The following is a 72,089-nucleotide window of genomic DNA, read 5'->3' as shown; positions in this document are numbered from 1 at the left end:
CTGTGTTCAGCTCGAACTTCACCTACATATATATACTATGCATAAAATTCTAATTCACACACAATTCATAACTCCATTAATCAATACACACCACACAATTCAGAATCGAATTCTCTGTATCAATAAATAAATATTTACATAGTTTCTTCTCTCAAGCCTGATTTTCAATATCCGTGGCCTCTTTTTCATAATCTTCTCGTAGGCTTACATTCAACCTCTTCACACTCTAACTCCCTAACTAACTAGCTATCTAACTTGACTAGCTATTTTTATGCCTTTTAGGCTTACATTCATACAAAAGGAGTCTATAACCAATATCTGGTTTAGATCCTTAATAATTTCAACTAAAAACTAAGAATCCTCTGCATCCTATAAATCATGAACTAATTCCTAATTTAGGATCTACAATTAATTTCCAAATCTATCAATCCCTATGAACTCTTAACTATCCTGATTCTCTCATGTTCTCCTTCATTCGAGAACATTTACAATATGCCTCTCAATACTTAATTAATTCCCATTTCCATTAAAATCACTCAAAAGCCTAAATAACTACATTAATTTGACACTTAGGAAACCATCTTCCTTAAAGCAAAAGCCCCCCCTATGTCTACTAAAATACAATTATTCTTCTAAGTTGAATGCTCCCGTCAGACTCCCCATGTAGAAAAAATTCATGATTTCCTGATCATGTGTCTTCATATGTTGATTGAAAACCTCTAGGGTCCCAAACATTAGTTTGTAGTTGTCTAAATGCTCTACAACTTTGTTGTTGCTCTATGTCTGTTGCCTTATGTTTCATCTTCCTCTCCTTGTCAATCAAGTTCAAGTTTTGATTGATCATCCTTCCTGCTATCATTTCCCTCATCCTAGACTGTTTCATCATCAATTTCCATAATTATTCAATCTCTATATCTAGCAAATCCTTAGGCTGGTCCATACTCTGCCACTTACTGTTACCTCTTTCTCTTTGTTTCAGGTTGTTGTCGTTGTTCACTAAATCTTTACACTATTGTTCTTCTCTTTGAAGTTATCGAATTCTTACTCTTACTCTTACTTTTTCTCCTACGCTTACTTTTTCTACCTCCCTTTCATCCTTACCCTCTTTCACGATTATCTCTTTCTACATTGAATCTTGACTTTCCAGCTTTCTCTCCAGCAATTGAACATCCTTGTTCCAAGGATTAAATTATTCCACAGAATCCTCTTCTACCGCCTTTACTTGGCTACTAATCTGTACCAAATTTCCTCCAGCATCTACAACTAAACATACACTTAGAAAACAATTATTAAAATCATAAACGTAAGGCCTCAATGCCTCTTCTTGCTTTGGCAAAACTTTAGTATGCTTCTCTAATTTCTCCTCTTCTATCAGCACATCAGTATGTTGACTCAATCTCTTTAAAGAATTCTTTAATGTACTCTCAAGACTATCGTTTAGTCTGTCCTCCACATCATCTACTCTAATGATGTCTTTCTTCTCTTATCCATTTTAGTGAACTCCTTCCTCTGCAATCAGACTATCTGATGAAAATGGGATCTTGGGGTAAGCCCAAAATCCATTTTCTTGTATAAACCTCGATCCTGGGCCTGTGGGTTATGGCCCACGAAGCCTCGACGGAAGCGTTCTAAAACTTTAAAACAGAGATCTTCTTTAACTATCGAACCAGCCCTTTAAAACAATGTTTGAATGCGTGTTAAAACAACGATTCTATACGACTGCACCCCCGGTCTGATTGATCTAGTCGTTCACTATAGCATACACCCATATTAAAGAATTCAATGACCCTTCTTCAAATATTCAAAAGCCACAACTTTACTTCAAATTGTCAAATTCTGCCACTGCATGGACTTCAAACTAAAGTTGTCCATTAATCAAGAATATCACCTCTGGTTGGCAGAGATACCCGATAATTGGCATGAGCTACGGTTTCTACCAGGAATCCACGATTGAACGGGCGTCCCCACGCAGATCCAAAATCCCCATGAAATCCATAAAGCTGCATATATGATTTATTAAATTAAATTACAAGTGACACGCAGCGGCAGCATGACGAGGTGCAGAGTTCGAACCCCGCCAGTGGTGAACCGCCCAACCAGAAGCGGGCAATTTGGCGATGTGATATCAATAACTATTTAAAGTGATCCAAATTCTGTCTTACGCCAATCCTCAACACTCGCTCTTCATACATAACGTTTAAACAATAAATGATTAACATATATATACAACAGTTACGCAAGCAATTCAAATCGCCATCGATCCTGTAAGTGATCAATGTCGATCGACAAGTTCACAACACGAAATTAAGCCAATTATCCAACGCACATAAATGTATACACCATACACTAAACCCAGGTTTATACATTCACAAAATAGTTACATACTAAGGCATTTCAGCCTTAGAAACAAGCTCAAATTCGATTACATCTTGCTCTATCACTTGGGCTCTCTCTTCTTGAACAACTATCGATTCCTATAGATATATCTCTACCACTGTTACATTGCATTTATAATAGAAATGTTAGATCGGAGGGATCCGATCCTTACTTTCCTCCAACATAACACTCCATAATTGATGCGCGGTTGTTAATAATAGTAAGTCTTCTTGAGACATATCTGCTTTAATCCACTTCAAATATGTTTTAAGCAGATTTTCCTCCCGTCGCAGCTTTGTTGTCCACCTCCTCCTCGCTCCACTTGGATTCTTCTTTGATTAAGAAGGGGGTTAGATGCTCCTGCATCAGACTAGCGAGGTAAAAAAATTATTGATGACCTCCTGGTCATATACTTCTCCTGGTCCTCAGCAATTCTACCCACTGTATCTCTTGGAACTGCCTTCATGATCTTTTGTGAGATGCAACCAACCTCTGCAGTAACAGTCTCCTTCTGTTACATGATACCTCACCAAGCCCTTCGCACTCGGTCTTTTGGCATCCTTCTGGTTCTCTTCTCTGGAACCAATTGAGCACACCTTGCTCTAGGTTGCTGCAAATCTTCTCACCTTCCGATGTCGCCATCTGCACGACAGTAAGACCATGAACTCTCCAGCTTTAACAAAACTATACCTCTTCCCCTTCCGCTTGCATTCTTCTTCATTCTCGCAAGAAATCCTTTCCCTACTCTGATACCACTTGATGAAAATGAGATCTTGGGGTAAGCCCAAAATCCATTTTCTTGTATAAACCTCGATCCTGGGCCTGTGGGTTATGGCCCACGAAGCCTCCATGGAAGCATTCTAAAACTTTAAAATAGAGATCTTCTTCAACTATCGAACCAACCCTTTAAAACAATGTTTGAATGCGTGTTAAAACAACGATTCTATACGACTTCACCCCCGGTCTGATTGATCTGGTCGTTCACTATAGCATACACCCGTATTAAAGAATTCAATGACCCTTCTTCAAATATTCAAAAGCCACAGCTTTACTTCAAATTGTAAAATTAGCCACTGCATGGACTTCAAACTAAAGCTGTCCATTAATAAAAAATATCACATTTGGTTGGTAGAGATACCTGATAATTGGCATAAGCTACGGTTTCCGCCAGGAATCCACGATTGAATGGGCGTCCCCACGCAGATCCAAAATCCCCATGAAATCCATAAAGCTGCTTATATGATTTATTAAATTAAATTACAAGTGACATGCAGCGACAACATGACGAGGTGCAGGGTTCGAACCCCACCAGTGGTGAACCACCCAACCAAAAGCGGGCAATTTGGCGATGTGATATCAATAACTATTTAAAGCGATCCAAATTCTGGCTTACGCCAATCCTCAACACTCGCTCTTCATACATAACGTTTAAACAATAAACGATTAACATATATATACAACAGTTACGCAAGCAATTCAAATCGCCATTGATCCTGTAAGTGATCAATGTCGATCGACAAGTTCACAACACGAAATTAAGCCAATTATCAAACACACATAAACGTATACACCATACACTAAACCCAGGTTTATACATTCACAAAACAGTTACATACTAAGGCGTTTCAGCCTTAGAAACAAGCTCAAATTCGATTACATCTTGCTCTATCACTCGGGCTCTCTCTTCTTGAATGCCTATCGATTCCTATAGATATATCTCTACCGCTGTTACATTGCATTTATAATAGAAATGTTAGATCGGAGGGATCTGATCCTTATTTTCCTCCAACAGAATGCTCCATAATTGATGCATGATTGTTAATAATAGTAAGTATTCTTGAGACATATCCGCTTTAATCCACTTTAAATATGTTTAAAGCAGATTTTCCTCCCATCGCTCAGCTTTGTTGTCCACATCCTCCTCGCTCCACTTGGATTCTTCTTTGATTAAGAAGGGGGTTAGATGCTCTTGCATCACTATCATACTTTGAATTTCCCAGGAAATACTCTAGCAATTCAATTTATCTGTGACACTTCATAAGTACTTCATCATTACTTATGATTCCTGCATTTATACACAAATTATCAGTTTGAAAATTACAAGGTTCAACATTCTCAACTGCTACTTCACATATCAGTTCTTCAGACTAAATTTCATCTCCTTTCACAAGAAATTTTTCCTATTTTTTCATAGCTTCAAACATCAATGTATTACTAAATTATTTCTGCTGCAATAATTCACTGCTTTTCTCATTCAAGAGACATTCTCTAGCATTCTTTACTTTAGATTTTTTATCTTCTGAAAGATACTCTTCCATAATTTTAACAGTTTCAAAAGATTGCTCATCCTCTGCAAAACCTTTAATCACATCAAAATTATTAGATTCAACAGTATAAGGTTTAACATTCTCTTCCTGGTTTACATTTGTACAACGGTTCAGAAAATCATCAATAATTCCTTCTTCTTCACCCAGAACTTCACCCTGCTCTGGTTCATAAATGGAAAATTCCATTTCCAACTCAGATTCTCTGAGTTTTTCCATCAGCCACTTTACTTGCTTCTGTTGTAGCCTTCTCTGTAACTTAGGCCACTTCACTGGCTTCTTCTTTAATACCCAACCTAGTCTTTGGTTTTCCTCAAGTATCATCCTTAATACATTGAGTTGTTCTTTCATTTCAACAATCTCTTTGTCAATTTCCTCTTTTGTCATTTTCCTTGGCGTCCTCCTTCTTCACCTTTCTTTTGATGTGGTTTTCCTCAGAATCTCTACTATGACTATCAGTAGTAATTTTCTCCTTCTCTATCTTCATGAGCTCCTTACTCACTTACTATGAGCTGAATTAAAGCCTCTTCAACAGCAAGTCCTCCCTTCTGCCACTTACCTCACCAAGTTTTCCTCTGTACTTTGTCTTTTGGAAAGCCCTTGGTTCTCTATCTCTGGAACCTCTTTTGAGCACTTCTCTCTACTTCTTCTATGCTACAACTCATCTGCATCTTCTAAGATCACAATTGTCCTCTTGTATTTCAATCACAATGAAATACTTGGTTCTGACCCCCTCTTCTTTCACTTAGAAAGTCTTATCAACTTCCTTCATTACTTGACAATTCTACCCACATCCTTTGTGGAATTTCTTTTGTGAGCCGCAACAATACCTCTGTAATAACAAGTCTCCTTCTTACTACATATTTCTTACTAAGCTTCTCTCCTCCGAGCTTAGTATTTTGACATCTCTATGGTTCTTTCCTTTTGAATGAATTGAGAACTTCTTGCTTTAGGTTGCTACAGTGTTATCACCTTCTTATGCTGCTACTTGTGCATCAATATCAATACCACAAACTCTCTAATATTAAAATAAAATTAAAATAAAAACATATCATCTCACCTTCAAGATCTCTGCATGATCTTGTTCTACCATTCTCCTGCACTTTGAATGGATTGTTCTCTGTTTCTTGCATCTGCAAATTTTTCTATACTTTTATCACTATTTGCCTACTATTTGTGAGATTAAAGTTTGATCTCCTCTTGCCTGCATACACATCTTAAAACATAACTCTGTTCTAAATTTCTCAAAGACCTTTTACATAGAATTTCCTTATTCTACTTCGATACCAAATGTTCCAACCATAATTCTACTATGATACCAAATTTTTCCAGCCTAAGTCGACAATACCCACATTATGCAAATAAAATTGCATTTCGATCGTCCCAGGCCTTAATCACCTAATCCATGGTGAAAACTTTCTTAAACCAAGGCTTAATGTTCTTAATTAAGTTTTATGCAGAAACGTTATATTTGACTATTCAATAGTCTAAACCTTCATTAACCTTTCCAGTGGAATTTTATTCAACCTCATAAACTTTGGTTAACTCAACATAACCTTTTAATTCATTTTATTTCTATTATAACCTCATATAATATAAATATACCATAAACCCACTTAACCTTACATTTTCACTTTTCCACAGCCTTGACCCATTTTCTGAGGCTCACCTTTATCGGTTCAATCATTCACTCTCGATTTCACTCCCTCAGATCAACGGTTGTTGCACGATTTCCATTCATCCTCCTGACTCAAACAAACTTAAACTCGCAATCATAATTCATCAGTTCCACTCTTTCCCAAGCCTTATCGACTTCAATCTCCATTTTTGATCTTACCTTTCAATTTGACGGTTGTTGGTTCACACGATCAACAAACCTAATAGGTGATCCTCCACCATTGATCAAAGCCCATTTGATCTAATGGTTAACAATGATATCGGACAAGCCACTTGCATGAGGATTACCCACTTGATAAAGTGGTTTCCTCTGTCCTGCGGCGTGATACGTGTCACTTAATAAATGGAATCAGGTGACCACCCCGAATTAGCACTTACCACATTTTCTTCACCCGATAAATAGCTTCTCTGAATAAACCACCTTTCTTCATTGACTATCGCATGAGCTAATTGGCATGCGATGCCCATAGATCTTCATCCATCAAACTACTACGACGCTCCTCTGAATTCCTCTTCCGCTAACACTTAAGTTTAATCTCCTCCGTTCATTTCTTTTACTTTATGCTGCGCGACTTAATCTTGATCGCCCATCGCTTTCAACCTCGTTCTTTGATCTCATAGATCCAATGGCTCCTGTGCATCGTCACTTCATTTCTTTGACCTTCCCTTTACCTCATTTTTAGGCCATTCTTTAGTCTTTTCTATGGATTTGGGTTTACTTCAAGGTTTCTGGTTTTTGGTTGTTCTGCAACAGAACTCCCTCCTTAGCTTAACTCAATGTACTCTTAATCACTTCCATCCTTGAAATTCACTTGGACCCTTTGATCGGATTCAACGATCAAACCCCGATCCTACATATTGCCCTTCTTCTCTATGTTGTGCTCGAACTTCACTTGCATATATATACTATGTACAAACTTCTAATTCACACACAATTCATAACTCCATTAATCAATACATACCGCACAATTCATAACCCCATTAATCAATACACACCACACAGTTCAAAATCGAATTCTCCATATCAATAAACAAATATTTACACAGTTTACACAGTTTCTTCTCTCAGGCCTGATTTCCAATATCAGTGGCCTCTATTTCACAATCTGCCCATAGGCTTATAGGCAACCTCTTCACACTCTAACTCCCTAACTAACTAACTAACTAACTATCTAACTTGACTAACTCTTTTTATGCCTTTTAGTCTTACATTTATACAAAATGAGTCTATAACTAATTTCTGGTTTAGATCCTTAACAATTTCAACTAAAACCTAAAAATCCTCTCAATCTTATAAATCGTGATCTAATTCCCAATTCAAGATCTACAATTAATTTCCAAGGCTATCAATCTCTATGAACTCTTAACTATCATGATTCTCTCATGTTCCCCTTCATTCGAGAACATTTACAATATGCCTCAAAATACTTAATTAATTCCTATTTTCATTAAAATCACTCAAGAGCCTAAATAATTACATTAATTTGACACTTAGGAAACCAAATTCCTTAAAACACAAGACCCCGCTATGTCTACTAAAATACAATGATTCTTCTAAACCGAATGCTCCTGCATCAGAATGCTACCTCCAATTTTCGATTTGTATGTAATGAATAGAATAATCTTATTTTCCTTACAGGTTTAAGCATGAAATCGTGTTCAGTTAACTTGATACGGTGATGGTAGTTAAAGATGAAACAATCAATGGTTTTATGTACTTATTTACTTATAACGAATTTCCCTTTAAATATGTCTTCTAACGACGGGGATTATTTTGATTTTATATTAGTTGGAGGCAACGGATGTATTTAGAGCGGATATACATGAACAATTATTCTATCATTGATATGCACCTTACATTTGAAAATTTCAACAGAGCTTACCCAATCGTATGCTAGATTCAGGGCCATATCCATAAGTGGAAATTAAGATGAGCTTGTAAGCAAATTTAGTTAATTTATTAACTTTTCTTGAAAGATTAAGGCTAAACCAAGTTTTGACTAAATCCTATGTTCTTTCATTTTAGTGCCCTATGAAAGGAGCAAACTGGGTACTTTAATAACTTATATTTCAATAGACTTCAACTTATTCAGCTTCGCTTATTTCATTTCAATTTATTTTAATGTAACTTCCTCTACAAACGACCCCAAGTCATAGTCAATATGGTAGTGCCCAAGATGGGTTGTATTTGAACTACCGTTACACTATTTTGCGTACCAAATTGACTATTTCTTGAATGGCAAGTCAGAGGATCATCCCACTTTTTCTTTTCATGTTATTACAAAATCTTCGTAATTGCTACAGAGGGAAAGATTGATAGATGACAGTAGGTGTCGTTGATCTTTTAGAACAAGATTGGTTGAGAAGTTCCAGATAATCATAGGATCATCTTGCTTTTTATTTGCACGAGACAAAGGAGTTCAAAATATGTTATTGCAATAGAGTGACAAGATAGATTGAAGACAACGAAAAACTTTAATATCTCAACCTCAATTATGTATTCTCACGGATAAAAGTGAGTTTTAAAAAAACAATATTGGAAATAGAAGTATCTAGGTTAAGTCAAATTGTGTTTCTCTTTAGTAAACTATGATTCTTTTATGAATGTATTTACCACATAGGAGAATAAATACATACAATTCATAACTTGGTTAGTGTTTTAATATATTAATATATTAATATTAATTTTTTAATAATAAAAAGTTAAGTGTTAATTTTATAATTTTTTTGAAAATTGTTTTTTATTTTTATTTTATCATAAACATTATATTTTATAATAGAAATGATAGATTTTATTGAAGATATATATTATATTTTCCTTAAAATTATATAAAATTTTAAATATGATAAGGATAATAATTATAAAAAGAAAATATATTGTCATTAAAATAATTATTTATAATTTTATAATTGTTTAAAAGTGATAAAGATAATATTTTATTGATTAACTCATGAGATATAGATTAGTTGGTTTTCCATAGAATTTCATAATGCATTTAACATTGTTAAATGCACAAGTCTATACAAGTCCGGGATCGAATAGCTCTTCCAACTCGAATTGTTTATGTTCTTGAGCAATAATAGTCGACCCTTTACTCTGTATTACTTCAAGCAAGAGGATCTACTTGCAAGATCTATGTACCAGATATACGCACCAGATGTTAGAACAGGTAGCCAAAAACCTATTGGACAAACGCCATTACCTCCTCACATTTTGCGATCAACAAGACCGATGCGCTTCCCTGAAGCTGACGTGCAACACAATATAGGTAGGACTCTCAAATGTGGCAATATAATTATAAAATAGTAGCCGGCTCAAACAACAGCATAGAATAGCTCCTCCACCTCAGGTCCACAATCAAACAGACTGGAATTCCTCTTCCAATCAACAATTAAACACACAGACTCAATCACAAAGCTGATTAAGACACAAAAAAACTCAATCCCAATTTCAGATCGTGATTCTATGATATCAAATTAAAATTAAGACATAATAGGGAGGAAATGTGCAGCTCTCAAGTGAGACGAACTCAACGTTGAGAGTGTCTACACTCAACACACTACACATTCAATAAATCAAGAATGTCATACATATAGGCTTACATTATTAGTTGAGAAGTTATAAAAATATCTTAAAAAATAGGATCACACAATTAACAATAATATAGAATAATCTACATTTCTCCATTATTTCACCTTAAATTAAGGTCTATTTTACCATATAAATTAAAATGGTGATTTTGTAACCATATTTAAATTTATTTAATGATCACATAAAAATTAAATACTTACGATATAACAAGATTCTTAAGCAACAATATTCACCCCCATTTTACTATGGATGTTACTAACTTCTAACTTAATACTTATAATAAACTTTCAATATAAAAATATTTTTAAACATGGATATTCATCTTCCATTTAAGATGGATATCATTATACCAGTGGTAGTAGCATGACTTATCATTAACACTTTCCCCAAAACTATAACTCATTAAAAATTAGAATATTTTATAAATACTTTATTTCTATTTTATTTTATAATATTTTAAAAATTAAATCTAAACATAAAATGTATGGGGAGATATAGTGGTGTAAATATTCGTAAATATTTCCGTATCGACTCAATTAATAAATAATAAAAGATTAAAAATAATTTCCTAGAGAGACCATCTCCTAGATGTTGTAATGATGTATAAACATTTTGACTTATTTAAAAATAAATAAAAATATAACAAAATAAGAAAAATAATAATAATAATTATCAATAAAACATTTTAAATGATTAAATTACATAAAAACTAAAACTAAAATATAAACACAATAATTATAATTAGTTATAAAATATATCTCCATCCATCTTAATTATACCTACCGCCAAAATCTAAAAAGGATCCAATCTCTAAGACATGAAAAGCTACAGGCCTGGTAAATATTCACCTCTTGCATCATATCTAAAGACAAGATGGTTGATACTACATAAATGTTGAAACAGTTGACTTGGCCTTCACTTCTTACATTGATAGAGTTTAAGTGCCAATTGAGAATTGGCAGAAGTCAAAACCTGTTCACATGGATATCAACAAAGAATTGCCAATTTAGAGTTAGAAATGCATTATTAATCACTGAATCATATCAATTCTTTGTCTTTCTCCAAACATTACTTTTTCACATTTTCTCAAAAAAAACCAAATGGTATCATGGAAATATATGTTTGTCTTTTCACCTTTCATTAATATAATGAAATTTCTATGCAAAGTAAGAGAAACAAAGGGTGTCAAGTGAATATATATTGTCTCTTCAAGTTTAATCAATATGATTATGAAATTTTCATGTAAATCATCAAATAACATATTGAATCATGTGAATAAGTGGCTTTATAAAATGGATGATTACCTTAGGGTAATTCATTTAGGGTAATTCATTTTAAAAAGGAGAAACTGAGGTATATACATATATCAATCACATTTTTTAATGTAGCTGTGTGAGTATATCCTATCATTCTAACATGTCAACTATTAGCAGAATGTATTGCACCACATAATCAAATTGAAAAAGGTGCAGCATGACAACTTCAAGAGTGGAACAAATATTGCATGGAAACTTAGTTTGGTCAGAATTTTAGTTGTGTAATGAAGAAATTACCTCATTTAACAATGAAATCTTACAAGATTGCTGCAAATGGATTTCTGAGTTACCATTTTTATTTTATTGGGACAATTTATTATTGCAGCCATTGTTGGGTCATTATTTTCATGGAAAATTAAAATTACGCTGCACCAACCAAATATCAATTGAAAATTTCTTAACCAAAATGAGTGGCCAAAAAATAAAATTGATTTCCAAATTAAGTAAGAAATATCAAAATGAAAGAAAATATTCAAACTCAGATAAAGTATTATAAAACAAGTGTAGTGAATTGATCAATTTCTAGTTATTATTTTTTATATGGAACATACATTTAAGGGAGTTATTCTTCATTCCAAAGATGATATTTGGGCTAAACTTCTTTATTGTAACTTTGCCTTGGCTACGGGAAAAATGCATTTCAATCAATAATATACACATAGCACAACTACTTGCCATATAATCTTATATTTTTCTTTTGTATCATCCAACCCCTCACATTAACCCACCAATCCACTTACACAATTCGTTATTTATCTATTTGAAACAGATATATATCCAAGTCAATGCCTTCTAAGAAAGCCTTGAGGTGCCTCACAAAACAACGCAGTCTTATTGATGACAAAAGAAGGAAGATTGTCGGTAAAGAAAGGAAGGGGAATAATTTGAAATCAAGGAAGATGATCGTTGAAGGAAGAAAATGAAATGAAATATTATCATTCTAATTCCATTTGAGATAATCTAAAAACATTTTTACCGATACAATTTGTTAAAATACATATTTGTGATATTAATTTAAAGACCAGTACAAAGAAAATAAATAATAAAGATGCATCTACTGGGATAACAATACAAAAAGAACACTGTGGATGTAGCTTTGTTCTTCATGTCCAAAACACCACAAAAATCAATGACATCTCCATCAATTCAAAATACCCAACAAAATATCACGCCACAAATGCAACACAGACATAAAAAGAAACACAAAAAATCAGATACAGAAGCAAATCTCTAACCTGTTTAACACAATATTGTAATGATGGCCAAAATGTTCAGTTCATCAAGAGAGAAATATGTATTACAGTCTCGTTTCAGCTGCGTAGGGAGGAAAGTTGGTTTCGAGGGTTTGTAGATTTGACAGAAGGGTTGTATGTAGTTTTTTACCTAACTGTTAATGTCCGTTAACTGTTTTTTTCTAACTATTAATCTGAAAAAACACAAATCTTCAATCGTCTAACATTCAATCTGACATTGCAGAGATGTCAATGGTAGCTGGGAGAGTTGTTTTTAAATAGGAATACCTTAAAACATAATAATGATTAATAATAAGAATGAATAAAATTAATAATTTTAATTAATAATAGTACTAATATTAATTAATAATATTATTCATAACAATAATCATAATAATCTTATAATAATTATACACCTTCATCATACATTAACTACATTTACTAATGTGGTTATGCATGTGACTATATACATATTTAGCATATATCAATCACAATTATTAATGTGGTTTTAATTGTGCTACATCAATTATGGTCAACCATGGTCTAACGAAACATCATTTTGACACATTATTATGTTTATTTTTTAATATAAATAATTTTTTATTAATATTTGATTATACTAGCATTTTTACCTTATGTTCCAAAGGATGGATGATAATGAGTTACAATTGCAATAGCTAGTTATGTGTATTCTGAAAATGGATCTTTTGTAAATAATAATAGTTTGTGGAAGAATAGCGACATGTGAATGGACATTGTTGAAAGAAAGGGTGGATGATAATGAGTTACAGTTGAAAGCATTAGTTATGTGTATTTTGAATATGGATATTTTGTAAATAATAGTAGTGTGTGGAAAAGTAGCAACATGTGAATGGACATTGTTGAAAGCTAGGGTGGATGATAATGAGTTATACCTGAAATGTTAGTATGTGTATTCGAATATGGCTATTTTGTAAATAATAGTAATGTCATGTAGTGGTTATCCATTATCCATGTAGTTGTTTTTGTTTATGTGAACATGTTTTTGTACATTATTTTAAAGTGTTTTTTTTCTTGTCTTCCGAGATGTAATTTTTCCATATGCTACCTATTTATGGTGTTATTAGAAAATACTAGTAGATTGTAATGGAAGAGGTGAAAAAAATGATACAACATTGTGAAATCATGGTTGTCGTTCCATATTTGAAAATGCATGAAAAATTGTTGGAGCCATCGAAGCTTGGAGTAAAACACTTATCCTTCACACCATCTACTATGAAGGAGGCCTCAGGTAATTCTTCTAGTTTTTAAGGCATCATGCTTTTAATGAGTTTAACCTTCTAAAGGTTGCCTACTCCTAGACATCATAGATTTCACACCATCTACTGTGAAGCAGGCCTCAAGTAAGTCTTCTAGTTTTTAAGGCATCATGCTTTTAATGAGTTTAACCTTCTAAGGGTTGCCTACTCCCAGACGTCATAGGTTTCTTAATCAATTATAAGCATGAAATTTGTTATAATGAGCTCGATGATTTATGCCACAACATACTTGAATGAATGAATTTTAATGACTTTCACATCATTAAGTTTCTTATAGTATTTTACTACTTGTTGTTAACGTGATTGGATTTTCCTTGCTTGTTTTAGCTTAACTTCTTTTGAGCATTTGGATTAGTTTGTGACAATGTTTATTTAATTTATTTTTTCCAAAATGACAAATTCAAAAATTACCATTGGATGAACTAGTATAAAGTAAAGCTACAAAATAGATATATCAATAAAGCTACTCAACAGCTTAGCAACTTTACACTACTTGATAGGAGAGAAGTCGATATTTAATTGAGAATGATAATTTAATTCTTTTAACTATTTATTGTATTGAAATATATTTTTTATAACCTAATATGAAAGAAATATATAATTTCTCCATAATTCTATATAAATAATAAAATAATTTCTATCATAAAAAGAAACATGTATAATTATTTTAATGTTAATATGAAATTTAAATAGAATATAGTTAAGTTATGGTATGTTCTATGCTTATAAAATTTTACTTCTTTTTCTTATTATATTCCATCGATTAGCAATCACATGTACATAAAGTAAAGTGCAGATAGAACATTAAACAATCGACAAAAAACAAGCCAAGACAAGAGACACAAGATGTGGCGGCTATCCAGGGACAAACCCCACAATGTGTGGGGAAACCCTTTGATCAAATCTTCTTTTATCTTCAATAATTCAGCAGAGAGAAATAGTACAATAAATCTGATTCATATCAGCAGTAGAAAACCCTAGATCAGTAACATCAGCATTACGGCTTCATTATCAAACTAGGGCAGACCATATCTCACAAACCAACAGTCGGATTGACTTCATTCCACCACCAAAAGTTTCGGCTTCTAGAGGAGGTTCAGATGAACCTACAACGCAGTTCAGATGAGCAGATATTCTAGGCCACGCAAGTCAATCTTTACTTCTGCAGTTGCAGCTTCAGTTTCAGCAGTTTCCGGCTTCAAACTAGGGCAGTCGATATCTTGCAAACCGTTCGTCGGATTTACTTCATTCCACCACCAAAAGTTGCGGCTTTCGAAGGAGGTTTAGATGAACCTACAATGCAGTTCCAAAGAGGAGATCTTCTAGGCCACGCAAGTCAATCTTTACTTCTGCAGTTGCAGCTTCAGTTTCAGTGGTTTCCGGCTTCAAACTAGGGCAGTCGATATCTTGCAAACCGTTCGTCGGATTGACTTCATTCCACCACCAAAAGTTGCGGCTTTCAAAGGAGGTTCAGATGAACCTATAGCGCAATTCCAAAGAGGATATCTTCTAGGCCACGCAAGTCAATCTTTACTTCTGCAGTTGCAGCTTCAAATTCAACAGCTTCCGACTTCACATGTGTGAGAGAGAGAGACCCATTTCAGCGCAATAGAGAAGAGACTCATATCTGCACAATAGAGAGAGAGATGTGATGCGTTGAGTGAGTCCAAATGAGGAAAAGCCCTATTATATTTATACACAACGTTGGTGGGTGAATAGATGCGACTGTTGGGCTTCTGAGCCTACATGAGTTGTAGGTCGGCTTAATAATAATTCCATAATCAAAATAAATTCATATCTCCATGAATACTTATCGGAATTGGATGATCTTTATATCAATCCTACACCTCTCGATGAGAGGAATCTAATAAAAATATTATTAACCATGAATAAGATGACCCACATGAAGTTTTACCCTGGTTTCCAATTTTAACACTCCCTCTCAACCATGGAAAACTTCATCTGCAATCTCTCTATCGGTCGTTACTATTCATCCATCAAATGCACTACCTTGTACAGCCTGACCCTTACCGTGCTCTGCTCTATTTTGCCTGTTCTGCTTTGTCTTGTTCTAGCCTGCACTGATCTGTACTATTTTGTTCTATTCTGCTCGCTCTTGCATTGTTCTGTTCTACTCTGCTTTTGTCCGAATTATGAAGAAGAAGAAATGATCGAGGATGTATCATACTAACTCAAAGTCAATCTCAGAGTATGTACCACTGGTCCCAAACCAGTCTCAACCAACCGAAAGTCAGCGTCATAGTGAGTACAACTCCAATGGTCCTAGACCAATATCATCCTCCACTGACTCAAAGTCAGTCTCAGAGTATGTACCATTGATCCCAGGCCAGTCTCAACCGACCCGAAGTCAGCATCATAGTATGGTACAACTCCTACCACTAGTCCCAGACCAGTATCATTGATCCCAGATCAATGGAGGTCATCCTAGCGTAGGGAGTACGGTAGTTACAACGATGCGTACATCGGTACTACTATGGTCCCTAACTTCATTTCCCTGCTCATTGATCAGATGAGAGGTACTTCCCATGAGTCCCAGACTGCATGGGTAGGATGCCTCGACAGGAGAACTAATCAATCATGTCCTCACAGGAGAACACATCAATCTTGCTACAATTGCCATGGAGAACACATCAATCCAGGCCTCACAGGAGAACACATTAATCCTGCTACAATTGCCATGGAGAACACATCAATCCAAGCTGCCATGGAGAACACATCAATCCAGGCCTCACAGGAGAACACATCAATACTGGTACAATGTCGCCATGGGGTGTACATGTATACCACCAGGGGATAGTGAATAATCTTGTGGTCATATGCTGCTCCAAGAAGCACCCCGCACCCCCATGGAGCTCTCAGAGCTCAATGCATCATACATGACCCTTATTGGAGGGTCTTTGAACAACTCCAAGTTGTTCACGGAAAGTCAAGAATTTTACTTTCCCAAGGGGTTTTGTCAGAATGTCGGCGACTTGTTCATCTGTACCTATATGATGGAGCCTTATAGCTCCCCGTTGCACCATATCTTGAATATAATGGTATCTGATATCAATATGCTTGGAGCGATCATGGAATACGGGATTCTCTGACAAACGAATCCCACTTTGGTTGTCACAAAGGATCACAGTGGTATCCAATGTGAATCCAAACAACTCACTGAAGAGCTTTCGCAACCAAACTGCCTCACAAGAAGCCATGCTAGCAGAAATATACTCTACTTCGGCAGTGCTCAAAGCCACCGACTTTTGTTTCCTGCTCATCCAGGATATCGAAGCAGATCCCAAGGAGAAACAACACCCGGAAGTGCTCTTACGGTCCTCCACATTGCCTGCCTAGTCAGCATCTGTGTATCCAAATAGTCTCACATCTCTGGCAATGTATCTTAACTCATAAGTGATAGTGCCACGAAGATATCTCAGCAGATTCTTGGCACCAATCTAGTGTATGTGGTGGGGTTCAACCATATGTTGGCTCAACGTGTTGACTGCAAAGCATATATCTGGACAGGAGTTCACTAAGAACATTAATGCTCCGACGAGTTGCCGATACTCGGTAGCATTTCGTAAAACAGGTTCAGCAGCACTACCACTTAACTTCTTGAAGTCAAGCTCCATCGAAGTAGTTACAGGCTTGCAGTCCACCATTCCGAATCTTTCCAATATCTTCACCACATATTTTCCTTGAGATAGGAAAATTTCTCCTGGCTTTTGCCACACTTCAAGTCCTAGGAAGTAGTGCATCAGTCCTAGGTCTTTCATTTCAAATTCAGAGGCCAGCTCCCTCTTACATTTGTGAATGAGAGGTTCTGCACCTGTTAGAAAGAGGTCATCCACATACAACACCAGTATGAGAGGCTTGTCATCTTCAACCTTAAAGTAAAGGTTAGAATCGACTTCACTCCTAGTGAATCCCAGCTTCATCAAGTAGCTATCGATCCTCTCATACCATTCTCGGGGTGCTTGCTTCAGCCCATAGAGAGCTTTCTTCAACTTGCATACATGAGATTTTCGATCATAAATCTCAAATCCTTCGGGTTGCTCCACGTAGACCTCTTCTTTGATCGAGCCATGCAAGAACGCAGTCTTGACATCCATCTGATGTAGGTTCTATCCTTGTGAAGCGGCAAGGGCTATGATCGAGCGGATGGTCGTATATCTGGAAACATGTGCAAATATTTCATCATAGTCTATACCTTCCTTTTGGGAGAAACCTCGAGCAACAAAACGAGCCTTATACTTTTCCGTGCTTCCATCTGCTGCATGCTTTATCTTGTAAAGCCATTTGGAAGTAACAACAGTCTTGTCCTGGGGTCTGGGAACTACTTCCCAAACATCATTCTTTATGATAGACTCATATTCTTCGGTCATAGCATGCTTCCATACTTGATGCTTAACAGCATCTGAGAATGACGAAGGCTCATTTTGTATGATCGTGCTCATGATGGTCAGGTATCCTTGATACCTATTAGGTTTCTTACTTTCTCGAAAGGTTCCTCGGGGTGCAGCATGTCCTTCAGGATCATCAAGTAACCCCTTAAGCCATGAAGGCCTCTTCCTAGAAGAGGAAGGCTCATATGGAGGAGGATCAATCGGATCCATGGGTTCTTCTACATCAGGCATTTGATTCATCATCCTTTTCTTTCGGTTCCCTGGTGTCAGCTTCTTGAGAGCTCCTCAAAGTCGGAAGATTGATAACCTTGCTGAGAGGTATATCTTCGTCAAAGGTGACATCATGACTGATTATGACTTCCCTTTGACCGACTACATAGATTCTATAGCCTTTAGTATTTTCACCATAGCCCACGAAAATTTCCTTCTTTCCAGATGCTCCCAATTTATTTCTTTTCTCTTTCGGAACATGAAAGTATACAGGGCTTCCAAAAATTTTAAAATGAGAAACATCAGGTTTCTTACCGGTGAATTTTCCTTCAGGAGTCTTGGAACCCAATGCTTGATGAGGGCATTGATTTTGTACATATACGGCAGTGTTTGCAGTTTCAGCCCATAGAAACTTTGGAAGTCTTTGATCATGTAGCATGTCCCGGACAACTTCCATCATCATGTGGTTCTTCCTTCCCACCACACCATTCTGCTCAGGAGTATGTGGTGTAGTAGTCTCCCTCTTGATGCCAGCCTCTTTACAAAAATCATGGAAATCATTAGATTCATATTCAGTCCCATTGTCTGTTCTTAAGATCTTGATCTTCTTTTCAGTTTGATTCTCGATTAAGGCTTTGAAGTGTTGGAACCAAGGGAACACTTCATCCTTCTTTTTCAAGAAGTATATCTAGGTCTTTCGAGAATGGTCATATGTAAAAGTAAGATAATATGAGTATCCTCCCAAGGAGTTCACAGGCATCATACCTGATATGTGTGAGTGAACTAGTTGTAATATATCGGAGGTCTTGCTTTGGCTTGAGGGAAATGGTCCCCTTTTGAGCTTTCCTTTGGCACATCCCGGACATACACCTTCTTTCTCTACTTGGAATTCGGGCATCCCTGTTACCATCTGTCTTACATCAGGTAGAGCTTTGTAATGAAGTTGGGCAAACCTCCGATGCCAAAGTTCGGACTAAAGAGTTGTGTCACAAGACATGACACCTAGCGGACTTCCACCGACTTGATATAAAGAATCAACTCGAAACCCAAGAGTGAAAGCATCTTGAACATTATTTTTCCATTATTATGCGTACCTTACCATCGCTGAAGGTTAACTTATATCCTTTGTCTTCCATTGCCGAGATGGATACCAGGTTCTTTTTGAGATCAGGTACATACAATACATCTTGTAAGTGAATCGTATTACCTTGATTCAGTTTAAGGTAAACATTGCCTACACCTTTCACTGGGTATTTCATGTCATCTCCAAGGACAATTTCCAGGTTAGTTTCTTTATCTACCAGATTATAGAGTACTTCTTTGTAACCAGTGAAGTGTCTTGAGGCACCACTATTAATGAGCCAAATTCCCATTAAGTCCGAAGGAGCGGAGGTAGATAGAGTAGCTGGTAGATAATATTTAGCCTGCTTATCGTCAACAGTGTTAGATTCATACCTGGAATTTCTAGCCTTCTTGAATGGTTGCCCTCTTCCTTGATTTCCCGCATTCCTTTTTCCATTGTTGTTGAATTTTCCATTCCTTCGATTACCATGAGAGGAATTTTGATCATCATCACGGTGAGAGTCCTTTCTATTAGGGCATTCCCTTGCATAGTGACCTGCTTTATTGCAAATGAAACATCGTCCTTTTCTTCCACCCTTAAATCCAGCCTTTCTTTACGATTTAGACCCAGAATTATTTCTTTTCTTAGCATGAGAAGAAAAAGCAGTAGGAGGACCTTTAGGCATGGACATTTCTTGCACTTCTTCCCTTGTTTCTTCTTGAATTCATCTAGCCATTAATTCCTCGAAACTAGGAATTACATTATTGTTCAGAAGAGTAGTCCTGAACACATACCATTCAGATGGTAATCCTCCGAGAGTTGTGAGAGCCATTTATTTGTCAGTAATGTTTTCCCTAATAGATAGGAGATCGTTCTTGATCTCGGTGATTCTTAAGAACTATGCTTGCATACTTTCATCTTTACCCTTCTTTATTTCCCTCAACTTATTTCTAAGAAACAAAACTTTATTTGTATCATTAACTTTAAATAAACTCACCAGTCTGTCGTAGATTTCCTTGGAGGTGTCTAGATCAAAGATGTAGGCCACCAAGCGCTTGTCGATAGAGTCCACGATGATCTCCTTTGTTTTGAATTCTCCATTCTTCCATTTGTTCCAGGCAACAGCAGATGCATTTGATGAAGTCTCAACAATATTGCCTCTTACATGGTCCAGCACTCCTTGATCTTCAAGAGTTAGATCGATAGAAATCTTCCATCCGTGATAGTCAGCTTTCTCACGGAGCTTGTCTTCGGCAGGAAAGAGTGTTGAGGACTCCATAGTTCTTTTAAGATAGCCTTGCCAATCTTCTCTTCGATGATTTCTCTTGCTCTTGCTCGGGCTTTGTCTTCACCTCAGCTCTGATACCATGTTAAGTTACGGTATGTTTTATGCTTATAACATTTTACTTCTTTTTCTTATTATATTCCACCGATTAGCAATCATATGTACATAAAGTAAAGTGCAGAATCGCAGATATAACATTAAACGATCGACATAAAACAAGCCAAGACAAGAGACACAGGATGTGGCGGCTAGCCAGGGACAAATCCCACAATGTGTGGGGAAACCCTTTGATCAAATCTTCTTTTATATTCAATAATTCAACAGAGAGAAATAGTACAATAAATCTTATTCATATCAGCAGTAGCAAACCCTAGATCAGTAGCATCAGCATTAGCAGCTTCATTATCAAACTAGGGCAGACCATATCTGACAAACCGATAGTCGGATTGACTTCATTCCACCACCAAAAGTTTCGGCTTCCAGAGGAGGTTCAAATGAACCTACAACACAGTTCAGATGAGGAGATCTACTAGGCCACGCAAGTCAATCTTTACTTTTGCAGTTGCAGCTTCAGTTTCAGCAGTTTCGGGCTTCAAACTAGGGTAGTCGATATCTTGCAAACCGTTCGTCGGATTGACTTCATTCCACCACCAAAAGTTGGGCTTTCAAAGGAGGTTCAGATGAACCTACAACATAGTTCCAAAGAGGAGATCTTCTAGGCCACGCAAGTCAATCTTTACTTCTGCAGTTGCAGCTTCAGTTTTAGTAGTTTCCGGCTTCAAACTAGGGCAGTCGATATCTTGCAAACCGTTCGTCAGATTGACTTCATTCCACCACCAAAAGTTTCAGCTTTCAAAGGAGGTTCAGATGAACCTACAGTGCAGTTCCAAAGAGGAGATATTCTAGGCCACGCAAGTCAATCTTTACTTCTGCAGTTGCAGCTTCAAATTCAACAGCTTCCAGCTTCACATGTGTGAGAGAGAGAGACCCATTTCAGCGCAATAGAGAAGAGACTCATATCTGCATAGTAGAGAGAGAAATGTGATGAGTTGAGTGAGTCCAAATGAGGAAAAGCCCTCTTATATTTATACACAACGTTGGTGGGTGAATAGATGCGACTGTTGGGCTTCTGAGCCTACATGAGTTGTAGGTCGGCTTGATAATAATTCCATAATCAAAATAAATTCATATCTCCATGAATACTTATCAGAATTGGATGATCTTTATATCAATCCTACACCTCTCGATGAGAGGAATCTAATAAAAATATTATTAGCCATGAATAAGATGACCCACATGAAGTTTTGCCCTGGTTGCCAATTTTAACAAATATCTATAAATATTAATAAAAAATTAGTAATAAAAAGATATTTTAATTAAAATATTTTTATTTCAACCTTTTATGTATAATAGTAATTATTATGAAAATAAAATTTTTATTTAAATTTAAATTGAAAAAAATATCATTAAAAAATGTTTCATTACTAAAAATAATCAAATCTGTCAAAATTAAGATTAAATTGATGAATTAATTATTCATTTACATACTCTGAAATCATATGAACCTTGTTTTTTTTGCAGCGTGGGATAAGAATCTCAAGTTATCTCATGTTATCATTCAGATAAATTTCTATAGTCCATGCTCTATTTTAAATATTTTACTCTTTTGTCATAACTAGAAGAATCTCAAGTTATCATTGAGATAAATAAATCTCTAGAGGAAGGATTAAAGCTGAAGGTGCCTTTCAATTCACAAGTGTTTGTTATTCTTTTGAGATCTTGAGGGCATGGAGGACAAATATGCTCTGAAGCTCCGCGTGACGCCACTATCATCAGGTCCAGGATATATTCTCGTTGATCACGTCATGAGAAACCAGGCATGGATTGTCATTGCAAAGGTAAGCCGATAGCTGCATGCTCCAATAATTCTTGAAAACCTGACAAAAACACTGCAATTTAACAATCTTAAGTAATGACCATTCATCTGTTATGTTTAGTACGGAACCGCGTGGCTGGAAGCTGAAAATGGATAGAGATATATTAGCGATAGGTTTTTTTCATTTAAACGTATAAAATTTCTGAATTCTTAGCTTAGGCATAACTTTTCAATCGCCATTTGGAACATAATTGATAAAGTAATTAGTTGGAATTGAATGAAGAGAACGCATTACACGGAGTTCAAAGCTAAGCCCAACTATTATCCACCCTCACGTGTCTCACACTGCACTTTGCTTCTCTCCTTTGCTCTGCTCATGCGTATGTTTTTATTGCAGAGGAATGACTAAGGCCGAAGGTGCCTTTCAATTCACAGGTGTTTGTTATTCTTTTGAGATCTCGAGGGCATGGATGGAAAAATACGCTCTGAAACTCTCCACAATGCCACTATCATCAGGTCCAGGGATCGATTCTTGCTGATCACGTCATGAGAAACCAGGCATGGATTGCCATTGCACAGGTAAGCCGATAGCCACACGCTCCAATAATTCTTAAAAAACGAAAAAAAACACTGCAATTTAACAATCTTAAACACTAACCATTCATCTGTTATTTTTAGTACGGAACCACGTGGTCGAGAGCTAAAAATGGATAGAGATATATTCATGATAGGTTTTCTTCATTTAAACGTATTAAATTTCTGAATTCTTAGTTTAGGCCTAACTTTTCAATCACCATTTGGAACATAATTGATAAAGTAATTAATTGGAATTGAATGAAGAGAACACATTACACAGAGGTCAAAGCTGGGCCCAACTATTATCTGCCCTCATGTGTCTCACACTGCGCTTTGCTTCTCTCCTCTGCTCTGCCCGTGTGTATGTTTTTAGTGCAAAGGAAGGACTAAAGCCGAAGGTGCCTTTCAATTCACAAGTGTTTGTTATTCTTTTGAGATCTCGAGGCATGGAGGGACAAATACGCTCCGGAGTTCCGCGCGATGCCACTGTCATTGGGTGCAGGGATCGATTCTTGTTGATCACGTCATGAGAAACCAGGCATGGATTGTCATTGCACAGGTAAGCCGATAGCCGCACGCTCCAATAATTCTTGAAAACCTAACAAAAACACTGCAATTTAACAATCTTAGGGACTGACCGTTCATCTGTTATGTTTAGTACAGAACCGTGTAGCTAGGAGCTGAAAATGGATAGAGATATATTTGAGATAGGTTTTCTTCATTTAAACTACAAAATTTATGAATTCTTAGATTAGGCCTAACTTTCCCCATCTCTAAACGTTCAATGGCTAGAGTTTTGTGTCTATATATAAAAATTTCCTCTAATCGTTGCTGGCATTCTGAGTGGAATCTGTTTCTTTTCATATGTATTTTTGCATGCTACCAGGGTCAGTTTGGTGTTCTGTTTGCGAGGAAATAGTATCGAGGCTTTGATGTGTTATGTGGCAAAGGCATCTTGCCGCTGTTATTTAGCAGACTTTCTGGTCCTTGAAAATTCTGAAATATATATAGTGTAGGTTTTTAAGCATGTTCATGAACTGATTCTTGGCTGTGCAACTCTTACAATCTTTATTTTATCTCTGTGCATTAGAATGCCCTTGTTAACCACCATTTCCATGAGCGAGATCTTAGGGTGAACTGTGAGGACAAAAATTCATGAACCGTTTTTTTTGTTATTCATAATGTATTTCAGTTTTATTTCAGTTTTGGATTAACGATCAAACTTCGTTCAATCCTCTAACATCACAAATCCATGGTGAACAATAGGACACAACAATGGCTAGGGAAATTCATTTCAAAATGAAACACCTTACAACGTAATTATTTATTAATTAATATTTGTAGTTACAATCTTATTGTTACTTTTATTCTTTATTATTTATTGTTATTTTCTTATTTAATAATAATAATTAAATAGTAATAATCATGTTAATAAATATAATTAAATAATAATTTTTTGATAATTATTAATTATAATAATAATGGTAATGGTAATAGTTTTTATTATTATTGTTATTATCATATATTTAGCCATGGTTAATAGATATAGTTGAAGTGTTACTTATATAAACTACATTAGTATTTTTAATGTTGTTGCGTTAATATAATAAAATATGGTTGAACTTTTTTACTCGTATCATAACAATCTGTTAAAATTTAAAACAACGTTTTCCAATAACCTTCATAACTTTATAATAATGATCGAGCCAATGATCCCAACAACCCCAAAATTCATGAAGATGTGTTGGAGGAGATTGAGAAAATGGCTCCCGTCAAATATGGAGGTATGCCTCACTGGGGAAAGAACCAAAACATTGCATTTGATGAGGTCATGAACAAATATAGAAAATACGAGGCCTTTTTGGCAGCCAAAGACAAATACGATCCAAAGCGACTCATTTCCAATGAGTGGATGGATGGTGTTCTCGAAATAGGAGAGGCAGGAGTGATCATAAAGAAGGATGGATGTGCACTTGAAGGACTATGTGTGTGCTCATAAGACGTGTATTGTGCTCTCGATAAAGGCTACTGCTGCAAATGTGGGAGGGTGTAGAGAGAAGCATGGGTTTGCAGACATGTGGAACATAACAATATTATGAGAGTTTGAAATAGTATTGGGTAAATTGAAATGGTGTCTACTTATTATAATATCTCATTCTAGTGTCGTCCTCGCTTCAAATGTCTGGTTTTATCGGTATGTTTTAAAAGGGCTCGACCACTGAACATAGTTGTATTTATTTGCGGCGTGTGATATTGTTGCTTAGGTATCACCAACCTCTTTTGAAATTGTCGATAAAGAGGACAAGAGATTGAGGATTTCAAGATCAATTTTCAAGAGTGCAATGCCTCTTTTTCACAATGATCGCCATCAACAAAATTTTAAAAGTCGCCCCATTATGTTTATATGCGTCCCCTTTATTTTAATCAAAATTACTGGTTTCATGGATAGTTCCCCTAATTTATATGTAAGTTGTCAAGCAGTGGATTGAGAAAAATTACAGTGCGGGGATGCTTGAAAGTTTGCGGTGAGGAGCTTAGCTAAATTACAACTAGGAACGGGCCATGCTTGAATTGAAATCGTGTATGGTATGACTGCACAGAGAAACCAACCTAATGGAGGCAAATAAGAGTGTGAATCTCTCTATTGATGTGCGTACGTCATATGTCCCATTGAGTATGACAACAATATTGATGTTGTGGAATACTTTAGATTTAGTCTGCATGTTTACTAGTTTAATTTTCATCAAATTCAACTTCTTCAATTGCAAATAGAGAGTCATTGGTGGAAAACCAGGAAGCAACCACTCTTTTATTGTAAACATGTTTAATTTTAATTCTTATATGCTTTTAAAATAAAATTTACTAAATATTGATGATATATTGACATATTAAAATCACCAAAAATAAAAAGATTAAAGAAATCCTCTACTCAATAAGAACACATGGATCAAACTGGAACCACACGGGTTTCATTCAATGAACTTCTGTCATATCACATGTGTTCGTGAAATACTAAACAATACCCCTAATTTTACTACATACTCAAAAAATACCTATACAAATAACATGATTTAACCCCCTACCAATATGAACCCACATTAGCAGATTTTTTAGGTCTAAAATGGGCCTCCTAAGAAAAATGTACAGCCAAAATAAACTTTATAAGAATTGATAGGATTGAAGATGACGATGTAATAACATGATTTAACCCCCTACCAATATGAACCCATATTAGCAGATTTTTTAGGTCTAAAATGGGCCTCCGAAGAAAAATGTACAGCCAAAATAAACTTTATAAGAATTGATAGGATTGAAGATGACGATGTCAACCATGGGGGATGATTCACTATTTTTGGAGTAAAAAGTAAAAAGTTTAAAAAATAATAAAATAATAAAACTACTTTTTCAACACGTATTTTCAACTTATCTCCCTTAGATTTTACTCAAATTTCAATCAGCAATACTCGTTGGATGAAAAATTTAATTCCTTATCCAAGGTGTACCCATCTTGAATACTTTCGACAGGCCCTACTACATGAAAAATGTGAAATACATGAAAAAAAGTGATTGCAATCACGTTTTTCATGTATTTCTCATTTTTCGTGTAGCAGGGTCCATCAAAGTATGCAACATGTGTACTGTTTGGATGAGGAATCAAATTATGCATTGAACGAGTGTTTCTACTTGAAATTTGAATAAACCCATAGGGAGATAATTTGAAAATACGAGTTGAAAAAATAGTTTTTTCCTTTTTTCCTTTAAAATTTGATTATGTAATATAATCTTATTTTATTATTTCCACTATTATTTTATAATTTCTTTAGGAGGCCCATTTTAAACCTCAAAAATCCCCTAATGAATACACCTTCCCAATTAAAAAAACCATTCCTTTCACTAGATATTGTAGGTATCCATTTTTTAATTTACATTTTTGATATCCCTTTATATTTTGTCATCAACTTTGGACTCCATTTTTATACCTGCCAATATAAAAACCCTTTAGCTCCTATATATTCCCCACTATATTATGTCATTTTTTCCTCAATATATATCCTCCAATATCAATACATGTGGTATGGTATTCCTCCCCTAGTGAAGCCCCCACGACTAGAACATCAACAAAATTAAAATGATGTTTTACTCCAACTTGTCATGGGCGCATTGATTCTTTGTAAATCATATTGTCTTAAGGCCATACGTTTTACAATAATATTGGGTTTTACAATATGATAATATTGTAAGTTAGTCTGGGCTTATGAAATGTCCTTCTGTTGGCCTTCTCTCCTCCACTCATGTAGAACATAGTTACCAGTAAAATGAGAAAATTATCGGTTACTTGTTTTTTCAAGCAGTAAAAAACTCATCCGATTTTGAAAAGTGGCTATTCAAAATACACATTTTTTTAAGCATATCTTTGACACTTTGAATTTTCTTATTTAACATTTTTTTTAAATGTTAGTGATTTTCACACTGATTTTGAAAAGTGTTGATGCAACATCAACCCATTTTTTTAGAGGCCTTATTTTTGACACCTTGAATTTTTTTATATATCAAGTACGAACATTTGTTTTAAAATGTTAGTGATTTTCATGCTTATTTTGAAAAGTGTTGATGCAACATCAACATTTTTGTTTAGAGAGCTTATTTTTTACATTTTAAATTTTCTAATGTATTAAGTGTGGATAATTTTTTTTTAAATGTTGGTGATTTTCCTGCTAGTAAAAAAAAAAAGAACATGATAAAAAATAATTCAAATATAAAACAAAACCCATGAAAATGTAAAAAAAAACAAAATTACTTTGTAAGAAAAAATTAATATAAAAACAAAAAAAAAAGGGGGAAAGAATTAAAAAAAACATGTAATTTAAGGGAAAATGAAATAAAAATTAACCCCCCAAAAAAAACATCAAAAAACATTAACTTTTTGTAGTAAGGAAAAACATGCATATTTAAAAATAAAATAAAAATTAATTACAAAAAATTACAAAAAAATAAAATAATTAAAATTAAAGTAAATTAAAATAATAATAATAGTAATTAGGAAAAAAAAAATTAAAATCTTAAAATAATTAAAAACTTAAAAAAAATGGCCTTAGCCGGCCTAGGTCGATTCCTGGAATCGACCCCTGCCAAGGCCAAAAACTTTTAATTTTTTTTTTTGTCATTCTTTAATTATTTTAAATTATTTTTTATTCCTTTTTTTTTTTAATTTTAATGTTCTTATTTTTATTTTTTTTATAACTATTTTCATTTTTTTTAAATTTATAATTTTTTCTTTTATTTGATGTTTTTTTGGTAACTTTTATTTTTCTCCTTAAATTATGTGTTTTTTTTTTAATTCTTTCCCCATTTATTTAAATTTTTATCTTTACAAGTTAATTTTGTCTTTTTACACATTTTTATGGTATTTTTTTAAAATATATTTTTTATACTTTATTTTTTTGTTATGTTCTTTTATTTTTTATTACCAACATGAAAATCTCTAACATTTAAAAAAAATTATCGACACTTAATACATCATAAAAATTTGTTATATATATATATATATATATATATATATATATATATATATTACAAATTAATTTTGTTTTCGTTTACATTTTTATGGTTTATTTTTTATTTTTTTGGTTTATTTTTTTTTTATATTTGATTTTTTTACATGTTTTAGCTTCTTATTTTTTAGTGTTTTATTACTAGTTATTATTTATTTTTTTGTGTTTGTTTTAACGTTTGAATTTTTTTTTTTTTTTTTGTATTTTTCATTTTGTTATTTTTTTTTATTATTTTTTCTACAAAGTTTGTATCGATGCTCGATTAGCAACCCGATCCCATTATTTTCAATTTGATAGTTGATTTAAAATTTTTCATTATAATAAATTAGGTCAGCCCCCACAATGTGTCAATTTAATGGTGGGTCTTTACGTTTTCATTACAATTGATCGAGTTCACATACACTACATGTGAATTTGATGGTTGATTTTTAAATTTTTGTTGCAACGTATCAGGTTGACTTGGGCTAATATTTTAAAATCGCTATACATATAGTGTTTTAAAAAAAATTACTCTTTGTATAATAACTCTTTCATTCATGTGTTCATTTTTAAAGTTTTTTTAGTCATAAAATTTTTCCATAATGTTATGCTTGAAATATTTTGAAAACGATTTTTTTTTTTTTTTAGTCATAATCTTTGGTTTTAATTCCATGGGTGAAAAATTGTCATGATTTTAATATTTTTATCAAGTTATGATAGTTTTTCTTTAATAGTATTGTTGAAAACAATTATAAGTAATTTTTCTTTAGCACCATGACTGAAACTTGTTGGAATTTTAAGGTTTTTCAAAGATGTGATATTTTATATTTAATGTTATTATTAAAAATAATTGGAATTTTAAGGCTTTTCAAAGACGTGATATTTTATCTTTAATGTCATGCTTGAAAGTCGTTGAAACATTGAAGTTTTACGGAGTCATGATATTTTATCTTTGACATCATTATTAAAAATTTACCCTGACAAAAAAAAAAAAAAAAAATCCAAACAAACAAACAAACTTTATTCCATTGTTAACACTTTTCATTTTTAGTGTGTCTTTTACACAAACAAAAATTGATTTTTACTGCCCTTTTTAAAAAATATTGAAAATTTACACTAAAATAAATGTGTTATTCGAGCATCAAGAATTTTTATTTTCACGATGTATTTTTCACAAAAAAGTTTGGTTTCTACTACCATTTTTAAAAAATGTTGAAAATTTACCCTAAAAAAGAATTGTTATTCCAGCATCAACACCTTTCATTTGCACCCTGTTTTTTGGCTAGATTTCTTGTTTAATAGATAACTTTTTTGTATTTGTTAGGAGCATGGCGTCAAGAAACATGGTGCCTAGATTATGAAATTCTCTCCCTACATCACAACAAATACAGGTAAAAATTCACTTGGAAAATATAATTCCTACTTCTCTTAGTTGTGATGTTTTCGAACTATAAGAGTTTGTACCTAGTGTTTAGGAGCTTTTTGAGACCTAGTTGGTTAATAGATTCTCTCAAACTAATCAACTTCCTAATTTGGTGTGTAGTTGAGGTTAACTCAACTAAGAGATTATATATCTAAGATAGATTTAATATTTGGAAACATACCTTCTAGTATTTATACTATATTATTTTGGTGTGAATAGAATGATTTTGTGTGGCTTATGCAAATTTAACTTGGTATCAGATCCTGAAGGGCTTGGGCCTTGCCCCCTCATAGAAGAGCAAGGACATAGGAATAGTCATGTGATGGTGTGTTTTTATGTGTCCATCATTTTTTCTTAAACCTGTGTGTGATCGAATGTTTTGTGGGATGTGTATGGTGAGCGAGTGTTGTAGGTGATCAAGCTGATAAGTTTGATCATCCCTTGCTTCTTTTGAGCATTCAAAAAGAGAAAAAAGTTCATAGTTGAGGTGTACATGTGAGGTGAAGCCATTGATATGCCTATTGATGTGAGTTGAGAACCATGAGATCAGAACTGTGAACTATCCTAGATAGCGGGAGCGGGTTATATGTGTGCTTAGAGGTATCTAGAATCTTCAGCAATCGAAGGCGTGACCTACCACATAGGTCTAGTTCATATCTATGGAGATCATTGAGATTTGAAACACTATTCCATGCCACGTTGGAGCTACTTTTTTTAGTTTTGATCCAAAAGGCAAGCATGAATTCAATATGTCAATCCCAATCCTGAATGAATGATTAACATGTTAGTGGTGAGTGGACTGGTGTAGCATAAGCGTGTTGCATAGTTTTCCAATTAATACGCCCAATTACATCAAGTGGATACAAGATTAGTCAAGGCCATGACCCCTTTGGCATCTTTTGCTATGAACACGCTATTACATGATTGTGTTAGAAGGAATTCATTCCTTACTTGTTGTTGGCACAAAAGAAGCATGGTGTGGTTTAATTGAGATTTGAACTAAAGATGATTGGTAAGCTATGTACTAAGTGAAGCACAAAAAATATCAGTATGCATGGAGTTATAGTAAAGGCATGTGTCTTCATGGTGCCAAACGAAGCATGTAACAATTTCATTCACAGTTGTTGATCCATTTATTCACAACCTTTGCAACATAATCAAATACATATGACAGCAATCATTACAATGCAAGAGCCTAGATCAATTGTTATAGGGTGTGGATATTGGTGAAGCTTCATTTTCATAAGGTAAAAGCTCATCATGGATGATTGCCGAGCTAGTTTGGTAGTTATGGGTCTAGGGAAGGATCCCTCATTTGTTGAAGATGTGAGAGTGGTTTTTAGTGAGGCTATTTGACAACTTGGGATTTTGTTCAGTAATTGAATTCGGGAGATCCATGATTGAGGAGTTCGAGAGTGGAACTCGAGAATCCAATTTGGCAACTACACCTTTACTAGAGTTAAGAGACAACTTGATGGAGCTAGTAGCCTAGAATATTTGAAATGGATAATGACGAAGAGTTATAATTAAAAAAAAAAAGTATGTGAAGGACATCCTAGTAGAATGGTGGTTCTAATGGTTGGGCACCCGTGCATTCTAGTGGACGGTTGTTCCTTTATATGGATGTCGACATTTTTTTATTTATGTTTGTAAAAACCAAGACTACAACTAAACCTTTTTTACTGAGATTGAGACAAGTAGTCATTAAGGGGGATTTGGAAAATATAATTCCTACTTGTCTTAGTTGTAATGTTTTTCAACTATATGAGTTTGTACCTAGTGTTTATGAGTTTGTTGAGGTCTAGTTGGTTGAGATATTCTCTGCAACTAATCAGCTTCCTAAATTGATGTGTGGTTGATATTTAATCAACTAAGATATTATATGTCCAAGATAGATTAACTATCTAGAAACATACCTTATTGTATTTATACTGTATTATTTTGGTGTGAATAGAATAATTTGTGTGGTTTATGAAAATATAACTAATTCATCATTTGTTTCTCTCTTTCAAGGAGGTTGAGCGAGAATATAAAATTGCATACATAGACACCTCTTTTCACAATACAAAGTTCGTCATTTAACTAGAGAATTCTCTCACTTACAACCACTCCCATTGTCAAGGGGAAGGGAAAATATTTAATTTGTTTGATTGCTCCACATAGCATAGTTACCAAATTAGGGCAAATTGGTAAAATAAATTCAAATATTTGTAGGTTCAAATGATTCAACCAAATTATTCATAAAATATCCATTCGTTTTAGGATGCATGGAGATTATATGGGTGAGGTATTTTAAAGGGGACGAAATTGATTTAATGGAGCATTATCTTTTCCTAAATCTTAAAAACATATATAGTAATCAATGTCTCATAGCTTAGAGAGAGGCATCAATCAGTAGGATGATAGCATCCGTGTTCATATTGAAAGTAAAATTAAGAGATTCTGATATATTAGAGAATTTTTAATCATATAATAGATATTTTTTTAAAAATATACTTGCGAATATTATCTTAATTAAAAAATTTTGAATCAAATTATTTTCATAATTTATCAAATACGAATTCAAATTCAAATTTGGTAACTATGCACCCAAGCGTAGTGGTTGAAACTACATATTCACCATTATGTATGGAGGTGTGCCCTGCAGGGCGAAACGGATTCATTTTCTATCAATTAAACTAAGAATTAGGAATTTATGAAACATCACAATATTCATAGGAAAAATTTATTTTGTGAGTCATAATTGCATTGAGAGACTTACTCTACAACCCATTGTGAAGGCGATGTGGAGATGTGTATGTATGTTTGTGTCTTAAAATAACAATAAAAAATTCTCTAAAAAAAATAGACTATGCATATTTAATTAGTTGTCCATATAAGCTAATATAATTCCATGACAAGTAATTAGAAGGTATATATATATAAAATAGTTAAAAGAAAATATTTTAATATGAACTAATAATGACTTATGCTTAAAAATATATTAATAACAAAAAAACAATTTAATTAATGCATGTGTTATGTAATCTCTATAACATTCAAAATACAATTTAAATAATAAAAATTTAGACATTGTTTTTTGGAATCTAAAATAAGTCATCTCAAGAAATTTGATGAGTTCATGTTAGATCTGTGGTTAATATAGATCTAGGTTGATAGTGCAAAGCAAAATAGCACCAATTTTTTTTATATTTTATCATTGCTACCTATTTTTGATCGGGTATATATTGCTAGCATCAACGATAGAAATAGTTTGTTTCCCATTGCTAGTATTGATGTTGAATATAAAATGGAAAGTTGATTAATGACATAGCGTTAGTTGAATCCGTAATATTGATATTTTTCTCAATATCAGAATTTGAAATACTTTGTTAAGGTTGTTGAGTGAACACTTGCATTAATATTTGTCTCTGATATTGAAATACTTTGTTAAGGTTGCTGAGTGAACACTTAATATTTGCGATTAATAGACGTAGGCTATGGCATTTCCTTATAAGCCCCACACATATGTATACTAATATGTCTGTATCGAGTATATATCGTTACCATCAATAATAAAAATCATTTGTTTTAATATTGCTCGTATTGGTGTTGAATACGAAAAGTCAACTGAGTTCATAATATTGATATTTTATTTTCCTTCATATTAGAATTCAAAATACTTTGTTAGGGATGTTGAGTGAACAGTTACACTAATATTTACGATCCACTTGATTATACCGATAGGCTACGCCATTTCTTTGTAAACCATATATTTCTCTGTGAATTATATATCTACATACACAAGTATGTATCTGGTATATATTGTTACCATTAATAATAGAAATCACTTGTTTCACCATCGCTGGTATTGTTGAATACAAAATTGAAGGGTGACACATAGTCAAATGAGTTCATAATATTAACATTGATTATACTAAAATTTATAATACATACAATTCCACCAAGCGGCCATGTCATTGCTCTTTAAACCGTATATTTATCTATGAAATAATTAATTAATTAATTAATTATATCTGCGTGTATCTGGTGCGTATATATAGTTATAGTCGATAATGACATTTTTCTCAATATGAGAATTCGAAATGAGGACTACTGACTGAACGACTAGACTAATATGTACATTCCATGCACTTCCACCTAGAGGCCATGGCATTGTTGTGGAAACCATGTATTTCTCTCCGAATTTTATACATATATAGATAGATATTGAGAGGGTTTTTTGAACTATTTATTTTTGTTATCCATGGTTGCTTTGGAGGTCAGCTAAAAGGATATACAGCTATAGTATAAATATGTTGACGTCACTTATTCAATGTCGCAGCTATTGGGCACTTCTAACCTTAGTAAACTACAAATCCTAGCTTTACTAAATTGCCAATCCCTATTAATATGGTTCCAATGAAGTAGTTAGAATAATGTAAGAGCCCGTCAATAACATAGTGCAGTTGTTGAGAGTGACAGAGACGCGGCCATCATCAAAAGAACAACTTGAAGATCCATTTCTTTCTCTAGGAGTCAAACACATTGAGTTCATGTAAACTCTTAATGTCCTATGTGTAAATTGTTTGTGGTTAAAACATTAAAAAAAACTTGTATGATATGAATTAAATTTTGTTAGTGATATTTACCTACTTTTTTTCCTTTTCTTCACACCTATACGAGAGATGGGAGACGTGTAGTTGTGAAGAAAAAGAAAAAAATGTAGGTAAATATTTTTTAATTGTTGATTCAATGTATTGAATATATATTAATATTTTTTATTTATAAGGTATACAAAATTTGTAAATATTTATATGTAATAACAATTAAATAATAATAAAGGATTAAAAGTAATATAGAACTCTGAAAAATGTTAGATTAATATTATATTTTATTATTGTTGTTATATTAAAATTATATTATATATAAATATAATATTATGTTATTATATAATATTATATTATTAGTTATATTTTAAATTATAATCTATCATAATAATAATGTATAATTATTATTAATAATATTTATTTATCTCATATATATATACGTAAATATATATATATATATATATATATATATATATATATATATATATATCCAATATTATAAACTATAATATTAAATTCTAATATTAAAATTTTATATCATAAATCCAATAGTAAAAAATTAATGTTAAACTCAATATCTTAAACCAAGTATTAAAATCTCTATATTGTAAAATTTAATATAATATACATATTATAAACCTTAATATTAAACCCTAAATATAATTCTTATATATTAAACCAACCCTATATTAAACCCTAATATTATAAGCCTTAATATATATAAACCCTAATATTAAAAATCATAAATTAAAAATCTTAAAATTAAATCCAATATTATATAGACAATAATATAAACCCTAATATTAATCCCTATATATTAAAAACTTAATATTATAATCTCAATATTAATACCAATATTATAAATCCTAATTATAAATTCTATATATTTTACCTTAATATTAAACTTTAACCTTATAAACCCCAATATTTATAAAGCTAATATTAAAAACCATCTATTAAAAACTGAAACATCATAAATTCAATATTATAAACTCAAACATTATGAACCATAATATGATGTGTTAACAAAGGACAACTATAAGTCACTTTTATTAAATATGATAAACACAATAATAACTGGATTGATAATGGTAAACTATTTAAACATGAACTATAAAAGTTAACTTTGTTGGACTATATTTAATTCATGTGGTTGATTATGTTTTACGATAAGTAATAATTAACTATTAATTAACCCATATATAATTATTGATATAATAATAATATATACTGATAAATATATATTAATATTATAATATTAATATTAATTAATTATTAAAATTTTTATATATTTCAATTTACCGTGTTGGCGTGAGGAATTGTGGATCATCGAGGAGTGTAGCCTGATCTCGCCACCGTAAATCTAATATTCCTAGAACCGCGCATTTTCATTGTGCATTTATACAAATATTATTAATTTAATATATTTCGAACGATTGTCATCAATAAGTAGTTACCAAACGATTTTGTTGTTAATATATATTTCATGTTTGGCACTGGGGGAAGTTCATTTTTGTCCGCCAGACTCAAATGACTCAACTGTATGCCTCAGATTCATTTTCTAGGCTTTGTCCTCATTTCAGAGTATTTCTCCTCATTTTCTTGTACCCCTTCATCTTATGCTACACCACTATAAATTTGTGTTGTGTAATGCAATTTCATCGTGGTTTATGTGTTTGTTGATACCATCAGTATGTGGTTTATGTAATGCTATTTTTTTTTATGGACATCATGATAATATTCCAAAGCATCATTTATACCATGTGGCCCTTCTCTAAAAGACATAGCATCTAGATTTCATGTGGTTGTAAATATAACAAGTCTCATATGGCACACTGCATTGACTTTGCTAGTTCTATCATTTGCTTTTCTACGAAGTTGATGGGAGATCTATAACAACTTCTTCAACAACGAATAGAAAAACACAAAGAATGGATCGTGCAATGAAAAATGAAGAATTATATTCCAGCACTAATATGTGACTTGAACGCCCAACCTTCCAGAGTTCAGTTGGAGATATGAGGGACTGAATATGGAGGCGGAAAGGGCAGATTGTGCAGAAAAAACTAAGTAACCATGTCATTCTATTGAAAATAATTACATGTGAATCTTGTGAACAAGAAACTAAATAACCATGTCATTTTCTTCAAAACCGTTACATGTGAATCTTGTGCATAAAAAGCTAAGTAATGATGTCATTTTCTTTGAAAATAATGAATAAGTTAACTTTATTATTTTTTTTCAAACATTATATTGCATGGTTCTTGTGCATAGAAATAAAAGCTAACTTCGTTGATTGCATAAGTTAAATTTGTTATTTTCTTTGAAAAATATTGCATGGTTCTTGTGCACATAAATAAAAGTTAACTTCGTTGATTTCTTTGAAAATATTGCATAAGCAAACCTTGTTATTTTCTTTGAAAAATATTGCATGGTTCATGTGCATAGAAATAAAAGTCAACATTGTTGATTACATAAGTTAATTTTGTTATTTTATTTGAAAAATATTTCATGGTTCTTATGCGTTAAACTCTTGAAAGGATTGTAGGATTATGTGTGTTGAAAGATAGATTAAGTTTGTTAATTTTCTTGGAAATATTTGCATGGTTACTTCCATTAAAATTTTGAAAAGATTGCACGGTTCTTGTGCGTGAAAAGATAAGTTAATTGTGTAAAATACTTTGAAATGATTGCAAGGTTTTTGTGTAAAAAAATAAGTTAACTATAATGATTTCTTGAATAGATAAGGTTTGCTAACTGTATCCACATTCTTTATTTACATGCAAGCTAATATAAACATGGTTTTCATTTGTGATATGGATAAAAGGTCATGGTTTTACAATTTTATGCATGCTCTTCATTCACATGAAAATTGTAAGTTATTATTATAAATTTAAAGGTGGTGTTATAGATGGAATAAGGATAAATATGGAAACTTTTGTAATTGTGTGCATTTAATTCATGCATAGGAATAGACATGTTTAATATTTTTCATGCAATTTATTTAAGGCATGTGTGATGTGGATAAGAAAACATGCTTTTATAATTATATGCATGTATTTAAAGTATGTAAAATATGGATAAGAACATGTGCTTTAATAAAACCATGCATTTCAATGATGAAAGATAAGTAGAGGTGGTTTTATGCATTTATTAATGTATTTGGAAAAAAAATGAAAATTTAGAAATTGCATTCATAAGCATGTGCATTTGTATAATTCATTGGAATAAAAACAACAAGAATTTAGTTTTACTTTCTATTATTAACCAATATTATTACATTGGTAAAAAAGAGTGGTTTTGTATTGAGGGAACAAGTAGCCTTTGTTACACATGGTCTAACAATAAGAAGAGTAGCTATAAAAACAGTACCATGGTAGAACAAACTTATTTTAATTTTGATGAGAAGAATTAAAGGTATGGTTTCTCATATTCTGATTAAGATGATGCATGCAAAATCAAAACAATAGAGATGGAATTTACTTTTATTTATGCATGCACAAGGAAGTGATATATGAAAGATGTATAAAGAATAAAATATTATTAATTATTATGACATAGAAATGATAACTGATAGAGGTTGAATATTTGGGTCTCAATAAATTGATATTTTACATAATTATGTGTTAGAACTTGCTGACTATAGTAGTTGGAGGAAAAAATCCATGACATATGCGAAGAATGGATTGATAGTTTCTAATCTATCCCTTTTGCAACCACCAAGAGGTAGATTATAACTAATCTAATCTATCCCTTTTGCAACCACCAAGAGGTAGATTATAACTAATTCTAATGCAAGTGATGAGGTTAATATGTATAATTATTGTTACATGAAAAATAGAATATCATCAAATGCAAGAGGGGTAAAAACAACCATGACATGAAGAAATTGTATTAAAAGAAATGTGGGGTAAAATGTTTGAAAAACATGACATCATGTTGAATACGTTTACCTCTAGTTAATTATGCTCAATTTAAAGGTTATGTTTCTTTGTAAATTTCAACAATGGACAAGGGATGGACTCCCTTGTTCCTACTGAGTGAGGGGTGAACTCCCTCAAAAAATATTTAATAAAATAAACATATTATGGGTTTTCGCTTCAGTGTTTCCAGGGTTTATTAGTGTCCATTTATGTGTTTTCCTATTTTTTATCTTGATGATTTTTCTACATTGCCTAATGTTGGAAATTACTCCATTCATGTGTTATTAACATTAAGCCTAGTTAAATGAGCAATGTTAATGATGCAAGATTACAACATAAATAATTTTTTTAACAAATTGTATAAATGGTTTTTTCTTTATGAGATTTTCTATTCATTTTCTACTGTCACTTTACTTAATGACCACGATTATATATTATGATTATGATTTAAGGTGTGAGATAAATATTTTGGGAATATTACATGTTAGTAAAACTAGTATGTGTATTTTTGCACAAGGTCTACTAAGGGATGTTACAAGTGGTATCAGAGAGAAAAGGTTGCAACACTGGTGTCTCTTGGGTTCTATAAGAATTAGAAGTAGAGGTATGATTCTATTGGATATAAGCTTTGATATCATACTAACAAAATTACATAACAATGTATGTAGTAGACTGAATTTAATATGAGGTGCATGATAGTGCTAATGAATGTGTCGAAGAATGATAGTGTTAATAATTGCTTGAAGAGTAACAATGTGGATGGAATTTGAGTCCTTATGCTGATAAACGATAGTAATAAATTAAGCAAATTTGAGTATATTTTTTTATATATAAATTGTACAATGGTCTTTTGATTGGAAATTTAAGATATTCAAATATTTATTTGGGAAATAAAAAGGATTCATTTGGCATCGAAATGAATTGTGATAGGGCCAACGATCCCAACACTCTAATATTTCATGAAGATGTGTTGGAGGAGATTGAGAAAATAGTTCTTGTGATATATGGAGGTAGTCCTCACTTGGGAAAGAACCAAAAAATTGCATTTGATGGGGTCATGAAAAAATATAAAGCCCTTATGGCAGCCAAAACCAAATACGATCCAAAGGGACTCTTTTCCAATGAGTGGACAAATGGTGTTCTAGGAATAGGAGAGATGGGAGTGATCATAAAGAAGGATGGATGTGCTATAGAAGGACTATGTGTGTGCTAGGAAGATGCACTTTGTGCTCCTAATAAAGAATACTTTTTCAAACCTGGGAGGGTGTACATAGAAGCACGTGTTTGCAAACAAGTGGAACACAACATTAAAATATCTTATTATATTTTCGTCCTCGATGCAAGTGTCTGGTTCTATTGATATGTTTTAAAAGGACATGTCCATTGAACATGGTTGTATTTAGTTTGGGCGTGTGATATTGTCGCTCAGGTATCACCCACCTCTTTTCAAATTATCGATAAAAGAGGATATGAGACTGTTGATTATGGTTATATGTGTATGTGGTGCAGACACTTGGTTATGAGGTGCAATGATAGGAGGACATTGTGTATAGACTGAAGAAATCTCTTTATGGGATGAAGAAAGCACCACACATGGTACAATAGGATACACACTTGATGGACAATGGCTTTATCATATGTGACAGCGAGCCTACTCTCTACATCAAAGAGAGTGACAATATGACTCTTATTTTTTTTATTACACAGAGTGATGATCTCCTTATTATTTATTTCAAAGAAGTCATGAAAAGTAATTTTTAAATGACATATTTGGGATTGTTAAGGTAGATTTTGGGTAGAGAAGTGAATAAAACATAAAATGGCATCTTTATTTCGCAATTACAGTATATTGCAAATATCTTGAGGAGGTTTAATATGTAGAACAATAAGCTTGTGAAAACTCAAACTGTAATGGGGTTAAAGTTGAGAAAAGAAGATTGTAGCAACAATGTCAATCCCACACTATAAAAAAATATGGTTGGGAGCTTAATGTATCTAAAAACAACTAGGGTTGATATAATGTATTCAGTCAGCTTGGTGTCAAGATTGGTGGAAATGCCAAAGGAGACACATTGGTGGGAAGCCAAAAGAATTGTAAGGTATGTCAATGGGACAAGGGGATATGGTATTTTGTACACCGCAACAAGTGCTTTTATGTTGGTTGGCTACACTGATAGTGAATAGGCAAGAAGTGACGATGAAAGAAAGAAAACCTCAAAATGTCCTTTTAATATGTGTTCAAGAGCGATTTCATGGGTTTCCAAAGAAAACCAATAGTCATTGTTGACAACAAAATTTGAATTTGTCACAAAAATTGCAACATCATGTTAATAATTTTGGATGAGAAGGACATTGATAGATTTATCGCAAGAAAAAGAGGGAATGAAAACTATCTACTCTAACAACAATTATGCAATTCCATTGTGAAAGTTTTTTTTTTTCCAACAAGAGTAGTGAGAATATTTTCATAATATGTCCTTTTACTAGAGAGCTAATTAACAATGAAGAAATTATTTTGCATCATTACAGGTCACAAGAGCAAGTCGTGGCCATCTTCATAAAGTCATTAGCAAGAGAAAGTTACTTCCATTTGAGATATTGTTTGGGAATTGTCAATGGTAATAGTTATTATTAAGGGAGAGTGTTAGAGTTAATCAAACCCACCACATTTACTAAAATTATAGCAACCATAATTGTAGTACATGAAAAAATCATAATGTATATTTTTCCCTGCAAGGTTCATATTTTATTTTTCACGATCAAAGACAAGAATGTAAATGATATTTTGAGAAGGAGTAAAATCTCTCCATTTCCTCCTTCAACACATAAAACATTTAAGAACAAAAAATATCATGGCAGAGTTGGTAAAAGGTTGATATTTGACATTTACTGTGCAACCTAGATTCTACACTACGCACCGCGTGAAAAGTAAAAAAAAAATGTTTTTATGTTTATGTGACCATGCTATGTCGTTTCATTAAATTATTGCATCGTTGTAGGTATTTTAGTTATGTTGTGAAGTTTTAGTTTTATTTTTCTAGTGACCAAGCTTGAAGTTGAGAAGTTCTAGAGAAAACCATGGAGTGATTTTTGGTGGGCAAGTGAAAACAAGTAATTACTATGTGTTATAGACAGTTACAACAAAAAAATCATAGAATATGGTGAATATCATTGTTATAACCTTTGCCTCAATCCCACAACCTGCAGAAGGAGAATAACTAGTGACCTAGTGGTAGGAGGTTATAGTGGTAGTAGTTGGAATCAACCACATGTCACAAGAGTAAAAAATTAGATGAGTTGTAGATTCCTCTAGATACAAAAGAAAAGGATAATACAATGTATGTGTTTTTATTTATTTATAGGAATTTCTATTATTGTTAAAAGGGGAAAGATATTTTAATGTCTCTTATTATTTTTTTATTTTAGCAACTTGGGTTCACTTATAAATTTTTTGATTAAAGTTCAATGATATTAAAGATTATTACATCTCATTAGTCAAACCATAAAGTCTCTTCTTTAGATAAAGAAACAATAGGTATAAATTCAAATGTTATAAAGTTAAACAATATTACATAGTTCAGTTCACCCATTTACTGATAATAATCATTTTGACTTATGGTCTCAACCTGCAAAGTGGAAAACTAGGTGCCACTAGGAAAATAAGTATTTTAACTAGATATTTTGATCATATATCAAGGGAGATGCAAGACCAAAAACTGTAACAATTTTAATGTTATTTTGACTAGGTATTTTGATTGTCTATCAAGGGAGATAGAAGTCCAAAAAATGTAAGTATTTTAATGTCAACGGCATCAGCAAATATTCTATGATCAAATCACAAGAAAATGAACTAATAAGAGCCATGAGAAGATTAAATTAATCCGAAGAGGAATTTGGAATACACAAGATGTGAAGTTCTCTCTTTTGCTAATTGGGAAACCATCCTCTCCATATGATATCTCACTCATGTTTCTTTGCTCATGCTTTAAATTGACATCAACAAGGTGTACAAATATGATGTATTTTTAGGCTTGCCTTTGCATCAATATTCTTCCCATTAGATTTTTAAACTTCCAATACAAGTATAATGCCTTAAGATACTACTTCCTGCAGCTTTTGGTATGCTCTGGCTTGATAATTGATTGCCAAAATTCCTCCAATAGTTGTAAGTCTAACATTACATGTCAGTCTCTAGCTTCAATTGTCTCTAAATTATGTAGATCGTTGTAGATGTCCTTATGGATAGTGGTGTGGAAAGAGTCACTGACATCTTAACTACATAGGTGGTCTTAGCTCCAACACTAAGGGCCTCGACAACATTTCCCCCATCTCTCCAGCTCCTCATTTGTTGTCTTTAGATGGTGACAAACCAACAATGGTGTTTCCTAATAAAAATGAGATGACAGTAACGAATATTGAAGGACAATAGATACAATTATGGAAATTTCTCAGCTTATGATCTAAGTTGAGACCTTTGTATTTTAGGCCACAAAAATAAGCTACCCACCATGCTATAAACCTATAAATGAAACAAAATGCATGACAAGAAAGAAACTTTAATTTCCAGATCTCAATGTAGCTGGGTCCCCATGACTTAGTTCTTGTCTCAATGGCTACAAGTGAACTCTCATGACAAAATCCACAAACAAAGAAATAAACCACTACATAATTCCAAGAGAATACCATTAGGTTAACTGGGTCATAAAACAACCCCCTCTTAGAATCAAAAGCTAACACAAAGATACCATAATGATCTTCATCTCGGTTGCACACCTAAGCTAGAAGACAAATTATACATTCATCATAGGAATTAATGTTCCAACATACAAACCACAATTTTAATGGAAGCATATGCACTAGTTTGTAAGAACTGGCAAAGAAGCATCCACAAAAAAAATGTTGGCACCCTTTTATAGTATAAGGAAGCACCAATATAGTAAGCCAACAAACACATAACTCTCCAAACAAAAACCAAGAGAAAGATAGAAACAATATAAATCCCCACTTAGACCAAAACACTAGTCCAATTAAGCTCAAGGTGTCCTTACAATAGTAACTCCAAGAAATATGTGAATTAAAATTAGTAGAGCAAACAGAAAAACCCCTCAAAATAGGACTTGTTTGAATACATAATGAAAATGTAAAATTAAATAGCCTAAGAGATCTCAAAATTACCATAGATAAAATAAGGTGTAGTATCCAATTGCTAGCAGTTTTGGTTTCGTGTTGAGGTGGTGAGCTAAAGCACAACTATAACTCTTTGACAATGAGCCCAAACTGAAGAACTAGGTGACGATCCTAGGCTTGAATCCTTTTCCTACTAGGAGCACAATTCAGACCACTCACGTCATTATTTCTCCACCACAAGGTGTCCCCCTAGCCTAGCACTACGAGGTTACAGGGAAGAAACTTTGGTCTACTAGCAAAAGTAAGGGTTTGAGGATGTCCAAATTCGACAATCGACTAGGACTTTCCACATATTCCTCAATAATATAGATTGACCTTTCACACAAGTTTCTAGACTAAATTATTTCACATGAGACCACATGCATGGAATGGACTCAAACCCTAATTTCTTAAATTTCAAAAATATATATTAAATTATTAAATTAAAAAAAATCATTAATAAAATAAAAATAATTAAAACAATAATATTGTTAATAAATTTTAAAAAATATTAATAAAAATTAATATTTTATTTTATATAAATAAATATGTATAAATAATTTCTTTAAACTAAATATACTATTATTATAATAATTGAATTTAACAAAATATTTATGCACAAATCATACCTCTCATTTAAAAAACTATAAATGATAAATATTTTTCTGTAATTTCTTCTTTAGTTATTAAAACGCATCCTACTTAAAAAAACTATAAATGATAAATAATTTTCTGCAAATTTTTCTTTAGTTATTAAAAAGCATCTTACCTCACATATGACCTGCTGAAACTTTGAAAGCCAAATCTCAAAAACCTACATGGGAAAAATATGTCTAAAGATATTAATATTTATAGTATTAATTTTTTTTTAATTTTAATATATTAAAAAAATATTTATAAATTTAAATGTTTTAATGTAAATAATTATAATATATTATTATTATTACTTAATATTATTAAATTGTTTCATTTACTAAAATAAAATATAATTATTTAATAGTAAAATGAGTATGGAAGAATAGAACTTTAAATAATTAAATGTTTATACTCATTTAATATCGTGTTTAATTTTCTTTAATTAAATGCTCAATAATAATGAACGGGCTGTAATTTGCAATGAAGTGTTATAGCAATTTTGATATTAAACTTTACGTGTTACTTGTAATGAAGTATAATACCAGTTACGAGAGTTAAAAAAGAAGTTTAATGAAATAAAAAATTCAAATTAGTAGTATGACAAATGAATTTTCTATTGTTCGTTCATTTGTTCATCACTGAACTTTACCATATTTTCGCATATTATAATATATTCAAATTAATGCTATGGTCATTAAACGTTTGTTTCAAATTAAACGTTTTAAAGAAATTAAATTATATATTTTACGTTATGGAGTTTAGGCTTTTGTGATCTATATCAAGTTTGTGAGAGATTTTTCAGCGTAAATCATATGGAATACCATTTGTCGACGCGTTTCGAACTAACTAGTGTGGTTCATCGTCAGGACAAGTTGAAGAAATAGATCTGGCCTGGCAAGTTAAATAGTTTGAGCAGAGCCTCCAACGGCTAGTTTGACTCTAGGACCGGGGTATTCTAAGTTGTTATCTAACCAACATTAAATAAACTAATAAATAATGTTTAACTATTGTTACATGGATATCACAATTTTTGGTATATAATGTACATGTGTGTTTTTAATCATGTTGTATTAAAAAACCTAAAAAAAATACGAATTATTCCTTAATAATATAAACTTTATTATATATGCCTAATATTCTAATTTTTTTTAATAAAAAAACTAACAAAAGTATCATGATTAGCAATATCCTACACAATAATGCTTGTTAGTTCAATTTCTCGGGTCACAACTACCATCTCCTCATCGAATTCATTCATAGTTTCTTCTTTTTTTTCTCTCCCGTGAACAAGTTGGACAACATCCTTCGGTTAAAATCCATGTGCTAGTTTCCCTAGCAAAAGTTACCAACCAAATTTCAAATGATACTACGCTTAGTCTACACAATTGTGAACCACTTCCTTAATTCCAACAAAGACTCCATAATAATCCATAATAATGTTACTTATGTGGTAATTCGACACTCAATTTCATGAATTTTAAAAGTAAGATTGAAAATTGAAGACATCCTCTATTGCACATGCTCTTCATGGATTATATGAGCATGACACATTTCTTGAAGCTATATAGAGTTCATTTGCTACCCTACTTGACCAATTTGTTTAGTAAAGAAAGAGTTTTGTACGTGTTGTACTATGTAACAACCCCCCATTTATGTGGACTAACACTTAATATTTGACATATAAATGGGGACCCTTTTAAATTTTTAGCCTTTGAAAATAAATCCTAATTCTACAAATTTCCTTAAAACATTAGAATACGACCTATACTTAGAGATTTTATTGCAAATCGCATTTCGCCCTTTTCCATGTGACAACTATAAACATCTTAAAGAAAATCCCGAAATGTGATATGCGATAAAGCCCCCGCTACGATGTTCAAATCACAACACTTTTGAAAATGTGATCACACTTCGGAAATCGCAAATTAATAAAGCATGCCATTGCGTCACCTCATAAAAATTGCGAAATACGATATTACGATTTTTAGAATCACATTTTGCATTATCTCCGTGAAACGTTATATGTCGACGTTCGAAAACTACGATGTGGAAAATAAGGTTTGAAGTGTGGGAGTTAATGAGTTTTAGTGAAATATCAAGTGGTTTGACAAAGTAATTAATGTTTAGCAGCTCGAGGAGAGAAATTGATGTTTTCAAGTTATGGCTAGTTAAAACATAAATCACATTCAAAATCTTCCCATGATTCAAAGTCATTTCAAAGAACTCTCAACCTTAATTTCCCTCTATTGTGTGTGTTGATATATCTCTTTTTTTCAGGCAAGGTTTAAAAGAGATGTCATTGCGGAAGGTAATGCAAAAGAAGAAGCAACAGACCATTTCATAGTCTGAGGTTTCAAAAATGTCTCCCGTATTTTCTGATACAGGTTGCAGTGCTAATGGATGAGCAACGACATGGGAAGTCATCTACAATAGGCTTGAAGATGATCAACCTAAAATTATTTTCACCAAGGTGACATTAGACTCAATAAAACCCTCCAGAGTTCAATTCAAAATTGCCACTTATTCCTTTCTTCACAGAATAGGAGCAAGAGCTAAAATACTCCCATACAGTGATATGATTAGATGGGTGGTGGAAAATCTCAATTTAGAAGACAAACAATTCAGGAACTCAAAGAGGGAGCTAATAGGATCATTCAAAGTTGAAGATTTGTAACAAATGTTTCATCTTCCTAACCCTCATGATATATATGAAAAATCGTTTATGGCCAACTTCGCAAAGCACAATGAAGAACCATTAAAAGTGATTAAGGGCTAGAGAGTCCTAAAGAACAAGTTCAAATATGATGAGACGGGTATGTACCCCATTGCTTCTTTAGCAAATTCCTATAACTATGAAGCTTCTATGTTATGTTGATTATATGGATTACCTAATAGTACCAAATTCTCTATAGACTGGGTCACTTTAATTGATGCTTGGACCAATTCCCATACAATGAATTGGGCCACTATCCTGTCTGATAACCTATCTACTACTATTTTTGAATACTACCAAAAGAGATCCACCTCCACAAAGAACCTTCCTCGGAGGGAAAATTTTAAGAACCCCCCCTAAATTTATAAATATAATAAATGGGCGAATCTCCATGGTATATAGGAAAAATGTAAGGCGATTTTATCAATAATATAATATGTATATATAATTTTTTGGCGAATCTCTCACCAGGCATGGCAAATATTTTACTCAATTATAAAATCTTGTAAGATCTTGGCGAGTCTTTCACTAAATAATAAAACTTTGTAAAGTCCTAGTGAATCTTAGCATAGGCTACATGTTGGTTTAATTCCCCCATTTAAATAGGCTACATTCCAGGTGAATACCATGGGTCAATACCATGTGCCATTTTTATTTTTATTAGAATATTTTACTCAATTATAAAATCTTGTAAGATCTTGGCGAGTCTTTCACTAAATAATAAAACTTTGTAAAGTCCTAGTGAATCTTAGCATAGGCTACATGCTGGTTTAATTCCCCATTTAAATAGACTACATTCCAGGTGAATACCATGGGTCAATACCATGTGCCATTTTGGTGAATACCATGGGTCAATACCATGTTCCATTTTGGTGAATACCATGGGTCAATACCATGTGCCATTTTTATTTTTATTAATTCTAATATTAGGGTTAATAATGGTTTTTTGCATGGTATTAATAACAATCTAGTCCATGGTATTTGTCCCATAGTATTTTGGCCATAGGTTTCACCTAAATATAACCCATTTTTTGAGTGTTCGTAAATATAAGGTGACTTATGGAGTAAATATAAAAAAATGTTTTATTTATTTACCATACCTCTCGTTTATTTATATTTTTATTAATTTACCATACCTCTTTTACAAATATGGTATTTGGCCCATCGGATTCACTTAAATAAAACCTCTTTCTTGAACCTTCATAGATAGAACGAGGGTTATGGACTAAATATAAAAGGAGGTTTTATTTATTTACGATATGTCTAGTTTATTTATATTTTTATTTATTTACCATACCTTTTGAGTAAGTATAAAAGGACGTTTTATTTATTTACCATACCTCCACTTTACAGTCGTTTTATTTGTTTACACCCTTACATGTATACAAGGTGACTTATGGAGTAAATATAAAAAATGTTTTATTTATTTACCATACCTTTCATTTATTTATATTTTTATTAATTTACCATACCTCTTTTATAAATATCGTATTTGGCCCATAGGATTCACTTAAATAAAACCTATTCTTGAAAATGGCCGAATGGATTCACTTAAATAAAACCTATTCTTGAAAATGGGCGAATGGAAGGTTGTAAGTCCTAATTTCAAGGGCTAAATTTACCTTTTTTACCCTCTCCCTTAAAATAAGGTGGGCTATTTGAGGTGATTTGTAAAAATGTACTATGATACAAAACATTTGCCCTCTAAAAATTTAAAACCCCTTAATTTCACCAAAGGGCGAACATTCGCCCCTAAAATTATCCTTGCTTCCTCCATCTTATTTTAGTGCCTATATCATGGATGCCATCTATTTCTGTACTAAGTTTCCAATCATAGCTTGGAAATGGACTCTGCAAAACCTCTACCCCATTCATCTCAGTCACAAACAGATGTGGGAATCCCATTATATTCCCCATTTTTACAAAATTTTCAATGGTGTTATTTTACCATTACACCAATTGATTTTTTATAAACCCTCCCCCCATATTTTCTAAAGAAGCCACTACAGACCTTCTCGAAGTAGGCAAGTATATTTCTAAAAAATTGTTTACATATATCACGGTTTATGGCAGTACAACAGACTCACGTGTACTCTCTTTGTATGTCTCTGACAAGTTATTAGAAAGAGAAATAGCCCACCAGATTGTGGGAAAAGGTTTAACCAAAACCTTGAAAGATAAAAAAACCATCATGGCCACCCATTCCCATCCGGTGTGGTTATTTTTCACTGGAAAACTTCAACCATGCAAACAAGGAATTACTAAGCATAGAGAGCCTCAGGCTCCATACTCTGCCTAGGAGGCAATTCGACCGAGAAAAGGTAGCACAAAATGTTATTACAACACTAAAACTCAAACCCTATGTTCATGAAGCTCAGGAATTCGAAGATCTTTTACAATCAGCTGAATCATATGAATAAGCTTTCGATTGGGGAAAGGAAAATTTGAATCTTGATGATTTTGAGAAGTTCCAGGAGTTTAGATTTCAAAGGCTCGAGACAATCATATTGCATTTGTGAAGAGTTGATGAAAAGCCTATGCCCAGTGTAATTATCAATAGCGAAGGGCCAAATTCCCACATAGAATCATAGGCGAACACAACCCAGGATACACGGAAGACACCAGAGACAGAGACGACAGTGGAATCTAGTAGAAGGTTAGCAAAAAAATATGTCATAAGTGACCTAACTAAAGATACTGGTCCCGTAGGAAAAACCAATGATTTGGAGGAAGAATGGGACCAATTTAATAAAAAGCTCCAGGATACTACTAAGATAACAAACATATTGGAAACCACAGAATATCATACTCCAAATTAGACTTGTAAAATTTCAGAGTCGGGACCAATGGATGAGCAAGGTACAAGTTCGCAGAATACAGAAATCATCCCTATGTTTCCAACATATGAAATTATTCTAAAGGTTACAGTGATACCTCCATTAGATGTATTCTACAACCCACTGCACGAAGTTGTAGTAAGAAGATAGAGGAAAAGAAGGAGAGTAGAAACACCCGAAATCCTACCTGGGAATGAACCGATGGACATAGTCTTGAGGGATATTCGTTCGAACCTAGCTGAAAATTTAACCAGGCTATTGCAATTTACAGGGGCGTATGCTACTACAACCATGGATAAAGCCAAAAAGGTATCGATTTTGTTAAGAGATAGGGGAGAGAAGATAACATAGCTCGAGCAATAGTTGGAGATAGAGAAAGAAAATGTGAACAAGCAGGCTGTTGAATAAATAGTCCATTTGCTATAGAGTATGGAAGTATTAAGGATAAGCCATGAAGCAAACATCTCTGTGAAGAACTCGCAAATCCAAGAATTGCAAGAGGCCATAGAAAAGTATAAATATGTCCCTATTGTCGATGAATTCATCAAAGAGGCATTAGAGCTTAATTCCATCCTATCAAAACAACATGATGTATTTTTCCAAAGAATGTCACATGTCACTCCTTATTTGATTACAAGTGATCAGTTAACAGATAAGGCAATTGATCAAAGAACCGAATTTAATGATTTAAATACTAATATCTCAAAGTATTTTGAATGGCAAGAAAATGAAGAAGGAAGGATCACTAATCTACCCAAGATTGAAGAGACACATAAGGATATATTGCTCATAGATTGGGATGTGTGGATCAAACAGGTAGAGTTGGCCATAGCGAGAGCAACAGGGGTGACTAAAAATATAATAAAAGCAGTCAACCAAACTTTTCACACTACCAAATTGATAAACGAATGTAACCCAAAGTCACTGCCATATTTGAATGACTTGGATAAAAGTTGGACGGCAAAGGTGAAAAACAAAAGGGAGGCGATCACAAAATTATCAAGGAGTGACTGGGAGGCATATTGGTGATTCCTTGCCAAACCTCACAGCCAAATTATGGCGTTGAATTGTTCACTCAATTCAACACAAAGGATGTTGCCACCTCTCACAGATGCCATTATCGCGGGACAGGTTAGGATGCAATTCCGGGCACCTCCTCAAGTGAAACCGATGGCCGATATATGTGATCAAAAGGAAAATTTGACATATATTAAGACATCTTTATAACCTCTAGTGATCAAATTACTTTTATTTTTAGAATTAGTTGCTAGTTAAGAGGAAGGTTGTTTGGAACCTCCTCAAGATATTTTGTATAATATATTTTTGAACTTTAGTTAGATATTATTTATACCCTTCTCATGCATTTAGAGAAGGGTCCATAATTTTATCAAAAACATTTGCAAAGAATGCACTTATGTAAGTTTGTGAATGCCTTGATGAAATTATGAAACATGGTCATTACTTTTGATTATCAAACTACTTTCCTTTGTTGATGCACTATTGTACGCTTGGAGAATAATTTGATTTGAAGAAAGGAGATGATCTATGTCATTAGTCAAATGAGCAGAACCGCACACATATGGTACTTTTATCTTGTATGATTAGTTCTATTTTGTTTAATTAGTGATAACATTTCGTTTTCATGAATTGTATATGGATTATGTTCTTTATGTTATGTGTTAATTGGAATATTGTATGATACATGGATGAAAGCGTTTACTTACTTATATGATCATTTATATATACGATATAGTTTATGCATTTTTTTGACTAACTATTTAGTCAAAGAAATTATCTTTACATGTTATCAACTTTGTTTAATACATGAATGATCTTTATTATCACATATTGGACATATATCTTTTTAGATTGTATATCGCACAGAATACCTTGGGTTTATACTATATTAAGTTAGCTAGAGATTTGCATGCTAGAATAGGTCATCTAGTTATCATTATTCTTATTGCAATCATTTGAAAACACCCATTCTCATTTTCAAGCCCACTAAGGAAAACTGGTCCCATCATCCCCAGTCGGAGCGACCACATCAAATGGAAAAGGAGTTGTCTTTAGGGTCCAGACGCGGTGGTTATCCCCCATGTTAGAGGAGCAGAATTCTGAGGCTTCAACAGTACCCTACCTACTGAAACCAATCCAATCCTCTAGTTCTGAACTCTCAAATGTTGTTATAGTCAAAGAGTCACAAAATGGTTTTTCTTATTAGTTCCATGGTCAACTTTAGCTTCAAATCTTTTATGGCTTTGGAAATTGAAAACCTACCAAGGAAGTGGTTCCCTTGGGAGATACTTAGCACTAAGAAGACTCCAAACAATTGGCCAAAAGAAGAAATGTTATTTACTTGGTAGAGAGACTTAGTTGACCTCTTAAGCTTGTCTAGCTAAAATACCATTATCTCGTAGTGAACTAGAGTAATTTCCAGCAATGGATGATAAGGTGAAAGGTTAATACCTAGAGCATGCGACTAAAGGGATTTTGCCTCTTCACAATGCATATCATATATCTGTTGAGGCTTGGAATATGCACCATGTGTCAATTTAAGGTCAATAAATATGTCATTGTATTATTCGATAAAGTAAGGGATGGGTTGTTGATATATTGTGCCATTAACTGCTAATTCCCAATTTTTTATACTTAAACAATAATATTCTCATGAATTTGCTTCTTGATTGTTTCCTTAGAAGACATGATAGAAGTTCATGGAGGAAATCTTTTTTGGTTCTTATCTATTATGACATGTATTTGAAGGTAGAGAGAATTCTCATGGTCGTGAGTCATGTACCATATGATTAATAATGATTTTGGAGTATGCTATCATGACAAGAAATTGCATGCAAATGCATTTGGCTACATTAAGTCCTCACCACATAGCATAAGCATCTGCTCTATTGTTGGAATTGATAGCAAGTCCCCAAGTGTAATAAGCTTCAGTTTTTTCTTCAAGTACCCCCTCGAGCACCTTTCACATTGTATAACTTTTGGACTTCCTCAATGCAAACACACAATCCACATTAAAATTTGAAAGACATAAAGGTTAGTTTTGGCCCACTTATATGTGCACACGTGAGGAGACCATATTTAGTATAGTATTTTTTAGTGAAACCATGTGTTTCACCCTTATCTCAAGGTAACTCATGGCTTCAAGAAAAGTCCTTGTAGGAATGGAACCTTATCCAATGATGAAAACTTCTTTATTTTCAACCTACAATCAAGCCTATTTAGACATATTTTAATACAATGTGACATATTATCAAAAACTAGTAGATGAAAATGGATTTTTTTAAAGTTTTTTTGAAAATAAATTTATTAATAATCCTTAAACTCGTAATAAATAAAAAAAAGTTAATTTAATTAAATAAAAAAAAGGTTAATTAAATTTAAATTAGAAATTAATCAAAATAACTTATATCTTATGTACTCAAATTTAATTATCTTAAATGGATAGGTTAATCTCCTATTTTAATAACCTTACAAAATTGAATAGAAATTAGATATTTTGAGTTTTTTTGGTTTTGAGTAAATATTATTATACACGTATATGTAAAGTTATCAAGTCGTGGAGAATTTTATTTTTAAAAAATGAGACAAAAATAAAGATTAATCATTCAAAAGGGACGGGGAGATTTGATTTGATAGAGAAATAAATTATACTATAGTCTTTATCTTTTTGTGCATGCATCGAATTCAGTTGAAAAAATATATTTTTGAACAAGTTCAGTTGGATAAATAATTTTTTTGAACAGTTTCGTAGTGTGAGGTTTGTTTGTTTTTTTAATAATTTTTATTTTTGAAAAGTTAATTAAAATTGACATAAAATTGTTAATAAATATATAATTAATAAAAAAAATTAATGTTTTCGTTAAAATAATGTGCAACTATTAAAACTAAAAATTTTGACTTAAGAAACAATATAACTTACAATTTACCAAAAAACAATATAACCTGCACTTTATCTGATTTAAAAATGATACAGTCCAGAGATAATGAGACAATGGAGAAATATAACTCAAAATGGTACAATCTACTTACAAATAAAAAAGAAAGGTATATAATTCAAAATAAGTGAGATTTATTTATATAATTGAGATTTCGATTTAAAATGTGTTTTAAGACTGTTTTGAAGTATATTTAAAAATAGTTTATAATTAGCCAACAGCTTGGTTTTTTTTAATAGTTTATATTTACTTATAATAGATTATTTTCTTTATATGTAAACAAAGAATTTTATGGTTCAAATTTAAAAACAAAAGCATTTTGTGAGAGTAATACTCTGACACAGACCACCAATTAACCTTAGGTAGTTTAATTTTCCCTACAACATTAATTTTCCCTACAACATTATGCATTCATAAATGACTGATGACGATTATGCTAAGTTAGGTTTTATTCCGCTATGTATAAACAAAATAAATAAACAGAGAATTGAAAATAAAATTTGTCATATTAAATGGATGTAATGAATGTCAGAGATATCGAAATACATTTTAGTCACATGTCTCTTTCTGTAACCAATCTCATCGACCTATACTCATAGTGACACTTCACATTTCATTGCAGCTTTTCAGTAGATTGAACAAATAAAGTTATAATAGTTTATTTTCTTTATATGTAAAGAAGAAAGTTAATGGTTCAGGTTTAAAAACAAAAGCATTTAGTGAGAGTAATACTGTGACACAGACCACCAATTAACCTTAGGTAGTTTAATTTCCCCAGTCACATTATGTATTCATAAATGACTGATGATGATTATGCTAAGTTAGGTTTCTTCAATAAATAAACTCTGAATTGAAAATAAAATTTGTCATATTAAATGGATGTAATGAATGTCAGAGATATCGAAATATATTTTAGGTCACATGTCTATTTCTGTAACCAATCTCATCGACCTATACTCATAATGACACTTAAATTTCATCGCCGCTTTTCAGATATTTGAGGTGGCAAGGGCTAACCAGCTTGTCATAGGGCATTAAATGGTTAGGTACATGAATGCTTTATAACAAAATAATACACCGTTTTATTTTTAATTTATGTAACCATCACTTTTATTTTTAATTTATGTAGCCACTGCGCTACGCGTTATATTTTGTTATAGAGCAGGCATGTACTCAGTATTTAATACCCCATGACAAGTTGGTTAACCCTTGTCCACAAACGGATCACACGTCTATTTATGTAACCAATCACATCGACCTATACTCATAATGACGCTCACATTTCGTTGCAGCTTTTCAGTAAATTGAACCAATCTTCTGTTGATGTAAAACCACACGTGAAAAGAAAAGCATTGCATCTGTGTGCAAACTTCAAACATACGTTTTCAAAAAAAAACTTTCCACGCTATAAACAACGTTCAGAACGCTAGAACACGACCATTCTATCACTGGTATTTAAAAGCCCCATATCTCCTTTACATTTTAAAATTCAATGACCCACTTGTCTAAGTTCATCTGAACTGTTGAGTTGCTCTTCCGAGAATTGCCGCCTGCACCACCTTGGTGTAAAGCACAAGATGACATCACGACAAATGAAGGAAACGAACAGAACAGTTTGCGTGACGGGAGCAGGGGGATTCATTGCCTCGTGGCTTGTCAAGATGCTCCTGAAGAGAGGCTACACTGTGAGAGGAGCAATTCGCACCAGCCCAAATGGTATATCTAATAATAATGATCAGTTTAATCATTTGTTTATTACTTCATAGGGTTATGGTTTCTGACGGGATTTCACATGTATAGATGATGGGCGGAAGTATGAGCATCTGAGAGCGTTGGAAGGAGCAAACGAGAGGCTTGATCTCGTGAAAGCTGATATTCTCGATTACCAGAGTTTAGTCACAGTTATCCGAGGCTGCCATGGTGTATTTCACGTGGCTACTGCTATGAGCAATAACCCCGTAATTAATTCACTGCCATATAATTATTATATAACCTCTAAACCTTCTAAGTCCATATATTCAGTTGAGGCAACTGTATATTGGTAAACATTGTAGTCCGCTGACTGGCTTACGACCGTACGTGATGGATGTAATTATGCAGGAAGAGGTAATAGAGCCAGCGGTGAAAGGAACGAAGAATGTGATGGAGGCTTCCGCACAAATTGGGGTGAAACGCGTAGTCTTTACGTCTTCTATCGGTGCTTTTTACCTGGACCCTCAGAGAAACTCATTCGCCATAGTCGATAGGGATTGCTGGAGCAACTTGGACTACTGCATACAGACCAGTGTATTTATTACTTTCTCTGGATTAATACACTACTCTCGATATATATATAGAAATATCAAGTTGGAGCGCATGGATTTGGGCTAACTCTTTTACTTCGTCTTGTTCATTAATTGCAGAACTGGTATTGCTATGCAAAAACCTTGGCAGAGAAATCGGCATGGGAGCTTGCTAAGAAATTGAATTTACAGTTGGTAGTGGTGAATCCTGGGGTGGTTTTAGGTCCGAATTTGCAGTCCACAATGGACGCTGGCACTGCTCATATTATGAAATACAGGTGGGTAGTGCTTTCTATCATGGTTAATAATATATATAGTTTAGACGATTACTGATTTAATAGTAGAATTGATGGACCTATTATGATGAGATCGATGTCAGGGTCAGCGAAGACGTATGCGAACTTAACTCAGGTATATGTGGATGTGAGGGACGTTGCAGAGGCTCACATTTTAGTGTACGAAACACCCTCGGCCAGCGAATGCAACATCCACCGAGGAGACCTCGTCGGCATGTTGGCCAAACTGTGCCCACGCTCTCCCCTCCCCACCGAGTAAGCACCACATCAATCTTACATAGTATATTAAAATATACTTATATTCAGATTAAATATACATATCTGAAAACAAGTGTATAACGAATCAAACAAAATAAGTAGTCTAATCCTATGCACGTTCATGCATGCAGGTGTTCAGACCAGATAAATCCAAGGAAGCAGCCATACCACTTTTCCAATCAGAAGCTAAAGGATTTAAATCTCTCGTTTACACCTATGATCAAGACTTTGGGTGACACCGTTGAAAGCTTACACAAAGATGGGTTACTTGAACGCCATCTTTCAGGGTGGGATGGCATGGACGGCAGCTTCTCGCTGTTTTCAAGGATCTGATAAACAGAATGATACAAGTTAATCAATAAGCATATAATGTGTTGGAGTTAATGTTTACATTTTATATTTAAGAAGTTGGTTTGTGATAGTTGAGAAATTCTCTAGATCTTTCTATCTAATTTAGGAATAAGTTGGATCTCAGCCATTCTATTTAAAAAAGTAATTTAAATGTAATCGTGTGTGAGTGTATTTACACATACACCAGTTGTGCATAATATGATTGTGTTTCTGTAATTGTGTATGATTTAACAATTTCTATGTTGATATCCGAGCTAGTATGGATCTGAACCTGGTCTTCTTTATGAAATAGAGAAACTGATTATCAAACGCTTGTACCTTAGGGCAAGAGGGGATGACAAGAAGGCATCTTATCTCGAACAATTTGTATAAGGTCAAGACGGCTATTGGCGCAGCCGACTGCTGATCAAGGGTAACATTCGTCACCATTCCACTCAGGCCACAAATGCCATTCCGCTCAGGCTGGGATTTGCCTTCGAGGAATGCAAGAACAAGTCGTTCGATCCGTCAGTAGTTGATTTTGTTTGAAGCCCTCAGTTGTCCGTCTCTTGACATACTCTCATATGTTGGAATCGGGGAACCTGCTAGCTGTGCGTAATAGCGAGCGAAAGAGGGATCGAACCTGTGGCATCGAGGGCAGTCATCCAACAATCGTCGCCATGCGTGACATTTTTCCTGTCAACAAAATGTTACTCGTTTAAACCCTTGATGAAGCTGTGCGCCAATGTTGTTTTTTGACAGCCGATTTCAAACGCCCAGTTATAATTGAATCCGATTGAAAGAGGTGAGGAACGCACGGTTTTTTCCCAAGCCTGTAAGATTATTTTTTTTCCTCAACAGGATTTTTCTCGCCATTTTAGAAAAGGTATTTTATTTTTCCTTCTCTTTTATCATGGAGTTTATGGTGTTAGACAAATTCAATGGTTTGAATTTTCCCTCGTGGAAAGTAAAAATACAAGTGCAATTAATGAATAAAAACTTGTGGGGAATAGTGAATGGTTCAGAAGCAGTACCAGATGCCAAAGAGTTACTTGAATGGAAAAATAGAGATGACAAAGCTAAGTCTATTATTGGACTTTCTCTTTCTCATTCGCAATTACATCATGTAGATCTTACTAAAACATCAAAGGAAATATGGGAGCAGTTGGCTCAATTGTTTGGTGTAAAATCTACAAATGAAAAATTTTCCATAAAGCTACAATTATTTAGTCTGAAAATGAATGAGGAGACATCTATGTCCAGTGATATAAATAATTTAATGTCTCTTTTAAGACAATTAACTGAAGCTGGGACAAGGGTGGAGGATGAAGATGCTAAAGCTGTATTATTAAATAGTCTTCCTTCAAGTTATAGTAATGTTAATTTAATGTCTCTTTTAAGACAATTAACTGAAGCTGGGACTAAGGTGGAGGATGAAGATGCTAAAGCTGTATTATTAAATAGTCTTCCTTCAAGTTATAGTAATGTTGTTTTCACTTTGAGTCAAATGTCTACACAAACATTGCAAGAGACAATTGCAGCACTTCTAGGGGAGAAAAAACGACTGAAACCATATGATGCCGAAGAGAACTCTCATGTAGAAAATGCCTTGTGGACAAAGTCAAGGATGAGAAAGAAAAATGCAAACAAAGGTGACATTGAATGCTACTATTGCAGGAAATTTGGGCATACATTGTGGAATTAGAAGTCATGCTAGTGATGTGTTAAAAGGGAAAGAATCAACAAATATAACCACAGATGAATACCAATTGAATTCTAATGATGAATTCAATGAAGAGAGTGAACCTATTAAACTCTTTTAAAAATAACCAGCAGTTCAACTATGTGTCTGATGCCAGTACTTAAAGATCAAGTAGCAGTAAGGCTCAATATGGATGTTTGTCCAGATAGTATGGCAGTTGAGGATCTAGGGAAGGATCCCTCATTAATGGTAGACATGGAAGTGGTTTCCTAATGAGGTTATGTGACAGATTGGGATTCTGTAATTGACTTCGGGAGGTCCTTGATTTGGGAGTTGAGGGAACTCGGGAATCCAACTTGCCAACTACACCTTTCCGAGGGTTATGAGGCAACTTGATGGAGCATAAACTTGATTATTTTGTTATTTTCATGTAATGTAATCATTAAGGGGGGATGTTGGAGTTAATGCTTACATTCCATATTTAAGAAGTTGGTTTGTGATGGTTGAGAAATTCTGTCAACCTCTCTATCTAATTTAGGAATAAGTTGGGTCAGAAACTCTATTTAAAAGAGTAATTTAAATGTAATTGTATATGAGTGTGTTTACACATACACCAATAATGCACACATACACCAATAATGCATAATATGATTGTGTATGATTTAACGATTTCTATCTGATGGTCACTAGGATTTGAATTATTACTTCTATGTCACTGTACTTACTAATGTTTCAACGCAAACTGCATTAAGTTCCTGGTTAATGGAGATATCAATAAAGGAATTCACATAGTATTTGCATGTTTGATTAAATATCTATGTAATACCCTGTCATTTCTCGAAGATTTCGATAAAGCTTTTGTACGTTTCATTTATCATCTGTGTTCGTACCTTGTCATTGCCATATGTTACGAAAGATTTGTATGTCTAGTTTCACCTTTTACTGTTTATTTGTCTTGGGATGACTAAAATTATGAATTCAACATTGACATGAAGTTAAAAACCAGAAACTTTTTAACCAGAAACTATAAGTTTCATTGATTGACCTGGATCATACTGAAAATTTAGAATCTATTTATATTTATAAATTAAATTATATTAACGCATGTAATTTTTAAATATATAATTTAATTATTTTTATTAATTTAAATAATTTGGTATACCCGCATTTAAGAGTCGAATTACATATATTTTTAATAACATTTGTTCGGGTTTTTTAATATATAATTTGGAATGGAAACTAGATGTAGATGTAGATGTAGATGTACTTGTGTAATATATAATTTAAATATTTGTATTAATTTAAATGTTTTGGCATTTTAATATTCAAGAGGAGAATTAAATCTAATTCAATTTAGAAATTTATTTTTATTTAAAAATTGATTTTAAATAAAATTGAAAAAAATGAAAATATATTATTAATTAAAAATAATGTTAATAAGTTTTTTTTGGCATTGCTTTGTATTTTCATTTAATTGGATATTGAATAGAAATAATTAGTTAGATATTAAATAGAGGGAATTTATGTGTGGGAATGATGTAAACTAGAAATTATGTGTTGTTGGACAAAATGAAAGAAAATAAAACCTACTAAATAAATTATGTTACAATTTTGTAGCTGCATATTTAAAAGGATAAACAAGCATATTTGCAAGCCCCTTGAAAACAAGGGAACTCTCTCAAATATAAAAATATTTGTGGTTTTGTACACCTAAATTTTCAATTTTCAACAAAATCCAAACAAGATAACTAATTACGAAAAAATATCATTGGAACAAAATAAAAAAACTATGAACCTTGCTAAAGAAATAAATATGTTACAACATTGTAGGTAGATCTCCTCATAATAGTTTTGAATTTTTCCTAATTATATTGGTTTCTTTTGTTACAAAAGGTACCTTCACTTAATGATGTTGAACATAGTACATAGTATCCATATTACTCTACTAACAAGATATCATTATTGAGTGAGTTTTTTGTTGGTAGTAGGGATCCTTGTACGGTAATAAGGACTCTGTGGAAATCCAACCACTAGATTGTTGGTCACCTTGTGCAGTTGATTCGATCATGATTACTCTTCCAATGCCTCTTAAAAAAATGCAAGTACCTTATTCCAATTATCGAGGATATTAAAATAGGAGCATATCAATCCATTTCAGTTAATTAGATAATCTCCCTTCGTGGTAGTTAAAATATTCATTCAGTTGACATGAACAAACCCATTGTTGCCTCTACTTTCAAGAACAATTATCACGGGATTTGGTTTCATTTCATCAAAAGAGGCCATATTAATTTAAAGTATCCAACAAAATAAACACATCACCAACAAGTTTACTACATTAATCATCATCACTAAAACTACAATAAAGATTACTCATCTATACTTCAACCTGCACAAAACTCTACTAATAGAAGGATCTTTTATGTAGAAATTGCAAGTTTTTATCCATCCAAGATTGAAAATTGTGCTAATTAAAGCTACATTTTGATTCTAGAAACAAAAATCAAGTAGGTTCAGTAGGTGAGAGCATCTTGGTGGTTTCCTTTTCACTCAAGTGAATGAGGCTAGATGAAACCAATGCTTATATTTCTTATAGTTGATATTTATGTTATCAAGCAAGGAATCATTGAGAAATAGCGACAAATAATGGGGAACACTGGGCTTCTGCAAATTTATTGATATTAATATTTTCCCAGCTCTCTATGGATTGACTTAGGTAAGTGATCCATCTTACATTTCATGTTTGTTGCTAATTGATTGCTTGTATTGGTTACTGCTAGTCTGCACTTTGTTTTGGGGATGGAGCTCAATGCTTAGGGTGACAACTACTCTACATTTCTTTGGACTCATTTATTGCAATTATTGGGTATTGTGTTGCGTGGATCTGTTGCATTTGCAAATTTCGGTAGTACACATGTTTTATTGCTTAATTGTGTTGTCAAAGGGACTAGGGGCAAATTTTTATGTGTTAGGATAATGCATGAGGCTAGATGCTCATGTTGTCATATGTGATGATGGTGGAAAATTAGGATGACAATGGATTTGGGGGTTGAAGTATTATTTTAATGTTTAATCCTTATTCTTCAAATATTCATACACATTTTTTGTGGAAATTCCTGTCAGCTTAGGGATTGGAGTGGCGTCTTTATTGCATCAAGATAAGCTAGCACACCATGCATTTAGGGTGGGCATAGGTGTGGGGGTGATGTATCAAAACACTTTTTGTGTGCATATGTGTAAATGCATATTGAATCTAGAGGCGGCATTCATTGTATCACAAACCCATCTAAGTCCATATCTAATGCTAGAGACTAAAAATGGCTAGTATATCAAATATTGGATATCAAATTAGGCAACATGGAACTTGTCAAAATTGAGGTGCATATCACACCCTACGTGAGATGGGTTTGTGATAGTAGCTAGAGATCACTGTGATCATAAAGACACTCAATGTTATTTATAGTAATGATTCTTATGACTTGTCACTTTAGGGCTTGAAGATCCACCCTTCCATTCCCAAAGTACTGCATAATCTTATTAGAGTTGGGTGGTTCTATTCATTTTTCATCAATGTGAATGTTTGTTTTCATATCCTATTATGATTTTGACTTATTTTTTGCAAACCTCCAAGCTCCAATTATATCTAATTTCCACCTTGGCTGAGCAGGTCGGAATGACTCACTTCCAAATTTTTAACATCCTAGTCCATCCTAGCTTTTAACCCCATTTGTGTCCATGCAACTTTGACTTTGTAGATTAATCCTATGAATCCTTCAATGCAATTTGTCAAAGTTAACCCATTCCAGATCCAATCTCTTCATTGTACTCCTAGAAACACCTCTCGCAGAAGCATTATCTCATATCATTGCAAATTTGGTCCCTGTAGAGCCAAAGACTAATTCCATTGATCATAGCTTGCCTGAACAGTGTTTGTGATTGCTTGAATATTAGTCTGATCATGCACACTGGGCTTCCCTATATGATCTGTATTGCCAATATGTAATCCCTCTAGAGTATGGATGAATGCAATCAACTCTTGTTCATGTCAATATGGCATTTGGTATCTTGTACTCTTTTCTTTTTGTTTTAAGTAATCAACTAGTTCATGAAAGTTTGCTTGGTCAATTGTGCACCATTACAAAATTTCCAAGACCTAATGAAATATTTTCCATTAGTTAAGGGATACTTATGGACAAGTGCATCAAGTGATTAAACTAATGTAGAGGCATAGACATCTTGATGACTTGCCTTACAGATGGATGGGAGATGAGTCTCTTAGCATAATAGATCGGTCACTTAGCATTTTACTCTTAAGAATTGGGGTATATTTTCTTGAAATAGTAAGTTGCTATATAGTATATATGTGTTTAGTAATCTTACTCATCTAGAATTAACATTATTTTTTATCTAGATCACATCTCTTATGTCAATTTTCAACAACTATTGAATCACAGGTTACTTCTCAAAAAAAATGGAGGATAAAGATTTTAGACCAACAATGTACGTGGACAAGTCCCTGAGATTGGTTCCTATCATTGTGATGCTCCTCTCCTTATGTGCCCTTTCATTTTACCTTGGTGGTATCTTTTTCTATGAGAATAATAGATTTGTTTCCACTAGAGAAAGCATCACTTGCCCCTTTATAAGTTGGCTGCAATGTTGTTGAAGTCAAGTCCATAAGTTTGAAGAGTGCAACATTGCCTATCATGATTACACTCCATTCACAAATCCAAGGGTATTTGTATTGTGGTAGATTATGTTGTAATAATTTTAAGAGTTTGAAATGAATCTTTCCCAATTTGGACATTTGACTCCTTTGACGAGCCAAAATTATGTAAATCTTTCAAACTGTAAATGATACACAATTTTTGTTACATTTTAAGCTAAATGTAACTAAAATAGTGGTTTGTACTTGGTTCATTTACTAAATAACTTAATATATGTGAGATTGGAGAATGATTTAATGTTTGTGAGCTCGTAGATCTCATTACTACTTGTTTGTTACCAATCAACCACATTGGATGAACTAGTTAGGTTTTCCCTTACTGTAAATGATACACATTTTTGTTACATTTTAAGTTGAATATAACTAAAATAGTAGTTTGTATTTCTAGGTGAATTTATTAAATGACTTAATAGATGTGAGATGGTAGAATGACTTAATGTTTGTGCGCTGGTAGATCCCATTACTACTTGTTTGTTACCAATCAACCACATTGGATGAACTAGTTAGGTTTTCCCTTGCTAGGGCATAGGATGCACACTACTTATTTTAGTCTATATATTGTGATGTGTTGTACTTTTTAGTCCCATTGACCTATTTTGGTTGTTTGTGGACATTAATCTCTTTTTTTCTAAGACAAGGTCCAATGAACTTCTTGGAAGGTATTCTCAATGACTTTTCCATGGTAGAACATTACTATTAAAAAATGTTTAAGCTTATTTTTCATTGTTAGTTTATAGTGAAATGGTTTTTTTACGTTGTTTTGTATGCGTTATGAGTTATTCCATTCAATTTCAATCTACTAAAATATTCTGACTCTCATATTTCCAAAGATGGAGGATGGACAAAGAGAAAGGATGAGTGTTGGTATAGGTACATCCTTGATCCATCTTTAATGTTTCTTCCATCCTTGTTTTAAAAGTAAAAAAATATTGAAGTTCTAGAAAGAAATGGTAATTGCATTTTCTTTCACCTAAATGTTGTAGAGGATCTATGTTATGAAACCAGCTCAAGAAAAGATAGAAAAGATAGATCAACGCCTTAGAATTCAGCCTCTTCGAGGGGGCAGCCTCCTTTACATTACATAAATGAACAATTCTTGGATGATACAAATGACAAAACCTCCTTTCTATATATAGGAGTCTAAGGAGTCACAATATAATCCAGCCGACCTAACAATAATAATATAAAGCCACAAAAATAACAATAGAGGGATTCTATGGGGCATAGAAATAACAATATGGGGGTAATAGGGGCACAACAATATAAATAAGGGGTATAACTACAATATTAATGGGGTAATCACTAGTATTATAGGGACCCAACATGCCCCTCTCCTTCAAAAAAGTGTTGTCCTCAACGCTTGAGCAGTTCTGGATACTTCTGCATAAAATTCTCATCCTCCCATGTGGAATCTTCAGCGGATAAGTTCTTCCACTTGATAAGATACTCTGAAATTGATCGATTTCGTAGCTGTCGAGTTCTTGTTTCTGTGACTGCTTCCGGTTCCAATATAATTTTTCCTTCTTCGTCAAGTTCTGGCAATATTGTTTGAACTGGGAGCTTGTCGCCTATAACCTTCTTTAAACATGAAACATGGAAAACTGGGTGCAATCGAGAAGCTGCAGGAAGCTCCAATTTGTATGCCATAGTACCAATCTTTTCCAACACCTTGTACGGACCATAATACTTTGGTGATAATTTATTATCCTTCTTAGCTTGCTTTAGGGACATTTTCTTATATGGTTGTAGCCGTAGGAATACCCAATCACCTACATCAAAACTTCTTTCACTGCGATGTTGATCTGCCTGTTGTTTCATTCTATTTTGTGCCAACACGAGGTTATCCTTTAAGAGTTGGAGGACTTGTTGTTGATGTTCGATGTGATGTTCCACTACCTGAACCTTAGAATTTTCTCTTAAATATGATGTGATTGATGGTGGTTGGTACCCATAAAGTGCCATAAATGGGGTCATTTTTTTTGCTGTATGGAAGGAAGTGTTATACCACCATTCAGCCAGAGGCAACCATTTGACCCATTGTGTCTGTTTATCAGATACAAAGCAACGAAGATATCCTTCCAAACATTTGTTTACTATCTCAGTTTTCCCATCAGATTGAGGATGATAAGATGAGCTATGAGCTAACTGAGTACCAAGACAAGAAAATAATTTTGTCCAAAAATTTCCAGTGAAAATGGGATCTCTGTCACTTACAATAATCTTTGGGTTTCCATGTAGCTTTTGAACTGTTTCCATAAATGCAGTAGAAACTGTACTGGCTTTAAATGGATGTGATAATGCACAAAAGTGTGCATACTTGGTAAGTCTGTCAACTACCACCATGATGACACTCTTTCCCTCAGACTTGGGTAAACCTGTGATAAAATCCATTGAAACCTCCTCCCAACGTTGGCTTGGAATGGATAAAGGTTGTAATAGACCCGGTGTCTTAATTGTTTCAACTTTATTTTGTTGGCAAACCAAACATTCCACCACAAACTTTTGAATATCTGATTTAAGGCCATCCCAAAAAAATTCCTTCTTAACCCTGTGGTAAGTTTTTAAAAATCCTGAGTGCCCTCCTAAGGGAGAAGTGTGCAATTCCATAAGAATCTTTTGTTTTAGCTGGGAATTCTTACAGAGGTATAAGCGATCTTTGTACCATAATGAATCATTTTGCCAGCTAAATGTATCAGAAGTACTGGAATCTTGTTGTAGCTTTCGAATAAGTGCCCACACTTCTTCGTCATTCTTCCATTCCTCCTTTGCTTCGTTTATCCAATCTGGTTGGATAATAGAAATGGCACACAACAATGCTTCCATATCCTCATCCTTTCTTGAGAGTGCATCTGCCACCACATTTTGCTTCCCTTTTTTGTAGATGATTTCAAAGTCATAACCCAACATCTTTGTGACCCACTTTTGTTGCTCTTCAGAGGATAATCTTTGTTCTAAAAAGTATTTAAGGCTATCATGATCCGTTTTTACCTTGAAGTGTCTTCCCATTAGGTAGGGTCGCCATTTCTTAAGTGCATGGAGTATTGCCAACATTTCCTTCTCATAAATAGCTTTGCTTAAAAACTTTCCCTTGATTGGACGACTTTCAAAAGCAATGGGTCTTTCATCTTGCATTAGAACAGCACCAATTCCATTTCCTGAAGCATCACATTCCACAATAAAGGTTTTTGTGAAGTCCGGTGTAGCTAAGACCGGTGCTTGGCACATTGCCTCTTTAAGATGTTTAAAGGCCTTTGTTGCTTCGGGAGTCCATGAAAATGAATCTTTCTTCAATAATGTTGTTAGAGGTGCTGCTATTCTCCCATAATTCTTAACAAACTTGCGATAATACCCTGTCAACCCAAGAAATCCTCGCAGATGCTTTATGGATGTGGGGATTTTCCATTCCTTAATGGCTTTAATTTTGCTAGGGTCTACCTTAACTCCTTCATGAGATACAATATGACCCAAATATTCCACCTCCTGGACTCCAAAGAAACATTTGGATCTTTTTTCATATAATTGTTTCTCCTCCAATAGTTGTAGCACCTTGTCAACATGTTCAACATGATCCTTCCAAGACTTGCTGTAGATTAGTATATCATCAAAAAATACTAACACAAATTTTCTAAGGAATGGTTTGAAAATTGAATTCATCAAACCTTGAAATGTTGAAGGTGCATTGGTAAGGCCAAAAGGCATGACCAAAAATTCATAATGACCCTCATGAGTTCTAAATGCCGTTTTTGGAATGTCTTCAATCTTCATTCTGATTTGATGATATCCCGAACGAAGATCCAACTTGGTGAAGTAAATTGATCCATGCAATTCATCCAGTAATTCATCAATGACAGGAATGGGGAACTTATCTTTAATAGTGAGCTTGTTGAGCTCCCTATAATCTGGACACATGCGCCATGATCCATCCTTCTTGTGCACCAATACTACTGGAGCTGAGAAAGAACTTTGACTCGGTTGAATTATACCAACCTCTAGCATTTTTGCAACCATACGTTCAATTTCACTTTTTGGACATATGGATATCTGTACGGCCTGATGTTTGGAGGAACACTTCTTGGAATCAGATGAATAGCGTGATCATGATCATGCAAAGGTGGGAGACCTTTGGGAGTCTCAAATACCTTGGAATGATTGTCCAGGACTTTTTGGAGATCTGGAGAAATAGATGATTCCAATGTGGAAACATCTAGCGAACATAATTGTGCAATTACACCTCTTTGCTCCTTTTTTAGAAGCTTTGTCATGCCATTAGAGCTGATTATCTTTCCTAGTTTCCCTGCAATACCCCTTAATTCAACTTCCTTTCCTTCCACAGAAAATTTCATGAAAAGTTCTTGAAAATTAAAAGCTATTGTACCCAAGGATTGTAGCCATTGGACTCCTAGTACAACATCAACACCTCCCATTGGAATGGAAAGCATTGGGCTAGTCAATACATATTCTCCCTTGGATAGCTTGATATTATGGCACTTTCCAAAACAATTTATTGTTCCTCCATTTGTAATCATCACTTGACACTCTGGTGCTCGATATAGGAATAAATTCAATTCTTTTGCTACCCTACAATGAATAAAATTGTGGGTGCTTCCTGAATCAATCAACACTATCACCTTTTTCTTCTTGATTTGTCCTTCTATCTTAATGGTTTGAGGAGTAGTAATTCCCGCCAATGCATTACAAGATATGGTCGGATTTATTTGTTCTTCATCTAGGCTTTGTGATGCAGGAGCATCTGGTCGACAGGGCACAGACCGAGAAGAGGCAGACCAGGTTTCTGACGAAGATTGGGAGAAATGAATATTTCAACAGATGGACAACAAGACTGTCTTAGTTTTTTTTTTATTATCATTTTGTTCTTTAAGGATTAGACTACAACATTTAGTTTATTAGCTTAAGTGACTTGTTAACTTATTTCTGTTTCAATTGTAATAACAGGTCCTAACTAAAATTGTTAAGGGCTTGTAGTTATAGGTTTTGAATTTAGATTATTAGAGAATTAGACAAAAGACCATAAATCATTGTAAAGCATCAAACCCTTACGAGACAGAAGGAACAGACAAACTAACAATAGCCAAGCCACGTAACTGGAGTAACTGTCAAGTAAACTGTAATCTGGAACTAACTAACAGTTACCTAACTACTAAGCTATTGTATAAGAAGACAGAAAAGATACATGTAAAAGGTTCTGGAGTGCGACATTGAAACAAGAGAAATAGCAGAATACAATTCTTTTCCTTCATATATATTGTTCAGTGCATCCTAAATAAATTTACAGATTGTGATTTTATGTCCTCGAAGATATATCTTGCATCTACAGTGAATTCTTTTCATTGCATCTAATCCAACTACGAACCGTGACAGAGTTTCACACAGCATCCACGCACAATTCATCTATTTTCATTTACTGTTTATATTCACACATTGCAAAGTAGTATTGTAACCAAATATCATTACTCCGAGAGGCAAACGCACACATACACCAAGTTCTGTTCATGAAAATACATTGCAGGTCGACACAGTGACAGGGTATTCCAATTACAAGCGTCTCACGACCAGCCGAAGCCGAAGTCAAGTGAAGAACGAAAGGAGTCGGACTATCAAGCAAGAAAAACCACGGTTCTCAAACCACAGGTAAGCAACAACACCGAAGTCCAAAAAGAAATTATTACATTTGCTGTGTATAACTATTACCAGACATAACATTGCCAACGGCCAAGCAAGCGAGAGCTCATAAGGCTATCCAAGCACTGCTGTAGAATGACCGAGTGACGAGAGAGAAAAGGACCGAAACATTCACCGAAAATTACCATAGGAACCCTCTGAAATTACAAAAGTGGGTTGAACCCTCACACAGACTCGACTCATTAACGAATACAGACAACCATAGCAAGTGATTACAGTGCAGACCAAAAGCCACAGAAAATGGAGGAATAGAAACAAAGCTACCCGGAGGATAGGCGGTCGAATCCCCTGCAAGGCCACGGAACCAGTTACCTGCAACCACCGTGACATATAATTGTTAGGGTCGCGGATGTAATTAACCTCATGCAACAGCAAATAGCTCAGTGAGAGACGAATAGAAAGAACAAAGGGAGGAAAGACCCGTGTAGAGCCACGGTGTGGAACCTTACCAGTTGTAACCAGACCCATAAGTCGCAGAAGCTCAGAGACAACCTAACCACAGAGGAGCTGTGAAGGGTTAGGCGAAGTTCGAGTTGAGGACAAGAGCATACAGCATGCAACGAAAACCTTACCTGAGCAGACGAAGTTGAATGATGGGCTGAAACCAGAGACGGAGTTGCAACCTTGAGCTTCCCACCGAGACGGAGCCGAACCTCTGAATAAAACCCATAAGCAGAACCGAATACTAGAGCAGAGCCACAGAGAGTGGAACATTGCAGAGAGTAACAAAACCCATGCATAGAGCCGAACACCAGAGCAGAGCCACAGAGAACAAGAATAACAGTGAAAATGACCGAATGAGCGCGAACTATCCGGGGAAAAGGGCCAAGTGAGAATTAGGGTTTTGCCAAATCCCGAGACGGACAGGTGGAGCGTGGAGAGGCGGAGAGGTACAGGCGGGTGATTAAATATCACCTAATTCATAAATACACAATCAAACAAATATCCCATTACGAAATAATCACACAAGTCCACGTAAGGTTCGGGAGTAAGGGACACGTGGGCTGGGTCCCCATCAATTGGTATCAGAGCAGTTTTCTTTAGTTAAGAGAAGATGGCAGAAGGACAAGTGCCAAGACGAGGACGTGGAAGAGGTGCACGTAGAGGAGCAGATGAAGGATTGCGAGAGAAAATTAGAGTTCTTACAGCTCGCTTGGAAGCAGTAGAAGCGGGTAGACGAAGAGACCCAGAACTGGGAGACACCAGTGAAGAGGAGGTGATGACTGCTACAGAAGGGTCTGATGAGGAAGCTCCAAAATTGAGGTTGCTGCGACAGGTTTTGATGGCCAGCAGCAAACCAAAAACAGAAATCTCAAATTATGATGGCAGTCTGTCTGCAGAAGTCCTGTTGGACTGGATAAGCGAACTGGATAAATATTTTGAAAATGAAGAAGTCAGTGAGGATAAGAGGGTTAAGTTCGCTGCCACTAAGTTGAAGGGACACACACTATTATGGTGGGACAGTGTCCAAGCAGACAGAAAGAAAATGAACAAGTCGCCGATACGACTATGGTCTAGAATGATAGCGAAGTTGAAGGGAAGATTTCTGCCGAAAGATTACCAGGTGGAATTATATCGGCGAGTGCAGAGTCTAAGACAAAAAGGGATGACAGTTAGGGAGTATACAGAAGAATTTTACAGGGTAAATTTACGTGCTGGTTATACTGATGATAACCCAGAAAAGACAGCAAGGTACGTAAATGGATTGAGGATGGAGATACTAGATGAAATTAGTATTCTTTCTCCCCGGAATATTGAAGAAGCCTTTCAGAGCGCTGTTAAGGCTGAGGAAAAGATTAACAGAAAACAGAACAACAGAAGAGGGAGAGGAAGTAGCAGAGGACGAGGACAGTCCTACGGAAGAGGTAAGAGTGCTGCAAACAGTGAAGAAAGCAGCAGTTCAAAAGCTTCAGGGACAGCCGAAAAAGGAGATAGCACCAGAGGAGGTCGGTCATACCAGAGAGGACGAGGGAATGGCCGCGGAAGAGGGGCGAATGTCCAGTGCTACAGGTGCCACAAATGGGGGCATAGAGCCTTTGAGTGTCCAGAAGCTGAACAAGCTGGTCAAAGGGGAACGCTGATGGCACAGCCTGAAGAAGCTGAAGCACAACCCCGGGAAGTGGAAGACATGGCAGAAACGGGAGAAGCTTTAATTTTGAATAAAGTGTTGATAAAGCCAACCAAGGAAGTCGCTGAAACAACCCAGAGGAAAGCACTATTCCGGACAGTTTGTAAATCGCATGGAAAGTGCTGTAAGGTAATTATAGACAGCGGGAGTACTGACAACTTGGTAGCCACGGAGATGGTGGAAAAGTTGGGGTTGAAGCGGCTGAAGCACCCCACACCTTACAAGGTGTCGTGGCTGCAGAAAGGCCACCAGTTGTTGGTCGATGAACAATGTGAAGTGGAGTTCCGCATTGGCAAGTACCACGATACAGTGGTCTGTGATGTCATGCCAATGGACGTGTGTCACATACTGCTCGGAAGGCCATGGCAGTATGACAGGAAGGTGACACACGATGGCAAAACAAATTGTTATAAATTTACGAAGGATGGGGTCAAACATACACTTGTACCCATCAAGGAGGAAGATACAGCTGAATCCAGTGGGACAAAAGCATTATTACTTGGAGGAAAGCAGTATATAAAACAGATTGAAGAAAATGAGATTAATTTTGCAGTGGTAAGGAGGATGAAGCCAGTATTACTGAGCGTGGAAAGGTCAGAATTGCCCAAGGAGATCCAGGAGCTGTTAGAAGAATTCCAGGATATTGCGGCTGAGGAGTTACC

The 72,089-nt window shown here is 33.9% G+C and overlaps 1 protein-coding gene across 1 annotated transcript; it reads left to right on the top strand.

The window, feature by feature from the left end:
- The first annotated feature begins 55,597 nt into the window (after positions 1–55,597).
- LOC149214233 (cinnamoyl-CoA reductase 2-like) lies at positions 55,598–57,174 on the top strand. The gene is made up of 6 exons (XM_089389339.1): positions 55,598–55,721; positions 55,806–55,963; positions 56,106–56,291; positions 56,408–56,565; positions 56,656–56,838; positions 56,973–57,174. The coding sequence occupies exons 1-6, from the start codon at positions 55,598–55,600 to the stop codon at positions 57,172–57,174; spliced, it is 1,011 nt and encodes a 336-aa protein (XP_089245465.1).
- The last annotated feature ends 14,915 nt before the right edge of the window (positions 57,175–72,089 follow it).

Source organism: Pinus tabuliformis, chromosome 1_1 (assembly GCF_031772625.1).
Source record: "Pinus tabuliformis cultivar Carrire ecotype Pingquan chromosome 1_1, CPIR1, whole genome shotgun sequence".
Classification (NCBI taxonomy): Eukaryota; Viridiplantae; Streptophyta; class Pinopsida; order Pinales; family Pinaceae; genus Pinus; species Pinus tabuliformis.
The sequence above is the reverse complement of the archived record's forward strand: the minus strand, read 5'-3'. Positions and strand labels throughout refer to the sequence as shown.

Bases quoted from the DNA above. Each gene is read 5' to 3' on its own strand.
- LOC149214233 (XM_089389339.1), top strand. From the start codon at position 55,598: ATGAAGGAAACGAACAGAACAGTTTGCGTGACGGGAGCAGGGGGATTC. The intron at 55,722-55,805 runs GTATATCTAATA...TCACATGTATAG, and splicing joins AATTCGCACCAGCCCAAATG to ATGATGGGCGGAAGTATGAG. The intron at 56,839-56,972 runs GTAAGCACCACA...TCATGCATGCAG, and splicing joins CGCTCTCCCCTCCCCACCGA to GTGTTCAGACCAGATAAATC.